The sequence below is a fragment of the Medicago sativa genome, chromosome 6, assembly GCF_051527215.1.
Source record: "Medicago sativa cultivar Bolivia chromosome 6, Bolivia_mono, whole genome shotgun sequence".
NCBI classification, from domain to species: Eukaryota; Viridiplantae; Streptophyta; class Magnoliopsida; order Fabales; family Fabaceae; genus Medicago; species Medicago sativa.
In genome coordinates this window covers 37,640,029-37,712,117 of record NC_140754.1, presented here as the reverse complement: position 1 = coordinate 37,712,117, position 72,089 = coordinate 37,640,029, and the positions used below count along the sequence as shown (strand labels likewise).

Genomic DNA, 72,089 nt, shown 5'->3' with positions numbered 1-72,089 from the left:
CTATTTCATAGGAAAAACCCAACAATTTAGCCAAGTAAAACTGTTGTTCTGGTGTTTGGATGATTTGGGTCATTAATACTCTTAAACTCCTCTGATCCGTATGTATGGTGAATTTTCTGCCCAGTAAATAGGTACGCCACTTCTTCACTGCTGATGTTATCGCGCATAATTCCCTCACATAAGTTATCATAATGTCTTCCTCATATGTGTCTTGGCCCATTTGCTTATGATTCATAACAGGGAAACATAAAAATACTTCTCAGGATGATATAATTGCTTCACAAGACATTAATTATACCATCCAGAGGAAATAGAAAAAAGGCAGATGGTAGATGGAAATCGAATAACACCAGAGTTAATTTATAGTCTCTAACGATACGAGGTTCCTACAGTTATTTTTATCATAGGTATGTGGTGCATTTCATTCTCATACATAAACAACTTCATAAACATAAGCAACTTCCCGAGCTTATTGTGCAAAAGATTTATGACACAAGAATTAAAATTATGTAAACTAATTGATAAGGACAACGAACAACAAGAAATTGTCGAGCTTTTTTAAAAAACTATTCAACATCTATATGAACTACCTAACATTGACATTGCAGTGGTGATGAAGAATTCAATTATTCAAGACCATAAAAAACTATATACTCTACATCCCAGTCGTCTAAGAAATATCTTGTTGCAATTTATGTATTGTTTTAGATTTAGAGACTTTCCGCTCCTAGCATTTATTGTCTTTAATTATGACATTTTTTTGATAGAGTCTTGTTTCCATTCTAAAGGAAATTTAGACGGTTTGTTTTATTTCTCCTGGATTTGATTCTTGCTCCTAAGTTTCAACGATTACCTTGTCGAAATATCAACAATTACAGGTAACGGTGCAAAAAACTTGATGGACGAAATTGACAAGTACACCAAATCGCAACAAGCAATAAAGTAGGCAAGTTGTATAGTTCTCCACAGAGATTGTAGTTCAACTCCGTAGGTAAGTTGTGTAGTTCTCCACAGAGATTGTAGTTCAACTCCATAACTAGCAAAATTTATTTTAAAAGTGAAAAGTCATAAAGATGAATAGAATTGCTGGGATTGTATTTGATTGGAATTTAAAATAAAACAACTTATTTTGTGTATAATTGATTTAATGTGTCACGACGAAGCTACTGATTTTAAGTTCCCCTAGGTAACTTGTGTAGGACCCACTGGAGTAGTGTACAACGTTATCACGGGAAAATTAGCGACAGAGACTACTCAAACCATAACTTCTTAACCTCTATAAGAAGCAGTAATTATAAAAGCTAATGAAATGATAAAATTTCGGGTTGTCAGTGCCTACTATATAATCCTACAAATCAATCTACAAGGTTATACTCGTAGTTAACCACTTGTCGAACCATTAAGAACGGGCATGATCTAATTTAAATCTCAACACGATAAAAAGAATAAACTTAATGAAAACTTTATTAATAAATTCCAAAAAATAAGAATAGGTTCATCTTGGAACCCTAATCAAGAGGTTTAGTTGCTCATGGTAACAAACATCATAACAAAACAATAGAAAAACTTACCCTAAAAAGAATAAAAGGAGGAGGAATTTCGCTGCTTGACCCTTGCTCTGAACCATCAATGTTTCTGAATAAAAAAGTTATGGGCAAGGGTCTCTATTTATAGCATCATATTACTTAGAGGTTAAGAGAAGAAAACTAGGCTTTTATCCGCCGATCCAGCTTGAAAAACAAGCAAAACAGGCTTTTTACCCGGTGTCAGGCGCATGGGTGCACATGCTAGGCGCAAGGGCGCTTGGGGCAGCAAGGAAAGTTGTCCCAGGCGCATGGGCGCTTGAGGCATCCCCTCATCTGCGATTTCTTGAGTTTTCTTCCCATTTTTTATTGTTCTTTCTGGAAACTCCTTGGAACTTGAAATGAATTAACTTTGTATTGTCTTCAACAACCTTCTAAGAAACCTTGATCTTTAGTTCTTCAACCTTGATCTTTCACATGGTGTCTTGAATTGATGATTTATATGATTCCTCGCTACAAAACACTCAAAACACCCATGGAGTTGCAAGATCTAGGGTAAAACTGAATTACAACGACTCGAGTGAAAATAATACAATATGTTCCTCCAACCATTGACAACTCCTCTAACTCTCATTTTATTTGTCTTCAAATGCATAGAAAAAGTACTAAAAATTTAGCCAAAATGTCATGATGCTCTGTCATAAATAACAAATTTATCATAGAAACCATCAAATTTAGGAATGGAAGGTTGAGCGGAATTTGCAGATTCTGCCATGGATGAATTGCTTAAGAATCGAGAGGAAGGAGGTGAAGAATAATCAAACGTAACAGTTTTGTAACAAAATTTCCCACCAAAAGCTGCGCTTTCTAACTCCTTGTACAATCCCTAACAAAGGCTCTAAATACCACTTGATAGGAGAAGAGTATTTTTTTTTTCATTATTGTCAAAGTTACATCAACTAGCTACTTATTTATAAAGTATCAAGGGACTAAGAGCTAGCTTGCTTTACAAATAAGCAATGCAAACTAAGTCTATAAGACACAAAACAACTCAAGTGATAAGTTCTAATACCTAATAAATTTTTAGTTCGTGAATCATGAAAATTAAGGATGGGTTTGGCTTCTAAACTCGGCCAAAACGTACCTTGTTAGCAGTGTGATTATTCGATATCGATGGACAATAATGTGATAAGTGTTTAAAAGTGATATATTTCATATAGGAGTTTAGGCATTTTAGTGACTTGTTTTGCAAGATTCTCTATGGAAAACTCCAAATATTGTGTTAATATGTCATTTATGCTTTTGAGCCTTATTCTACCCTTTTTGTGCAGGAAAATACAAGCAAGGAGCAAGAAAAGTCAAAATTCAAGGAAGCCACGCCATTAGCGTAACCTACGCTATTAGCGTGAGGAAGAAAAGCCCAAGGTCAGACGGGTACGCCAATGGCGCACCTGGAGCGTGAAATCTGGAGCACTTGTGAAGAACACGCCATTAGCGTAATCTACGCTATTAGCGTAATCACTCCAGAAAGGTACGCTAATAGCGTACCTGGAGCGTAGCAGACCATGAAGAACCACGCCATTAGCGTGAGAGACGCTATTAGCGTAATGAGTCCAGAAAGCTACGCCATTAGCGTAGCTGGAGCGTAGAAGCAGGGCAAGGCCAACGTGGCAGCAGCCCATTGGCCAGATTATAGGCCGACTTACCACGCTATTAGAGTGACAGGCGCTATTAGCGTAGGTACAAAAATACAGGCCCATTTAAATAGCATTCTTACCTCTCTTTTAGAATATTCACTATTCCATTGAAACATTTTATACATTTCTAGAGAGAGGTTAGAGCTATTTCATAGAGAGAAACACAAAGCAAGTGATTAAGGAGTAGATTCAACCCTAGATTCATTGAGACATCAAGGATCTTGGCATGGAATCTTCATCTTTCCTTCATTCCTTGCATTAGTTTACATGTCTATGTGTAACTATCACCTTCTATGTAGTATTGAGGTAACAACCAAGCTATTATGTAATCTTTTGATCTTTTAATATATAAGGTTCTAGCTTAATGATTCAATATTGTTGTTATTCTTGCTTTTAATGCTTTCAAAGAGATTCAAGATGATTTGGACACAAACTCTTGAATCTAGAACTAGAATAACAATCTATCTTATGTTATATCACTCTTGACAAGCTTGTAAACCTTTGATAATTACTTTTAATCAAGATTTTAATGCTTTCGGATACTTAATCAGGCTGGACACGGTCGATTAAGTTATCCGATCGACTTTGTTATCGTTTAAGGAATTTGGACACGAATGTTTAAATGCTAACTTGGAAATAACGATGTCGCTTTGGACACGAAGGATGTTGTAGAAATGATTGTAATAATATTGGTTATAAAGCTAGAGTCTGTTAATCGATCGAGAGATTGATGCTGTTATGCTTGCTCGTTATCTTATACCGCAAGTGAAATAGTTCGATCCCCTCTCGTTTTTACTTTTATGTCAATTGTGGATATAGTGTTACAAACAAACAAATTATATCCAAACCCTTAATGTGAAAGATTGTGAAAACGCTTATGATATACCGCAACTCCCTGTGGAAAACGATCCTATTTATACTCACGTGTACATAATTATATGACATGTAGAAATCCTACATCAAAATGGCACCGTTGCCGGGGAGTAGCATTTTTTATATTATAAGTTTTGAAACAATTTTGTCATGTTAAGTCAATTTTGCACAAAATTCTTTCATGCATATACTTATACACTTATATCGTTCATTATTTTTTATGCTAACCACCTGGTATAGTCTTGGTGAACTTTGTTTATGCGAGGTACCATTGCTAAAGAAGACCTACAATTTGATCCTGAGATTGAGAAAACTGCTAGGTTACTTAGGAAGCAAGCAAAGGAAGCTAGGAGATTAGCCAGGCTGGCTCAGCCGGAATCTTTATTTTTTATTCCTTCTCCTTCCGGTTCGGTGCATACTATTTCACTTAGTGGTTCTTCACACTCTTCTGAACTATCATCTCCAAGGTGTGAACCAGAAGTAGTCATGGCTAATGAAGGTGAAAATGATGCTCTACCAATGTGGGTTAGTCCGAGGAGGATAGCTAATCTTGGAAATCAAAATGCCAAATCAATTGAGTTGAAGTCGGGGTTGATAAATTTGATAACTCATAACCAGTTTACCGGTATGGATCATGAGGATCCATATAGACATTTAACCAATTTCTATGGTATCGCCGGGACACTTGGTCTGAAGGAAGATGAGGAAGAGGGTATGTTTGTGAAATTGTTTCCTCATTCTTTGATCGGGAAGGCTAAGGAGTGGTATATTGATCAACCAACTTCTTTGATGGAAAATTGGGGTGAGCTAGAGAAAGCATTTCAAGAAAGGTTTTTTCCGGAGGATAGGCATCTTGAGGCTAAAACTTCAATTACAACTTTTGCTCAAGGCCAAAGTGAGTCGCTTTGTGAAGCTTGGGAGCGCTATAAATCATTGCTAAGGAATTGTCCAAAGCATGGTTTTGATAGCCAAATGCAACTATATCTTTTTCGTCAAGGGCTTCAAGACATGTCCAAGACGATGCTAGATGCAAGTGCTGGAGGTTCTATTGCTTTGAAAAATCCAGCTGATGCTGTCAAAATCATTAACCAAATGGCCCTCAACACAAGAAAATCTTCTCACAACCGGAATCCTCAACAAAGGAAAGCCGGTATCCTTGAACTAGAAGCAAATGATGCGGTCTTAGCTCAAAATAAGCTTCTCACTCAACAATTAGAAGCTATGCAAAAGGAGATGAGAGCTATGCCAAAACAAATTCTTGAATCTCTCAAGCAAGAAGGAGGAACCGCTCAAGTCAATACTTGTGGACTTTGTACGGGGGATCATCCCACCGGCTATTGTCCCGCTCCCGGTTCTTTTGAAGAGGAAGAGGTCAACTATGTGGGAAACCAACAAAGACCTAACCAACCACAACAACAAGCCGGAACCTCACAACAATCCCAAAATCCGGGTACTTCTAACTTCCAAGGAAGATATCCGGCCAATCAAAACTTTCAAAGGCCATGGAGGGCACCTTACAACAATAACTACCAATATCCACAATCAAACTTCTACCAACAACCTTACCCTCAATTCCAACAACCATTCAATAATCAATACCAATTTCCACCACCAAATAACCCCCAACAACCTAATAATTCCCAAAGCACTGAGGAGGTCTTGAAGCAATTCATACAAATGTCCATGGCTAACTAGAAAAACACCGACGCGTCCATCAAAGGCCTTGAAACGCAAGTTGGTCAGTTAGCACAACAAATGGCTCAAGGTCCTCCGCAAGTGGGAACTTTCACCGCTAACACTCAACCAAATCCTAAGGAGCACCACAAAGCATAGCAGTCAAAAGCTATAGCTACAAGGAGTGGTAAAGTAGTAGGTAAAGGGGTAGGTGATGATGTTGTTGTTGAAGAGAAGGATGATGAAGTTGTCAATGAGGAGGACAAAGAGAAGTTCGAGGAGGATAGTGTAGAGATAGAGAAGGAAGCGTATATAAAGAATAAAGAAGAATTAGTTGAAAAAGAAAAAAATCAAAAAAGAGATCTAGTGGAACAAGAGGAGATGGAGAGGAAGAATAAAGATGTGGGGAAAGATAAAGGGAAGAAACAAGAAGTTGAGAAGCAAGTGGTGGCTCAACGCTTACCATACCCACATGCTCCATCGAAGAAAGACAAAGAGCGGCAATACGCAAGGTTTCTTGAACTCTTCAAGAAGTTGCAAATTGATATACCATTCTCAGAAGCCTTGGAGCAAATGCCGGTCTATGTGAAGTTCATGAAAGATATCCTTTCCAAGAAAAGAAGAGTCAACGATGAAGAGACGATCCAAATTGATGCCAATTGTAGTGCTATTATTCAAAGAACGTTGCCTAAGAAAGAGCAAGATCCGGGAAGAGTCACTCTACCGGTAGCTATTGGCACAACACATGTAGGTAAAGCACTACTTGATCTTGGATCAAGCATTAATCTCATGCCTTTGTCCGTTGCCAAAAGAGTTGGTGATCTTTGTATAAAGCGGACTAGGATGATGTTGCAATTGGCCGACAAATCCTTTGCAAAACCACTAGGTATGACCGAAGATGTTCTTGTAAAAGTGGACAAATTTATTTTTCCGGCTGACTTTGTGGTTATGGATGTCGAAGAAGATGAGGATGTGCCTATCTTAATGGGAAGGAATTTCATGCAAACGGCTCGGATGATGATTGATCTTGATGATAATATCATGAAGGTCAAGGTAAATGATGAAGAGGTTACTTTCAACATCCGAGAAGCCTTGAAGTACTCGAAAGACAAGGGTGCATGTTTCAAAATGGATGCAACCGAAGAAGTCATCTTGACTACTCGGAAGCAATTGCACAATAGAACACCCCTTGAGAGTGCTTTGGTGGACACACTCAACGCTATTGATGAAGATGAAGCAAGAGACATTGAAGAGTGTTTGAAGGAGCTAGATTCCTTGAAGGAGATTCTTCCTAATCAAGCCATACTTGAAGATTTGAAAGAAGAATCCAAGGAAGAAGCCAAACTTGATGACACCAAGGTAGAATTAAATGTTTTACCATCTAATTTGAAGTATGTTTTTCTTGAGAAAGATGGTACAAAACCGGTTATCATTAGTAGCTCCTTGTCCATCGATGAAGAAACAAAGTTGGTAGAGGTTCTCAAGGCCAACAAGGAAGCAATAGGGTGGAAGTTATCCGACTTGAAAGGGATAAGTCCATCTTATTGTATGCACAAGATTATGATGGAAGAAAAACTTCAAACCGGTAGCACAACCGCAACGCCGCTTGAATCCAAATATGAAAGAGGTGGTGCGAAAGGAAGTAGTGAAGTTGCTTGAAGCCGGCATGATCTATCCTATCTCGGATAGTACTTGGGTAAGCCCGGTTCAAGTAGTTCCCAAGAAAGGAGGAATGACGGTGATCACTAATGATAAAGATGAGTTGATCCCAACTAGAACCGTCACCGGATGGAGGATGTGTATAGATTATAGAAGACTCAATCAAGCAACAAGGAAGGATCACTTCCCCTTGCCCTTCATGGATCAAATGCTTGAAAGACTCTCCGGTCAATCCTTTTATTGCTTCCTAGATGGTTACTCCGGTTACAATCAAATCGCCATGAACCCAGATGACCATGAGAAGACGGCTTTCACTAGCCCCTTTGGTATTTTTGCTTATCGAAGAATGCCATTTGGTTTGTGTAATGCACCCGCAACTTTTCAACGGTGTGTTCAAGCAATCTTCTCCAACTTTATTGGTAAATGCATGGAGGTGTTCATGGATGATTTCTCAGTTTTCAGTTCGTCATTTGATATGTGTTTGAATAGCTTGGATGCCGTGCTGAAGCGGTGTATTGAAACTAGCTTGGTGCTCAATTGGGAGAAATGTCACTTCATGGTTACCGAGGGTATTGTCCTTGGTCATAAGATTTCTGCTAAGGGTATTGAGGTAGACCAAGCAAAGGTCGATGTTATTGGAAAGCTTCCACCACCGGTGAATGTCAAAGGTGTTCGGAGTTTTCTTGGTCATGCCGGGTTCTACCGGAGGTTCATCAAAGACTTCTCAAAGATTGCAAAGCCTATGAGCAACTTGCTCAACAAAGATAAGTCTTTTGTTTTTGATAATGAATGTCTTTTAGCATTTGAAACTTTAAAAGAAAAGTTGACCACCGCACCAATAATCATTGCTCCTAATTGGAATTTAAATTTTGAATTAATGTGTGATGGAAGTGATTATGCTGTTGGTGCGGTCTTGGGTCAACGTAAGGATAAAATTTTTCATGCTATTCACTATGCAAGTAAGGTTTTAAATGAGGCACAAATCAATTATGCCACAACTGAAAAAGAGTTACTTGCAATAGTTTATGCAATGGAGAAATTTCGTTCTTACCTTGTTGGTTCCAAAATTGTTGTCTATACTGACCATGCAGCTATCAAGTATCTCCTCACTAAGTCTGACTCAAAACCTAGACTCATCCGTTGGATGTTGTTGCTTCAAGAGTTTGACTTAGAGATCAAAGATAAGAAAGGCACGGAGAATCTTGTAGCTGATCACCTTTCAAGGTTGACAAACAATGAGGTAACCAAGAATGAACCGGAAGTTCGTGAAGAATTTCCCGATGAAAGGTTGCTTGCAATCAATGTGAGACCGTGGTTTGCCGACATGGTGAACTACAAAGCAACCGGGTTCATTCCGGAAGATCTTGAATGGCAACAACGCAAGAAGTTCCTCCATGATGCTAACCACTATGTGTGGGATGAGCCTTATTTGTTCAAAATTGGAGCGGACAATCTCTTGCGTAGGTGTGTGGATGATGAAGAGGCAAAGAAGATCCTATGGCAATGTCATAATTCGCCCTATGGAGGTCACTTCAACGGGGAGAGAACAGCCGCAAAGGTACTTCAATCCGGGTTCTATTGGCCAACTTTATTCAAAGATGCCAATTTACATTGCAAGCAATGTGATGAGTGCCAAAGAACCGGATCAATGTCAAAGAGAAATGAGATGCCTCTACAACTCATCCTTGAAGTGGAAGTGTTTGATTGTTGGGGTATAGATTTTGTTGGCCCTTTTCCTTCATCATATTCAAATGAGTACATCTTGGTAGCTGTTGATTATGTTTCAAAGTGGGTGGAAGTCGTAGCATCGCCTAAAGCCGATAGCAAGACGGTAGTGAAGTTCCTAAAGAAGAATATTTTCACCCGGTTTGGTACACCAAGAGTTCTTATTAGTGATGGAGGGTCACACTTTTTCAACACACAACTTGCCAAGGCCCTAGATCATTATGGAGTCAAGCACAAAGTAGCATCACCGTATCATCCGCAAACGAATGGACAAGCCGAAGTTTCCAACCGGGAGGTCAAACGAATACTTGAGAAGACGGTCTTTACATCTCGGAATGATTGGTCGGCTATACTTGATGAAGCTTTGTGGGCATATAGGACTGCATACAAGTCTCATATAGGCCTCACTCCTTTCCAAATGGTCTATGGCAAATCTTGTCACTTACCGGTCGAGCTCGAACATAAAGCCATTTGGGCATTGAAGTTCCTAAACTTTGATCAAGAGAAGGCCGGTGAACGAAGAAAAGTTCAAATGCATGAGCTTGAGGAATTGAGAAATCAAGCTTATGAATCTTCAAAGCTCTACAAAGAAAGGTGATAGAGCCAAACCGCAAGCGCATGGCCTATCGAAGTAATAGTAGTAAGTAGAGTATCGTTCCGCTAGGGAGTTGGTCAATTCAATTAACTTTTAATGAATGATTAGAGGAGAGAAAGTTGATTAGAAAGAGTTTGATTGCTGAAGGTAAAAACAATAATAATAAAAGGGCCTTAGGATCATTGGTTCATCTTAATAACTAATCCTTCACTAGACAAAACCTAAACATCTAATTTCATGATTTACACACTAATTTCTAAAGACCGGTTTCCCTTAGCCCCTCACCTTTCCGATGAAAGTCCGGTGAGAGTTTACTTCTAGCAACCAAGCCTATTTCACTGACATGATTACTAGAAGATGCATAGAGGATTGAAACTACTCTTTGTCTCAATAGTTGCAAAGACTATTTCACTGTTTTGCAACTATTGTCTAGATTCACTTGTTCCAACATCAAAGCTCCGCTCTCGCTTTATGAATTGATGTTTGGGATGATGGATTAACGATTATCAAACCCTCCGCTTTCGCTTCCACAGTTTGATAATTGTTAATCCACGTTAAGACGGTGAATCTAGATTAGAAATTAGGGTTACATGGAAATTAGGGTTTAGACATGTTTTGTTTAGGATTGAGTCATTAGACTCCCCAATAATCCTAAGACTAAGAAGTCTACTCACTCATGTTCATCGTAGACATGGAGGAAGAAGAGAGAAGTACGGTAAAATAAATTGCGAAGAAAGTAAAAGAGAAATAAAAGACTTTTATTAAAATAATACTTGAAATAAACAAAGTAAAGGATGATTGTTTATGGTGGAGAGCTACTCTATTTATAGCTTTACAATCGACTTAGAAACTAAGCAACTAAAAGGGTAAAACAGTAAAGCTGCAACAGGGTAACTTGGCCTTGAAGAAAAAGCAGCAAAAGAGGCTCTGGGAGGTGGCACGGCCGTGCCACATGTTGGCACTGGCCGTGCCAAGCTTCTGACTTGGTGGGAACATATTTTTGTCCCGTATCTTCGTATTCTTGCGCTGTATTTGCTCCAGTCCTCTTTCTTTTGCTCCAAGACACCTTCCACCATATATTTATTCCTAAAATAAAATAAAACATAATTTGAAGTAAAATATTCTAATATAAAATAAAATGCAATAAAACTAAATCAAATCTAAAATAAAACTAAACTAAATAAGGCAATAAATAATACTATCTATGACTCATCAAACTCCCCCACACTTGAATCTTTGCTTGTCCTCAAGCAAAAGGCAGCAAACATAGCAGCAACAAAGATTGATTTATGGCAATATTAAGAACATAAGTCTCTAGAGAAAGGCCTTGCCTCAAGTACACTAATTACAATTTCAAAGACTTCTCATGAACCTATTCTACCCAACATCAAGTCTCAAGTGAGTGTGTGTGTGTAGTCCAACCCTTTTCTTGCTCCTGTATAAGACAGATATTATGAGGAATAGGTTCTATCCTTAGTGCTAAAGTAACCGAGAAAAGTCCTTTCTTCATTTCATATAAGAGTGATGGGAATTTGAGTTAAACATTAAATTAGATATAACAATTAAGCACAAGGGGCTGCAGATGCTTAGGGGCTATCTATCCTCGTAGGGAGTCTTCTCGGATGTAATTGTCCTTTCCCCCTAGATTCAAAATCACCCTAAGTAGTGCTGCAAAATTATTGTTTGTTTCATCTCCGCGTAGGAAGTCTTTTTGGATGTAATTGTCCTTTCCCCCTAGCATTGATGAATTTGTTTCACTTTAGGTTCAAATTAAGGAGTCACCACCACAATTAGGAAGTTAGGGATTGTCCTTTCCCCCACATGTTGGTGCCATTCTCCCGCCCCATTTAACATTAACAAATTAATAAGAATATAACAATTAAGAACAATTTGATTAATTTTCCCACACAAACTTATACTACTTTTACTCTTAAGACTTTAAAGGGTCTAAGTTAACACTAAAGATAGAACGTGTTCCTTAAAATACCTATTCATACATTTACTCAAGGATTGCAACCGGGTGCTTTTCTCATGGAGAATTTTCACAATAAAACATGATATGGGTATAGCAAGAACATAAGAAACACAAGAAACTATTTTCGTGTACAAGAAGCAACCTAAGTAAGAGACAAAACAAAAATTTTCATGCCATATTTACATTAAAAACAAGCTACTTAGTTATGCCTCTTGCTATAAAAACAAAACAAAAGAATAAAGTTCAAGGGAGTTTGGGAACACTACGACTCTAGACACTTTATTAGGCCCCCCCCCACACTTAGGGGAAGCATTGTCCTCAATGATTCAAAAGAAAAAGAAAATAAAAGAAGGAGAAGAAGTAAGAAGAAGTAGAAGAAGATGAAAGAAGGAGATGAGTAGAAGAATGAGAGAGAGATAGGGAGAAGAAGAAGGGAAGAGAGGAAGAGGAAAGCTCACATTTGTTTATTGAGGTCCGTAAGGAGGACCTTGAAGTTGGAGGTGTTGCATCATCCGACGGAGCATCTCATTATTTTCATCATTGACACGGTTGCCCCTTTGAACTTCATTGCGAAGGCCGGAGATCTCAACACCTTGCCTTTGTTGCTCGGTGCTCATCCTCTCGATTTCATTGTGAATCCATGTCCATTGTTGATTTTCATGAAGCTCACCGGTTTCATGGCCATGGTGCCCCTCTTCATGGTGCAAGTTAGCACCTTCTCCTTCATCGTGGTGCAAGTTGGCACCTTCTCCCTCATCATCACCAAGAACCTGCACATCATTATCATACAACCAATTTTCTTCCACCTCGGTGGTAGTCCGAGATGGGTTAGGCAATAAAAACATGATTGGCACATTTAGCTTAAGTTGGTAATGGAGGGGTGGACGATGTTTGATGAAATTCATAGCAATAAGGGTTTCTATGTTAAGCTTATTATTTCCCTCAATTGGTTTGATCCCCTCATCTTCACCCACTCCAAAACACCTAGCTATATATGTAATGATGCCACCCACCACTATGTCTCCTCTACCGGCCGGTCTAGTACCGACAAAGTCTAGGTGATCAATCAAATAAAAACAGGTATTGACGGGGTGGTTGTGGAGCATTGCCCAAAGCATGAACAATTCATCGGTTCTAGTGTTTCCTAGCTCAGTTCTACCCCAAATAGTGCAAGCCATTACCCTCTGAAGGTACCTAAGTACAGGGTTGTGAATATTGCTAGCTTTGTTCGCCCTAGGGACGTATTTGTTAAGACCGGTGATTTGTTTCCAAAAGGCAGCTGGGTCATAGTTATCCGGTTTAAGGCTGGGATCCCAATGATCATGAATATATCCCTCATTTGCAAAGCCTAAGGCATCACAAAAGTGCTGAAGGGACATGTCATAATCAATATTCATTAACCGGAAAACAACTCTATGGTTAGGGTTATCAAAATTCATCTTATCTTTAGTAAAATCTATTGAGCTCAAGAATTCATACGTGAAATTTTCATAACCCCTCATAGGTTTCAGCAATTCAGTCCAACCTAACTTTCCTATCAACCTAGAAACATCATCAAGCAGCTCTAGCATATCTAAAGTATGGGAATCAGGATAACGAGAAGGGTGCAGATGTTTAGAGATAAGATTTTTATACCTGTCCCTTTGCTTGTTGTTTTTGAACTGGATCCCATGATTCTTCACTTGGGCTTGCTTCTTTGGGGGAGGTCCTCCTTGAGAGCTTGCTGGTTCTTTACCACTTCTTCTTGAAGCCATTGACCTTTTGTAGGATTTGTTTTGAAGGTTTAGGGTTTGGGAAAATTTTTGGTGGAAAGGATTGGTTTAGGGTTGGGGTTGATGTTTAAGGAAGTTTTGTTGGTTTGGATATGGAGATTGGTTAAGGTTTTGTGGTGTTTGGGTTAGGTTTTGAAGGATTAGGGTTTTGGTGAATTGTGGGTTTGGATGGATGAAAGATGTTTTTGATTGGTGGTTTTTGTTTTGGGTGAAGTTTGTGGTTGATTGGTGAAAGAATGGAGTGATTTGGTTAAGAATTGAGGGAGATATGGTGGTTTTAAGGTTTGAAGGTTATGGAGGTTTAGAGAGAAGTTTGAAGGTAGAGAGAGGTTTGTGGTTTGAGAATGAGGGAGAAGAAGAGAAAAAATTTGTGATATAGGGTGTAGAGGTCGGGCACGGCCGTGCCACCTATTGGCACGGGCCGTGCCATCATTCTGACTTTGAATGGCCATTTTTTGTTAAAAACTTGGCACGGCCGTGCCATACCTAGCACGGGCCGTGCCACCTTTCTGGTCCTGGGGGCTTCAGAATTTTTCAATTTTTTTTGGTTTTCTTCGAATCAAACTTGGACAATTACCTACAAAACAACTTAAAACAAAGAAAAACAAAACAAAAGCAATTAAATGCGTGGGTTGCCTCCCACGAAGCGCTCTTTTAATGTCATTAGCTTGACGGTTAGTAAGAGTCCTTAGAATGGATCAAAGATATCATATTGTGTAGATGACGCTATAAAACGTTCTTTCACAACATGATCGTTAAGCATGCAACAAGAGTAAAGAGCGGGACCCTTCATAACATTTTCCAACTCGTATCCTACCATTTTATCACTCACTTGAAAGACTATCCTACCAAGTTTCACATCAATGAGAGCTCCCGCAGTTGCGAGGAAAGGTCTACCTAGGATTATAGGGACGTCGTCGTCCTCTTCAATGTCAACGACTACAAAATCAGTGGGGATGTATATCCCTTCTATCTTAACGGGTATGTCCTCGACAAATCCTACAAGTTTCATGGAAGAACGATCAGCTATCTTTAGTTCCATTTCGGTAGGTTTCAATTCTCCTATCCCTATCCTTTTAAGAAGAGACAAAGGCAGCAAACTAACACTAGCTCCTAAGTCACATAAGGCTTTGTTTATGGTTTCATTCCCAATTTCACATGGTATGGCAAAGCTACCTGGATCTCTAAGCTTAGGGATTGCTTCTTGGATGATTGCACTAGTTTCCTTAGCCAAGGCTATTGTCTCATTATGCTCTATAGCCCTTTTCTTTGAAAAAATTTCCTTTAAAAACTTGGCATAAAGAGGCATCCTAGACAAAGCTTCAGCAAAGGGAAGTTTAATGCAAATCTTCTTAAGTATGTTAACAAATTTTTCAAATTTACCCTCTAATTTAAGCTTTTCGGGATTTAAGGGGGATGGAGTTTTGTTTTCTCCAAGTGATTTAGCTTCTTCTATCACAACTTTATCACCTAAGGGCTTGACATTTTCTTTCCCAATGTTTTTAACCTTAGCAAAAGTTTCGCCTAACTTACTACCCCTAAAAGATATGACATTAACTTGGGCTTTGGGGTTGGCTTCGGTTTGACCAGGAAAGACTCCCGGTGTTTGGGAAGATGTAGCCACTTGTTGGGCTATTTGAGCGATTTGAGTTTCAAGCATTTTAGAGTGAGTAGCAATAGAATCAACCTTGGTATTGAGCTTGGAAAGAGAATCATTCAGAAATCCAGTTTGGTTTTTAAGTTCTTGAAGTTGTTTGTTTTGGTTGGCAATAGAATTTTCCAACAAAATTTCCAAATTGGATTTTTGAGTGAATCTTTGGTTGTTTGCATAACCGGGTGGTGCTACTTGTTGTCCATAGGGATTTTGATTTTTATAAAAATTTTGATTTTGTCGCATCCCTTGGTTGTATTGAGCATAATTCATTTGCTCAACACCATTAATAGCACTACCTAGTTGGCAATCAACACCAGCATGACCAGCTATACCACATATTTCACAAGAAGGAGTAGATGCAGAATTGATAGCACTAACATTGAATTTTTCAAGTTTTTCAGTTAGTGTATCAATTTTAGAAGCAAGGTGATCATAGTTAGAGACTTCGTGTATACCTGCCTCCTTTTTGGAGGGTGAAGAACTAGAGATGGCTCTCTCGTCGGTCCATTTGTAATGATTCTGAGCCATGTCTTCAATCAAGGCATACGCCTCCGTGTAATTCTTGTTCATAAGTGCTCCACCTGCAGCTGCATCAACAGACATCTTAGTGGTATAAGACAAGCCATTATAAAAAGTGTGGACTATAAGCCACTTCTCTAGGCCATGGTGGGGACAAAGTCTTAGCATTTCTTTGAAACGCTCCCACGCCTCATAGAGAGATTCCCCATCTTTTTGATTGAACCGTGTGATTTGGTCTCTAAGTTTGGCGGTTTTAGATGGTGGAAAGAAACGGGCAAGGAATGCTTGCCTCATCTGATCCCATGAAGTAATGGAACCGACTTCGAGGGAATGGAACCAAGCGCTAGCTCTATCCCTTAAGGAAAAGGGAAAGAGATGAAGTCTTACGGCTTCTTGGTTCTCCTTCATGGTTCCACTAATTCGTAGGAAAACAGAGATGTGAAGATTGGGATCCTCTGTGGGGGATCCCGAGAATTGGTTTTGCTGCACCAAGTTAAGTAGGGCAGGCTTGATTTCAAAGTTGTCATCCTCAACCGTTGGGTACACAATAACAGCTTGTGGCTCAGCCGTAGACGGCGTTGCATACTCTTTGAGAGTGCGATTGGCCATGGCGGTGTTATTTTGTGCTGCTCTCCTCCTTCTATGTAAGAACCTTTCGATCTCGGGTATGAATACCGCTTGATTTCTAGTTCTTCGCATACAAGGTTGAGAACCCAAGAAGTTAACGATAACAGAAAAATAAAAAAAAATTAAAAATAAAAAGAAAAAGAGAAAGAAGAAGAGAGAATTCTAATCACTAAGAAAAAGCTAATCAAATTAGTTAACTCCCCGGCAACGGCGCCAAAAACTTGATAGAGCCAAACCGCAAGCGCACGGCCTATCGAAGTAATAGTAGTAAGTAGAGTATCTTTCCGCTAGGGAGTTGGTCAATTCAATTAACTTTTAATGAATGATTAGAGGAGAGAAAGTTGATTAGAAAGAGTTTGATTGCTGAAGGTAAAAACAATAATAATAAAAGGGCCTTAGGATCATTGGTTCATCTTAATAACTAATCCTTCACTAGACAAAACCTAAACATCTAATTTCATGATTTACACACTAATTTCTAAAGACCGGTTTCCCTTAGCCCCTCACCTTTCCGATGAAAGTCCGGTGAGAGTTTACTTCTAGCAACCAAGCCTATTTCACTGACATGATTACTAGAAGATGCATAGAGGATTGAAACTACTCTTTGTCTCAATAGTTGCAAAGACTATTTCACTGTTTTGCAACTATTGTCTAGATTCACTTGTTCCAACATCAAAGCTCCGCTCTCGCTTTATGAATTGATGTTTGGGATGATGGATTAACGATTATCAAACCCTCCGCTTTCGCTTCCACAGTTTGATAATTGTTAATCCACGTTAAGACGGTGAATCTAGATTAGAAATTAGGGTTACATGGAAATTAGGGTTTAGACATGTTTTGTTTAGGATTGAGTCATTAGACTCCCCAATAATCCTAAGACTAAGAAGTCTACTCACTCATGTTCATCGTAGACATGGAGGAAGAAGAGAGAAGTACGGTAAAATAAATTGCGAAGAAAGTAAAAGAGAAATAAAAGACTTTTATTAAAATAATACTTGAAATAAACAAAGTAAAGGATGATTGTTTATGGTGGAGAGCTACTCTATTTATAGCTTTACAATCGACTTAGAAACTAAGCAACTAAAAGGGTAAAACAGTAAAGCTGCAACAGGGTAACTTGGCCTTGAAGAAAAAGCAGCAAAAGAGGCTCTGGGAGGTGGCACGGCCGTGCCACATGTTGGCACTGGCCGTGCCAAGCTTCTGACTTGGTGGGAACATATTTTTGTCCCGTATCTTCGTATTCTTGCGCTGTATTTGCTCCAGTCCTCTTTCTTTTGCTCCAAGACACCTTCCACCATATATTTATTCCTAAAATAAAATAAAACATAATTTGAAGTAAAATATTCTAATATAAAATAAAATGCAATAAAACTAAATCAAATCTAAAATAAAACTAAACTAAATAAGGCAATAAATAATACTATCTATGACTCATCAAAAGGACCAAGAAGTATCATGACAAGAAGATCATTCTGAGACAATTCATGCCGGGGAAAATGGTGTTACTTTTCAATTCAAGACTAAGACTGTTTCCGGGCAAATTGAAGTCTAAGTGGTCCGGACCTTTCATGGTTAAAGAGGTCAAACCATATGGAGCTGTTGAACTTGAGGATCCAGTCACAAAAGCCAACTGGACTGTGAATGGGCAGAGACTTAAGCCCTACTTCGGCAGTGAAATTGATCGGTGTTTGACGACGATTTCACTAATCGAGCCATGATTTCTTCAAAATGCGTCAAGCTCAGGACGTAAAACAATCTCTTGCTGGGAGGCACACCCAGTTTTGTAAGTATTTTTTTTTTATGTTTTTGCATATAGTAGTAGTACAATAGCTTTGAAAGCTGAATTGAAATAACAAAGAAAAAACTGATCCTGAAGCATCACGCTAATAGCGTAAATTTCGCTATTAGTGTGGGAGCTACAGAAAGCTACGCTAATAGCGTAGGTTTGGCGTAGGAGAAAATTTTTTGGTGGGCCCAGGGGATTAACTCCCCTTAACTTCCCACAACTCCTCATTTCTCCCTTTTTACGGTTTCATTCCTTCATTTTCTCATAACCACACACAAAAACTTCTCTCCCACTCACTAACCCTAGAAATCAAACCCATTCCATTTTGGGTCAATTCAAGTCAAGCATTCATTTTGCATCATCCCATCTTGCATTTGTGTTGCTTATTTCTGCATTAACAGGTTTGATCTTCTCATCCTTTCCTTGTTTTAAATTTGAGAAAAATCCATATTTTGACATGATTAAATGGTTAGGTTAGGGTTAGAGTTTTGATTTGTGAGTAGAGATGGTTCTTCCTTGATTATAATTTGAAAAGGAACAAGAATCATAACCCACATGCAACAAACATTCTGCTTTGGATCTATGACCCATTTGTAAATTTTTCAATAAAACAGGGGTTTGAATGATTTGAAAGCAATTGTTGTGATTTTGATTCCTTTTCAAGATTCTAGTGTGTTGTAGAGACATAGGATGAACCCTAGGGCTGAAAATTGCTGGTTTGTGCTGAGAAATTGCAGGAACAAAAATTTTGAAAATTTGAAAATTGCAGGTGCGAAGAAATACGCTAATAGCGAAATCTACGCTAATAGCGAAATTTTTCCAGAAAATTTCGCTATTAGCGTGACAGGCGCTAATAGCGTAGTTCTTCATACTTGCCCAGATTTTCAAAATTTTTGATGTTTTTAAATGACCAATTCTAGTTTGTGCTAATATTTTCTATGCAATATGTTGGTTTTTCCTGGTTTTGTTGCAGATGGCACCTAAAAATGTTGAGAAAATTACCGGGACCAAACGTCCTAGAGGCAAAGGTGCCTCGACCTCAGCCACACCTGTAGCCCCAAACCGTTTCCCCACCCCTGTCCACTCTGCCAGGTTTAAGAAAATGGCTCAATACAAAACCTGGCACGAGAAAACTTTTGACATTCACCCCGATGGTGAACATTGTGACCTCCTCTACATTTTCACCGATCGTAAGTGGCATAAACTCCTTTACCCTACAACTGAGATTAACACTGATTTAGTAAAGGAGTTCTATTGCAATGCTACACCTGATGCCTCACCCACTACCCTGGCTGATGCCTTTTCTTGGACTTCATATGTGAGAGGGAAGCAAATCCCTTTTGATAGGGATTCAATCAATGAATTCTTAGACAATCCCTTTGTCCATCCACCTTCAGAAGATCCAACTAACCCTCCTTTGTGTACTTATGCTAAGAGAAATGCTCAAGGAAATTGGACCTATGAGCAAATTGAGCGGGATATCATGAACAAGGGAAGGTACTTTGTGAAAAATGATAGGGGAGAGATCAGGCATGCTCTCACAAAAGAGATGAATGCTAAGGCCTGCTTAGTGTTCCAATTTCTTGTCCACAATGCTTTACCCCGAGCCCATACATCCGATGCCCCAAAAGCTGTCCTACCACTCATCTGGTGTATTATGAAGAAAGTCAAGGTTGATATTGCTCGCATAATAGCCAATGAGCTGAAGGCTGTGGCGTTAAAGGTTGCCACTGGTGCTAAGAAGGTTGCACTATTCTATCCCGGACTTATCATGGCCTTGCTTAAGGCCCATGGAGTACCCATTACTGGACCCTTTGATGAAGATATTGAGGGGACCATTAATGATACTTCTATCCGCACCTGGGAGAAGAGACAGCAGCGGTGTTCCCAAAGCCATTTTTCTGATGATGAGGGTGGCCCATCTGAGGGACCTGGTTCCTTTGATTTTTCAGCTTTTCAGACTTTCATGCTGGAGCAACAAATGCATAACCAGTATGTGAGGGACCAGAACAGCTTCTTGATAGATTAGAACGAGGAAATCTATAGGAGCAACATGGGCATTCATCAGGACCTCTACAATGCTCACATGCATCCGGGGAATGCTGATTACCCGGTTATGACACCTGATCAGTACCAGAGCTATGTTCACTGGCCTGAGGGTAGGCCAGGTCCTTATGTGGGGGTGGCAGATGCTATGGATGAAGAGGCTACACCTGATGCTGATGCTGGAGGTGAAGATGATGATTTGGATGTGGACGTGGATCTGGATATGGATGATGATGCTGATGATGATCAGTGATGTGATCATGGCTTTTTAGTGATGTTTTTCATTTTGCTTTCGAACTTATGTTTCTTTATTTCATGTTGAAACTTATTTATTTTGGTTATATTTTGTACTCTTCGAGCACTGTGGTTTTTAGTGCTCGACCTGATACTTTAGTACTTTATATTATTGTGGTTTAATAATTTAGATTTGTGGATTTTAACTTATGCTTTGGATGAAATTTTTGTTGTACATCTTGATTGTGTTTCTCAAAAGAAAATTGCTCATGAACAATAAATTTTAAAGTGCTCCATGGAGCCATGTTTGAGCAAAAGCAGGTGAGTGATAATGATATTACTTGTGAGAAAGCGTAAGGCCAAGGTATTGGTTTCCTGTTATTCTAGGTTTTTAATAAGAATTTGAAACTTGTACTTTGCACAAAACATTTATCATTTAATTCTTTTCATAAACATAAATATTTTTGAACCACTTAGTACTTAACATAAATGTGAGGTAGCTTCAATCTGTTGTATATATGCTGGAGACCGATAATCACCGTCTAACTTGTTTTAGTTATGTTAAATCTGATAATTATTTTGAACTGTTTGAAAGCATGGAAAGGATCAAGGCACTTTTTGAATTGAGAGTAACCTACTTGACCACATAAAGCCTACCTGTGAGAAGAGCGAGTATCTGATACCCCAATCTGAGCCTAATGAATCAAGTCCTCAAACATGAACTGTCAATATTCATAAGCACAATGCTTAGTGAATTTGTCTGAAATTTTTCATAAATCCAGTTCATGCTTGTCTCTGAAAGGACTTTGATAATTTTTAATTTGTTGAACCCTTAACCTTTTTGTACTTTGTCCCTTGCCTTAGGATAGGGGAACATTCAATTAGAGTTTTGATGTGTTCAAGTTGGGGAGAAAAGGAGGCATTATATGTCAAGTTTATGGTGAAATTGTTAAAATAACCTGACAACATTGAATCAAAAGAAAAAAATTGTACATTTGAAAAAGAAAAGAAAAGAAAAGAAAAAGATAGAGAAAAATCAAAAATAGAATAAGTTGTCAAGGTTATAAGTTTGATTGTTAATCACCAAAGGTTGTAATTCTTGGTAGGGAAGTATATGGATTTCAAGTTGTGATAAAAAAAAAAATGTTCCTCTTTGATAGGCTTTCTGATCAATTGCCCCACATATGACATTTCTTTTGTAGCCCGGCCAAGTTATAACCCTTGCAAGACCTTTTGATCCATGTTTTTATGCTTTTTGAGACGATATTTGGATGGACACCTAACTTAAATAGGATGTTAGCATGATTGTTGGATGTGTGTTCATTACCTCACTTATTGTTATCATATCATTGTATTTACTTTTAAAGAAGTGTGTTAGGTGTGGTTCATAGATAAATATGTTTATGTTTTGAAGTTTATGATGTATAGTTTGTGCTTAGGACATTTTTCGCATTCTTAATTTGAATCTAGACACTACAAAAAAACGGGGGAATTCTGGCGGTTTTATTATGGCAGTTGTCAATAACCGCCGCTTTAAACTGTACATTGTGGCAGTTTTTTAAGACGCCGCTATATACCGTATATTACGGCGGTTTTACCCGCCATTATAAACCATATTATGTTTGACAATTATTATGGTGTATTGTGGCAGTATCAGCCGCCGCTATTCTCCAATTTTATTTTCCGCCTTTCCTTCTCTGAAAAAACAAATTTTTACTTTCCCTCTCCTTCTTTTCATTTTAGTGAAATTATCCCTCTCTTTTCTTCCCTCTTATTTTTTCTTTTTCTCTAGATCCGTTCTCTATATCGATAAAAAAAAAACTCCTCTCTCTGTCTATGTCTCTCTCGAAAACGAAACACACAAATCCTACTTGAACCTCAACACTTCTCTCTCGTCATCAGTTCTGTCTCCCACCGTACGCCGGAATCTTTCGTGGTCGTCTCCCATCTTCGCGAGGCAATTTCTTTCCCTCTGTCTCCAATGTTTGTAGAAACTGTAAGGTTAATTGCTTCCCCCATCGTTGCTGAAAAACACAGGTTTAGTCTTTCGCTAGCTTCAATTTCTTTTTTGCGTTATTGCTCAAATTCGATAAAAACCCTAATTTTTTTTCCCTTCTCGTCCCCAATTTTGCTTTGGTTGGGTATTAATTTTGCGTGTGTTAAGGATTCAGTGTTGTTATAGTCTAATTTTTTGTGTGTGTATCAAGGATTCAATGTTCTATGCTTAACATGCAGTACTATCAATTCTTAATTTATTTTTTATCTATTTTTGTTTAGTGAAAAACGAAGACAGCGAATCAGAGAGAACCATTTACAGTCATGCCTAAATGTGTGATATATTTGGCTTTTAACTGGTTTGTTAAGATTCCAGGAGTAAAATTTGTAAATTTTTTAGAATGGATTTATATATTGTTATGTTATGCATGTATACATTTAGAGAATTCATACTTTCTTTAACATTGGAAATTTGTTCATGCCAGTTCCAATTTATATTGGTCTCTTGATATTGTAACCATGAGGGGCTTATTATATCTATCTGGTGAAAAGTTCATGATGATATGCATTAACATGATATTTGTTTTTGGGGTGGATGAGTTGGTGGAACAAATCAAAGTGTTGTCATGGCAATGGAGCTTGTCTCGATTGAAAATTGCAACGTGTTTATTCTACGAATGGTGTTCGAATCCTCGCTTTTGTCTTGGGGGTTGATTCGGTTTTATTTTTGGTGGTGTTTTGTGTGTTGTTTGGGGGTGGCAGTTGGTGGTAGGGGCTTTGGTTCTGCCGGTTCAGTGGAGTTTGTGCTGTCATAGGTTCTGGCTGTTCGGTGGGCTGTTAGGCGTTGTCCAGGCAGCAGTTTTGTTGTTGTGTTCTTACGTAGCATTGTCTGTGTTCCTTGTGTGGGAAGGGGGCAGATTCTGTGTTGACAGTAGCTTGTTTAGTGGGTCTGTTTGCGGTGGCACTTGGCTGTTTTGCGAGCCTGTATACTGTCCTGGCGTGGTTGTGCTGGTGGTTCTCTGTGGGTGTTATTTAGTTCTGCTTCAGGCTTTGTTTTTAGGGGGGTTTTTTAGTGAGTTGGTTCTTGGTGGAGAGGTGTTCCTTGCGTCAAGGCCCTCTCCATTTGTACTCTTTTTTCCTCCTATGCAGGTTAAGTACATCTTGTTGGAACTATAAAATTTTGTTGTTGGTTGGTGGAATATTATACACAATTAACAAAATTATTATTTCTTTGGATTAATGGTCTTCATTTCAATTTTTGTTGCTCGAAAAACGGCTTATCTGCCAATTTTATTTTGAATAGCAATCACTTGAAAAGAATGTTTGATTTGTGTTTATGGTAAGAATAAGCTTTCCTCACAACTAATTTTTGCTGTTAATTAATGTGTGATTTGTTTCGTATGATATGATTAGGTTAGCTTTGTTGAAAATCCCATCATCAGCAGTTGTGTCAAGCCACTGGTGCAGAACAAGGAACCTCCAATTGTTCTTCTACACGGTTTCGATAGGTGCTCAAAATTTGCAAGAGACAAAATTAGTTTTTACATTTTATGCTCAAGTTGATCCTGAATTTTATATTGTCTTATTATTCAGTTCATGTTTAGAATGGAGATACGGATATCCATTGCTGGAAGAGTCTGGTTTTGAGACTTGGGCTATCGACATACTTGGTTGGGGTTTCTCTGATTTAGGTTTGTTTTATTACTTTGCTTAATGCAACTTGTTCCTTTACCCCTTTCTCTGTAAGGCATTTTTTAGCGTTCAACTCAAAATTTTCTTTGATCCATCAGAAAATCTTCCTCCTTGTGATGTGGTATCAAAACGCAATCACTTCTATCAGGTTCTTATGTACTCTTTTAACGTAAATGTATCTCTTGTATCCCCGAGTGTTGATCAAACCTATAAAGTACTGTCACAGACACGATCACCCGACACAACAGTGACAATGACATTCAAGATAATTGAATGGAATTGATTGAATGTAACCACATGTGTCGGTGCTACATAGTATCAAATCGGTTAAATTATTGGCTTTGACTTGTTCATAAACTATCATCTGAAGAATTGGCTGTCTTCACCGATGGTCAATATCTAGATCGGTAGCCTATGCTGGGGTAAATATCTCCGCATCTTACTAAAACATTAAGCTAATATTGATCATCGTCATTATAATTCAATGCTTACACTGTTTGGCATCAGGTATATTTATTGAAGAGTCTTCCATTACGCTTATATGCCAACTATTTGACCTTCACTAACATGTCCTTACGCACCATCCTTGACGGGACTAATGTGAGTTTTCCTATCCTTAAAATGACTACTAGGCATCACATTTTTATCTTCATATTGGGACATTAGGCACATGTTCCCTTTGATAACTTGGCATCACATGATCAAGAACTTTGTGCTTGGTTGGTAATAGGATAGCCGAGAGTTTTAACAACCCAATATATGTTTCAACATTTTGCATATATCCTCTTTATAGGTGGGCCGCTTGCATTGCTTATTGCCATGGTGGGATGATGCTACTGTTGATTTTATGACTAGTGGCGGTTACAAAATTGCACCCCTCATAAGAAAGGTATATTCAATATTTTATGTTAATTTTATGGATTTTGGAGTCGATCCCCTTCGAGACAAATGAATACATTGAAATATGATTTTTTGCATCAGACCTTCTTACCATGGGGTGTGATGACAGTTGTCACTTGCTTGTTGACTGCTTGCCAATTTTGCAACAAGATGTATTAACTTGCTTTGACTGGTTTTCATGCTCATAGATTTGCAATTGTCTCTTTAGCTAGCAGGGAACTATTCTTTTGAGGAATACAACTTATTGGTAGAGGGGAAGCAAGTATGAAGAGGTACTTGGAAATTTATCCATACTGCACATATTCGATGTAAATTCAGTTACTGAGTTTCATAAATTAACAGTTAGTTCACTGTTTGTAAAAGACCTGTCAGATTATGTAATTGTAGAGTTTCTTTTCATTTATATGCAACATATTTATGTTTGTTATACTTTTTATCAGCATTCTTTTTTTTTTTTAATTATTTTTGCTCCATAAATGTATGCATTTTATGTAGTAATTGTTGTTCAAATTATTATTATTTTTTTAATAAAAAAGGTGGCAATTGTGGCGGTTGAAACTGCCACAATTTTCATATTTTTTTAACAAAAGAAATGACAATTCTGGCGGTTGGAACTGCCATTATATGCACAAAATTAGCCGCCATTTTAAACGTTGCTTATTGTGGCAGTTGTTGTGGCGGTCAACAATAAACTGCCACTTTACACCTAGTGGCAGGAAAAATTACGGCAGTTTTGAAACTGCCAGTTTAGTACATAGCGGCGGCTAAAACCGCCAGAACATGCAAAATTTAGCCGCCGCAATGCTCGCGATTTTTTGTAGTGAGAGTAGCGGAGGACTTCATGCTTGTCCACGCGATCTTATTTGAATCACCATTTGTTTATTTTTGTTTTGAATTGTTTGACACCATGTTGAAAACCTTGTCCAAAGCCTTGTTAGTTTCCTTGTCAATTGATTTGTTTGAGGACAAACAAAAAGCCAAGTTGGGGAGAGTTTGATAAGTGTTTAAAAGTGATATATTTCATATAGGAGTTTAGGCATTTTAGTGACTTGTTTTGCAAGATTCTCTATGGAAAACTCCAAATATTGTGTTAATATGTCATTTATGCTTTTGAGCCTTATTCTACCCTTTTTGTGCAGGAAAATACAAGCAAGGAGCAAGAAAAGTCAAAATTCAAGGAAGCCACGCCATTAGTGTAACCTACGCTATTAGCGTGAGGAAGAAAAGCCCAAGGTCAGAAGGGTACGCCAATGGCGCACCTGGAGCGTGAAATCTGGAGCACTTGTGAAGAACACGCCATTAGCGTAATCTACGCTATTAGCGTAATCACTCCAGAAAGGTACGCTAATAGCGTACCTGGAGCGTAGCAGACCATGAAGAACCACGCCATTAGCGTGAGAGACGCTATTAGCGTAATGAGTCCAGAAAGCTACGCCATTAGCGTAGCTGGAGCGTAGAAGCAGGGCAAGGGCAACGTGGCAGCAGCCCATTGGCCAGATTATAGGCCGACTTACCACGCTATTAGCGTGACAGGCGCTATTAGCGTAGGTACAAAAATACAGGCCCATTTAAATAGCATTCTTACCTCTCTTTTAGAATATTCACTATTCCATTGAAACATTTTATACATTTCTAGAGAGAGGTTAGAGCTATTTCATAGAGAGAAACACAAAGCAAGTGATTAAGGAGTAGATTCAACCCTAGATTCATTGAGACATCAAGGATCTTGGCATGGAATCTTCATCTTTCCTTCATTCCTTGCATTAGTTTACATGTCTATGTGTAACTATCACCTTCTATGTAGTATTGAGGTAACAACCAAGCTATTATGTAATCTTTTGATCTTTTAATATATAAGGTTCTAGCTTAATGATTCAATATTGTTGTTATTCTTGCTTTTAATGCTTTCAAAGAGATTCAAGATGATTTGGACACAAACTCTTGAATCTAGAACTAGAATAACAATCTATCTTATGTTATATCACTCTTGACAAGCTTGTAAACCTTTGATAATTACTTTTAATCAAGATTTTAATGCTTTCAGATACTTAATCAGGCTGGACACGGTCGATTAAGTTATCCGATCGACTTTGTTATCGTTTAAGGAATTTGGACACGAATGTTTAAACGCTAACTTGGAAATTACGATGTCGCTTTGGACACGAAGGATGTTGTAGAAATGATTGTAATAATATTGGTTATAAAGCTAGAGTCTGTTAATCGATCGAGAGATTGCTGCTGTTATGCTTGCTCGTTATCTTATACCGCAAGTGAAATAGTTCGATCCCCTCTCGTTTTTACTTTTATGTCAATTGTGGATATAGTGTTACAAACAAACAAATTATATCCAAACCCTTAATGTGAAAGATTGTGAAAACGCTTATGATATACCGCAACTCCCTGTGGAAAACGATCCTATTTATACTCACGTGTACATAGTTATATGACATGTAGAAATCCTACATCATAATGACACTAATGGTAATAAGGATGCTTGGTTAAAAGTGGTTCCGGTAATAGTTAATTTGTTTGTGTGGCGCTAGCTTTTGAATCACATATATTCCGACTAAGGATAATCTATTTTGGAGAAGTGTTGTACCTCTTGATAATTACTACTGTATAGGGGGATGTGGAGTGGTTGAGGACAATAGTCACTTATTTCTGAGAAGTTATTGTTTACGAATCTCACAATTCATATTAACTATCATTCACTAAAATAAATATGTTAATGTTGTATATGTCAAAATATAAAAGTCATTATTGAATCATAATTATGAACAATCTTGTGCTTAGCATTCGTTAGTACCCTATGATATAATTGAAAAAAACTCAAATGATTGAATAATATATAAATATCGGCTTAAAAAATTATTTTAACATTTGGTTTTTGTTGTGAATATCATAAAGTGGATGTCCACAAACCCTTGTACTTATCTCTTTAGTACTTAACTCTTAAGTCATGTCATTGTACTTCTCTATAAATAGAGATCACATGTAACATCATTGTACACTACAAGAGAATAATACAATCATCTATGTTTCTCTCTTCTTCTCTACTTCTTTTTATTTTTGTTCTTATTCTAATAGTTTCATTACAGTTTTTAAGGGGAAGTATATAATTCTCTTTAATTTTACTTTCGAGGTAGAGTGTTATTAAATTCTTCCTCTTATACTAAAAAAATATAATTCCCAATCTTATATATTAATTGATCACACTTTAGATTGTGATGGTGAGAAATACCCAGACACTAACTCAAATATGGTATAGAAAATATTATTCATTTATCTTCTTTTTTCCAACAAGATTTATTAGGCTTAATAGTAGTTTTGGCACCCTATGTTTCAAGAAGTTGCGATTTTGGCCCCCTATGTTTTGCCCCCTATGCACTTTTGACCCCCTAGGACAATTTTGACCAAGTCAATGCTGACGTGGCGCCACGTGTGTAATTTTTTAATTATTAAAAAAATAAAAAAATACTTTTTTAAATTTTTTTAATTAAAAAAAATACTTTTTTTTTTTAAATTTTTAATTAAAAAATATAAATAAAAAATACGAAAACTACACATGTGATGCCACATCAGGATTGACTTGGTCAAAATTGATCTAGAGGCCAAAAGTGCAAAGGGGGAAAACATAGGGGGCCAAAATCGAATTATTTTAGTTAGGGGGCCAAAATCACAACTTTTGTAAACATAGGGGTCAAAACTGCTATTAAACCAATTTACTAATAATCAAACCTCTATACGAGACGAACAGAAACTGATAAGACAAAAAAATAACCAAAGAGCATCGTACATAAAGGGACCACCCAAAAAAAAATCCATAAACCTCATAAATCGAAAGCAGCATTAAGATACCACCAAAACTAGATTCAACACCAATATTGCAGCCTAACATCCTTCGAAAATATCATATGGACGTTGACTTCTATTTGTGCCAATCTGGCTTGAAAGAGACAATTATGAAGATTTTGAAAAATTACCTCGTACTTAATTGAATCTTTCCCGGAAGGTGCAATGAAGATTGAAACATAAGTCAAAGGTTTTTGATTCGATAGAATAATTCTTTACATATAATGATACAATTTTTAAATTGGGGAAGCCAAATAGAATAAGCTCTTCATATATTTATAAACCACCTGAAGGAGCCAACCCAGTCCAGTCATTGTCTATTAAGTAATATATGAGAGTTTTTTGAATTGACTTAAATACAATATTAGCATGATTCAGGTGACTAGATAAAAAAAATATATAAAACATCACGCAACTTTCTAACAAAATGGAATCATGCCATGTTTTTTCTTTCTTCTTTCAATTAGCCTACGGCAGGAGAAATTTACCTTAGAGGTGAATAAATGGAGTGCTCGAAATTTAAACTCTGACCGCTGCATATATCACGCATTATTCCTTATTAAGTGAGACGCCAAAAAAGATGTTTAATAGCACTTTTTTTTAACCTTTAATAGCACTTAAAAGTGCTATTAAACGCGCCGCTATTGTAAGTGCATCCTCTTTAATAGCGCTTTTAAAGTGCTATTAAAAGCCTGATTTTTAATAGCATTTCTTGAAAGTGCTATTGTAGTATCATTATAGTGCTATCAAAGAGGTCTATTGAATAGGATTCATGCTGTATTTAATAGCGTTTCCTTAAAAAGTGTTATCATAATATGTGTATTTTTAATAGCCTTTCCTTTACAAAGTGCTATTAAAAGGCCACTTTTTTTTTTTAAGCTAGGTGCAAAATTATTATAATGATTGGTTTGTAACCCAAATGCAGCCATATTCTTTTTCAAATTGAGAATTTCAAAATAATGGTTAAAAATCTATATTCAATTTCCAATACCAAATAACATTTCAATTACTCATTGCATATGCAATATGATCAATCAATCTGCATTAATCCAAAAACTTGTCTACAAATATCATAACAAAGAGGGCATTACATAGTCAAAATTGTGGATCAAACCACAATACTAAAAACAATATTTCAAACAAATATTCTTTCAAAAAAAAATTTCAAACAAATATTCTACTCATATTTCCTTAACTAAAGAATTACCACCTAAATTAAAAAACAAGGACAAAACAACAGCAACAAATAATAACAGCTTCACCCAACCAATTGCACTTTCCAACCTGCACGCAACAACAGCTGAACCAAAAAAATCCAAATTGTCCATCTTTCATAGCCGCAAATTAACCCCAACACTTTCAACCTTCTAATTCAATATGAATCACATATACAATGACCTAGTTAGGAAGAATAACAGCTTCTTGGTTTCCTGTTTCATGGAAGAAATATTAATTATGTCAAACTGAATTGTCAAAACAGTTTGGTAAAAACCAAAAAGGTTAACTAAATAGTTATTTTGAACAACCCTGGTACTCTTTTCTCTTATCGATAGTTTCGAAGCAAAATATTAACTAAAACCAGTTCAAAATCTCAAGGTAACAAACTACTTATACCATAAACAATAAAATCATCAGCTTTCAAAAGTCAAACATTTAAGTCATATGTCTATTATGAAATTATTATACATGTCTTTATTTTCTTGAGTTGTGTATCATTATAGCTGATAGATTACTTTTTTATGCTTACGAAATTTGTTTTTATTATCATAAAAAAGGGTACACCATACAGGGGAAAAATAAAAAATAAAAACAAAGAAAAAGACAACAAAAACTCACCAAAAACATCATCCACCACATAGCTAGCCCAATCCTCCTTGACATTAGTTAACTTATCTTTAGAGTAGGTGCGACATTTGTGGTCAGGAAAGTACTTCAAATATAAATAAATAAATAAAATTGAGTTAGAACTAAATTACATTAATAAGATTACAAATTAATAATAATTAAAATCACGTACATTTATGGGGATCATATTTTCATTTTCCATGATGACCTCTTTCATATATCGCATTACAAAATATCCACAGTCAATAACATTAATTTGACGGGGGCACTGCAAAAAAAAAAAAAGTTACATCAATTACTTTTACTCTACATACTTGTATAAAAACTACTTTAATATCAATCTACCTTTATTTTTGGCCATGTAATTTTCTTTGACTTGGACACTTTAGAATTAATATGGGCACGATAAATTTGCAAAGCACTGTCAAGATTAAATTAACTTCAAATGAGTAATTATTATAAATAATCATACTTACATAAATTTGAAATTAAAAGAGTCGATACTCACTTATCAAACTTTGTTTTTAAATTTTGATATTTTGTTGGCTCACCATTCAACGGGTCCATGTAATATATCATCTCAGCATCAGGATTGATTACAAGCAACACCCAATGTTTACTGCACCAAATATTTAAATATTACAATAAAAAATTTGCATTCAATATATTTTGTTGACGTAAATAAAAATTTGAATAGAATTCTCACCCTATATTGCAAGGTGCAAGAATCATCCTATCCTTGAACAACTTATCTTTTAAGAGTATTTTTGCTATAGCATTTCCTTGATTATCGTCCCGTGATACATGTGGGGATATGAAGGAGAACTTGGTTATTAATCCATTTGGACTAATGAACTTGTCAAACAAGTACCTTCAAATTAAAAACAATTAAAGATATTAATATTATCTCACAATATAAATAACATTAATATTAATTGATTGGTCAGATTAGAGAACATTGGTAATAATAGAGGTACCTGGCAAATACAGTGATAATAGAGGCACTTAACCAGTTATGATCAATAATCTCTTTTATATTATCTACCCGTAGACGCTCTAAAAACTCTTCACCAAATATACTCTCCTCCGTATTTATATGAATTGAGGATCCAGCCTTCAACATCTTTGTTGTATACATTTCAAGGAACGGTAAATTTGCAAGACCAGATGAACAACCAACTTTAGGGGACTCTTGAATTTTGAATTTTTTGTTGTTTTTGTTGGGTGATGAAACTGATTCAACACTTCCCTGGATATTCTCATCTTTGTTTTGGAATTGATTAGGAATCTACATAGTTACATTAATGAAGGTTAGTGATAAAATAATAAAACAGGTATATATTACCATGCGATCAAGCAAGTAGATAATAAGAAATTTACCTTTTCACATTCACCAACAAATTGAAGAAGTTTAAGTGGCCATGGCACAATTGTTCCTATTGCCTGACCAACCATGGATACATCTCCATATTCAACAGATATAGGCAATGGAGCATTTGGCACAATAGAAACTTCAATCTTAACCTTGACATATCCAGGTGGTAATGTAATGTCGTGCACTATATTACCTTCGGTGTTATATAGTTTACCACGAGCAACCAAACACCGACTTGGGGATGATAAATAGATATCAACAGACAAAAGACCCTAAACCATTGCGATATGAATGTAATCATTATTATAATTATTGAGCAAAATAAATATTGGAATTTATGAGTTAATAAACAAAGTAATAACCTCCGGAATGTTGCCAAATGATACAGCGTTGCAAGACCTTTTATCACTAGGTTTTTGCCTCTCTACCACTTCTTTTGGTTGTCGTCTCTCTGCTACTTCAGCTACTTCTTCAGGTTGTTTCCTCTCAGCCACTTTCTCAGTTTGTTGCCTCTCAGACACTTTTGCTTTGTTAGATGATGAAACTGATTCAACACTTCGCTGGATATTCTTATCTTTGTTTGGGAATTGATTAGGAATCTACATAGTTACATTAATGAGGTTAGTGCTAAATAATGAAACAGGTATATATTACCCTTCGATCAAGCAAGTAGATAATAAGTAATTTACCTTTTCACATTCACCAACAAATTGAAGAAGTTTAAGTGGCCATGGCACAATTGTTCCTATTGCCTGACCAACCATGGATACATCTCCATATTCAACAGATATAGGCAATGGAGCATTTGGCACAATAGAAACTTCGATCTTAACCTTGACATATCCAGGTGGTAATGTAATGCCGTGCACTATATTACCTTCGGTGTTATATAGTTTACCACGAGCAACCAAACACCGACTTGGGGATGATAAATAGATATCAACAGACAAAAGACCCTAAACCATTGCGATATGAATGTAAACATTATTATCATTATTGAGCAAAATAAATATTGGAATTTCTGAGTTAATAAATATAGTAATTACCTCCGGAATGTTGCCAAATGATACAGCGTTGCAAGACCTTTTATCACTAGGTTTTTGCCTCTCTACCACTTCTTTTGGTTGTCGTCTCTCCATTACTTCTTCAACTACTTCTTCAGGCTGTTTCTTCTCAGCCACTTTCTCAGTTTTTTGCCTCTCAGACACTTTTTGAGTATGTTGCCTTTCTGCCACTCTTTCAGGTTGATGTGTCTCTATTATTTCATTGGTTTGTTGCCTCTCTAACTTATCTCTCTCCAGCTTTTCTCTCTCTAACACCTCAACTCTATTCTTCAGTTTATTGCAAATGCCATAAAGTTTTTCAAGGTCCATTTGTGTGGGGCGAATTTGACGTGGATTTATGTCTCTAGAACATACCCCAAAACCATAACTCCTAACACTGCCAGAGTAGTTTTTGGGATTATTTAGAGCCTTAAATAATATATCTGTAGGACCAAGGTCTTCTCTCTGTTCTTCAGTTAAAGATTGTGTTAACTTCTCCTGACATTGATAAGTAGAAAAAACTTGTTAACCATCATCATAATTAACAAGAGAATCTGACATGCATGCAAAATATTAATATTTGACTTACACATTCATCCACAACTCCTTGAACATTTTCATTATCAATCACTCCATCCTTATTGACACGGGCAGCCTTCCACACTTGACAACGGGTTACCGGTTCATTTTCGGACTCTTCTATCTATATATACATTTTGACAAATTAACACAACTACAAAACATTTTTAACATCTTGTACAACACTTTTATACATAAACTTACCATATCATCTTCAAGACGAGCACAACCTAAACGTGATTTTCTATATGGATGTTGAGGATTCAATGCTCTTTCTCGATTTTCAATACTAAGTTTCTGCAATAATTATAAAGTTATTTGGCTAATAAAAGGGTATCCCCCAACAATATCACTAATACTAGAATTTTAAATTGTAATATATGAGGTAAAACTATTAGCATGTAAAACATTAAGGATCCATAACTAAGTAATAAAAATATTACCTGAAAATGTATACTCATACGCTGAGCTACAAAGTTATCCCAATGCTCTTGTTTTATACAGTAAGAATATTTCGCAGGACGTTGTTTATTAAAATCACCATTACTATCTTTCAGAAAAAACTTGGCAATTTTGGTTCTGAATGCCCGATGCAACTTTCCAGCTTCTCTCAATACATATTCACGATGCTCATCGCCAATTACAAAAGCTTTCTGCAAGACAATGTATATCATGACCAATTATAACAAAAATAGAAATAGATTAACTTTAATATAGCTCAATTTCTCAAAAGGGAGATTAGTTCAATTAAAGGTTCAGTTTACTTCTAAACTTTTATTTGAACAGCCCCGCAAATAGATTAACTTAAATAAAATTTTACAAGTAGATTGAGTTAGTGTGTTACTTGAATTTCATCCCAAATGTTTTCTTTATAGACATCCACAGCGGCTTTGTTTCTTTTTGCACTCCAATTGTCCAAGCTAATTGGAACTAGCCGACGAACTGTGACACCAATGAAACTAGCAAAACTCTTACTATTATGCTTAACTGGCTGACGTCTTGCATTCCATTGAACCTAAAACAAAATTGAAGTGCAAAAAAAATAAATAATCAGCAGTCTCACTAATATCTATTAACATTCAAAGAGTTTCATAAACAAAAAATCAACAAAATGATGTCCAATTCCATCTTTGAAGTCTCGCTAATATTTATTAACATCAAACTGCAAATTGCATGGTGCTGCCACATCTTTAACATCAAATTTTACCTCTATCCTATTTCCATTGCTTTTGGCTTTGTGAATTTTTGGCAACCGGGTCACACCACGTTTAGCAATTGTTTTCTTACTAGAACCACATTCATCATTAGTAGAACCCATTCACCTGAAAAGTGTAAACAAATTAATATACCATACAAGAATAACATTAAGAATCAATAACAATAAAAGAAAAAAAAATTAATATCCATACAAGATCAAGTCGGCCTTTTCCTCTTCCTTGTAATTGGAGTCCTAGTTTTCTGTTTTTTTCTTACCCATAATGATGGATTGATTCAAATCCCATCATTGTGATCGTTTCTCATATAGAGAATATCATCTGTGATTGGTTCATCCTCAAGTGAATGTGATGTGTTGAAGAAAGGATCATCCTCAACATCTCTATTTTCACATTCTTGATCATGGTGGTCATTTATTTTGTTACTTAGAAGCACAATAGACCACTTTTCATCGGCAGGATCAGTTACATAGAACACTTGGTGAGCTTGTGATGCTAAAATAAAAGGCTCATCTCTATACCCCTCTCTGTTAAGATCAACCTTCATGAACCCATGATCAACTTGAACACCATTGTTGTTATCAACCCACTTGCAACCAAACACAGGCACTTGGAAAGATGAGTAATCCAACTCCCAAATATGTTCAATGACCCCAAAATATGACAATTTGGCAAATGCTGGATTTCTGTCTTTGGCACTTGAGATATGCAGAGATTGGGCTACGAGCGTGACACCGCTATTTTGCATAGTGCTTTGTTGATCATGTTCTTTCGTATAAAATGTATACTTATTAATCACATAACTAGAGTAAGAGAGAACATTTGCATTTGGGCCATTTGCTAGCCATCTCAATCTTTCTGAAATTGAATCTGGATTTTTAGCAAATTCTGAAAAAACGTGTTCTTTTAGCCATGATATAAACCTCCGATTGTGTTCTCTTGTTAACCAATTTTCACTTCTGTTAGGGTTCAAACTCTAAAGAATTTCCTTGTGCTTTTCAACATATGGCTCAACCTCATCGGCATTGTGTAGAACATACAAGTGGGCTTGCTCCAATTCTATGTCTGAGATGGTCACTAGTTTACTTGCACCAATCCCCTCCCCTGTTGTTCTTCCTGAGTGTCGTGACATTGGAAGCCCTATGGACTCAACATTAGAGAGGAAGTCAGTAAAAAACTCAACAGCTTCTTCAACTATATACCGTTCAACGATACAACCCTCTGGTCGACTTCGATTTTTTACATACCCTTTTAATATCTTCATGTAACGCTCAATCGGGTACATCCACCTCATATAAGCTGGTCCACAATATTGTGTTTCCATGATAAGGTGGATAGTTAGATGAACCATTATGTCAAAAAAAGTGGGGGGAAAATACATCTCAAGCTCACATAAGGTGACAACAATTTATTTTGTAGTGTCGGCAACTTCTCAGGGTCAATAACTTTGCTACAAATAGCTTTGAAGAAGAAACAAAGTTTAGTTATGGTCCATCGCACATTTTCAGGCAAAATGGAACGTATACCGATTGGAAGAAAATTCTCCATTAAAACATGACAATCGTGGGACTTTAAACCCTTTAATCTGAGATCCTTCATAGACACCAAACTCTTAATGTTTGAAGAGTAACCCTCTGGAACTTTAACATTGTGAAGAAACTTACAAAAGATCTTTTTCTCTTTTCTTGACAAAGTATGAGCTGCTGGAGGTAGAAATGTACGCTTCCTATCCTTCTTAACCGGCCTCAGTTCATTCCTTAATCCCATACTTTGCATGTCTAGCCTTGCCTTGATGCCATCCTTAGACTTTCCTGGTATATTGAGTAATGTACCAACGACACTATCAAAAACATTTTTTTCAATATGCATCACATCAAGGAAATGTCGTACATACAATGACTTCCAATATGGCAATTCAAAGAAAATTGACTTTTTTTTCCATCCACCAGTGACAAGTTCCCCTGAAAAAGGCTTTCCAAATTCAGTGCTCAAAAGCTTGACTTTTTCGTATAATTGATCGCCAGTCAAAGGCGACGGAGCTCTATCTTCTTCTGATTCACCATTAAATGCTTTTTTCCATTTTCGATAACGATGTTTGGTATTTAAGAATCTACGGTGCCCAAGAAATACATTCTTCTGACAATGTTCCAACCGTATCCAATTTGTATGATCTTCACATACGGGGCATGCACACTTTCCTTTGACACTATAGCCTGATAGATTCCCATAGGCTGGAAAATCGTTAATTGTTCCAAATAACATAGCCCTCAATCTGAAGGATTCTTTTCTAACTCATCATATACCTCTACACCTGTCTCCCACATATGCTTTAAATCTTCAATTAATGGAGCCAGGTATATGTCTATATCATTTCCTGGTTGTGTGGGCCCAGAAATTAACATAGTCAACATCATGAACTTGCGCTTCATGCATAGCCATGGAGGTAGGTTGTAAATCAGCAAAATCACTGGCCAAGTAGTGTGCTTACCACTCTGAATACCATGAGGGTTTATTCCGTCAGTAGACAATGCAAGACGTAGGTTTCTTGTTTCTTCCCCAAAATCTGAGTAGTCATTATCAATTTTTGCCCATTGAGGAGAATCTGCAGGATGTCGAAGCATTCCATCATTAACCCTTTCATTTGCGTGCCATGTTAAGTTCTTTGCATCTTCCGCATTACGATACATGCGCCTAAATCTTGGTATTATTGGAAAATACCATAGCGCTTTGGATGGACCCGTTTCTTTCTTCTTATATCGTGAAGCGCTACATTTAGGACACATATTTAATGATGCATACTCATTTCGAAATAAAATGCAATCATTTGGACAAGCATGTATCTTCTCATAACTCATGCCAATAGAACATAACAATCGTTTAGCCTCATAGGTTCGACTAGGGAGCACGTTATTCTTAGGCAAAATATCTTTTAACAAAGTTAGCAAGTCTGTGAAGCTCCTATCAGACCATCCATTTCCTGCTTTTAACTTATACAATTTTAAGACCGTAGACAATCTTGTGAATTTAGTACATCCTTCATACAATGGTGTCTCTGCATCAATTACTACCCTCTCAAACATTTTAGGACAATCACGGAGATCATCTTCAATTACATTCAGAATTTCTTCAACTCGATCAAACTCATAATTTGTATCTTTTTTGAAATCAGTTGATGTATCTCTCTCATTCCTCCTCTTAGCGGACTTAGTTTTCTTTTCCCCGTGCATTGTCCAACATGTATAGCTTTTATCAATTCCATTACATATTAAGTGATCTTGCAAGTCATTGGCACTAACATCCGTATAACAGCATTCCAAACAAGGGCATATGATTTTGCTAGTGTCTTCTGCATTAGCAATAGCAAACCTAACAAACTCTTGCACCCCATCTTCGTATTCTTTTGACGCTCGATTGGCCGACATCCATTTCCGATCCATAGTTCCTAACAAGTAATAAATATAACTAGTTAGCAATTGGTTCTAACAACCAAATTGCTTTATATCTACGAATCATATGCCCAATTTTAGGGTCGTAGTCCTATAATGGCATATATATAGGATCCATACCAAGAGTGTTATTCAAGTTCAAATTTTGGATAGAACAATTTTTTTATCAAACTCTACTTATCTTTCCATAAAATTTCAGACAACCAGAAATCCTTTCTAACACTAGACATTAAAAAATTATAAATTTCAATAAGAAAAATGGTTACATATTTGTTTGAAATTCAATTTTCTTAAAACATAAATGTTTGTCTTGTAAAATATGGTTAACTAGTCAGGCCTAAGTTAGTGAAAGGTATATACTCCTAATGGAGCCAAAGAGCAACATTCTGCACCTCAGGGTCTTAAGCATAGCTGATGAGACCCTAGCTAAGAAACCAAAGCCACCCTTAAAATTTAATTATCTGAAACCAACTTGGTTGCTTCAGCAATGAAACTTCACCATGTGCTTTTTGATAAAAGGACCCAACATGAAAAAGCTGACAATTATTGTGGAGAAGGTAATGCATGTAGAAGAATTTAATGCGTGTTTTTTCACTGTAATGTGCATGCATTGAATTCAAATCAAAGTTTTTTTTTTCCTTCATTTGAATTGAAATTCGAAAAACTTCTTTGCTGGGAAAGTATTGATTGAATGAATGATGGTTGTGTTCATATATGTACAAGAATTTACTCTAACATATTGAACATGTAGCATTTGTATGGAACATTAACAGAGAGACAACCTGGAAATAGGTCTAAATTATAATTTTGTTACTACAGTGAGGCTAGTTGTTACCTATTCTCCACTAGGTTACCTATAGTTCACTATTGATCTTATGAATTTCACTAGTGATTATGCATTGAGCAAGCGACAATAGAACTGAGAAAATATAAGACAAAATGCAAGCCATGCTAAATTTTTCAATACAAAATAATAAACAATATATCAAACATGTAGAGGAAATACTTACTTTTATATAAACAACTCTGTAGTCAATTTCAAAATGAACTCCCTAAATCTGGCAACCAACACGATTTTGCAAAAGCTGTAGCAATGAAAGAAAATCCCAAGACCAGTTAGTAAATATAAGAATAACAAATAGAGAGGACTGCACAGAAATTTCGGCAACATAAGTAAATAATAAAAACATAACTATTATTTTTTTTTTTTTTAGTAAAATGAACCTAAAAAAAATTAATCTAATAAAAACTAGTAACTATTAAAAATTATGTAGCAACAACTAACACAATTAAATAAACTATATTAAAAAGAAATGATGTAAGCTAAATAAGGTGAAATTTGATGTAAATAAATGAAAATGGTGTTCAACATGAAAGTTGATTAAGTAAACTACCCTTCCATGCTTAATTGATTTTTCTAGCACATACATTTGCATTTTCTTTTTTGAGATAGTCAAGTTTATTGAAAGCAAGCCTGTGCAAGACGCACACGGCTGCCAAGAGATAGATAACATACAAAGGTTCCATATATATGCGGACAAAACCTATAAACCCAACAACACTCTCAAATGAAACCACTGCTACAAACTACCAAGAGCCGACAAGAACAGGGCCGCTGCTGGCCCTATGGGAACAGGCAGCAACAAAACGCCCCTTGACAGCACAGGGAGGCAGCAACAACATGGAAAAACAACGCAATGCATCAGAAACAAAGACAGCTATATATTCCACCACCAAAACAGCTGGAAAGACCAACAAGACAGCAGGAACAGAACTGATAATACACACCAAAACAACCACATCAGCTACAACCCTCAACCTCTTTAAGACCGAAATTACCTCTTCAGATATCTTGTTTTTCTATAAGATGTTTGCAGAAATATTTGATCAACCATTGACATGTCCTTGATGTGTGTTTCGTGTTAAATTGCATTATTATCATTAATGTTTATATTAATGAAGAGGATCAAATATCCTATAGTTAGAAGTATAGGATTAGCTATATAAACTTTGGCTTTTGCATACATATAATATTACTAATTATTGTTATCGTATTCACAAGTCATTTTTGGCAACGTTGTTTAACAAAAGTCCTAACCCCACCTTAAAGGGTTCTGAGTAAGTTTAGGAATTTAAAGTGATTGATCCCATTGAGAAAACAACTCAATCACTTCATCTTTTTCTTTTTTTTAGAATAGAACAACATAATATTTTAACGGAAATTCCTGCACAAGACGTGCTAGGGTCCCAAAAGTACCGGACTACAAATACCGTATATAAGCGGTAACACCTAGAAAACTCCTAACAGCAGATAAAACACACAAAAAACCCATCTTCTAACAGAAACAGCTGCAGGCGCATAACAGAATGATAGAAAAACAAAGAAAACATCAATAGATGCCGGTCCAAAAGCTACAAAACAGTCCCTAACCAAACAACTAGCACTGTTATAAAAAAGCCAACGCCATAAAACAAAATCAGCTGCAGGGAGCCATCAGATCGCACAACCTACAAACACCATTCAAAAACCACCAACAAAAACACTTCACCGGCTTAGACACTCCTGTGGGTTCTAACACCATTTGTAGTAGAGGCACGGTGTGTGCAAACACAACAATTCCACGCAAACACAAGGCAAGAACATACAACTTGAAACATATAATTGCATTCATTCACTTTCATTTTCTTAAAATATTTCCTATAAACAAAAACAAAAAATCTAATTACATTAAATTATTCTAATAAATTGTCAACCTCATTCTTCAATTTATTTCTACTACATTTCAGCCACTCATATTCAAGCTGACCATGTTTAACATCATAACATAATTCACTGTCGCATAAATTGTGTGACTGTAAATGTAATAGAAGGGAGTACTTTAATGTACAAAATTACAAGAGTGGCAGAATAGGAGATATGTAGCAGATTGATGACCGAAGAACAAAGACAATCATAAGTTTCTTCTTTTAAGCAACTTCAAAGATTAGCATTACAGTTTTGGATTATTTTAAAGTTTTAAATTGTTGATTATTTTAAAGTTTTATACAGCGATCAGTGATACAACCAGAAATGAAACAGAATGCATTAAAATTTTGAAACCAAAAGATCTACATATAGCATCAATTTTTTTTTTTGAATCAGCATATATATATATATATGAAATGCCACGCACAAGAAGTGCAAAATGGCAAGCTGTTACAACCCAAAAAGATCACCCCTGCGTACTGATAAAAACACAGCAGCAAAAAACGGTGACAACAGGAAAATAATAGCCCAGCATATAGGAGGGAACAACAACAAGAAAGCCTAAAAACTGCTATACACAGACCCCCCTAACACCGAACTGCATGAACAAAAAAACCTGCTAGAAAACAACTGAAGGAACCGAAAGACAAACCCCAAGCAGATTCAAAAATTCAATTGAAAACAATCTATCACAAAAATTCAATTCTCTGACCAAAAGCTATATGATGACACCTTGTCATTACATAATTTTATATGTATTTTCATCACAAAAAGGAGTTCACAGAAGACTTATGCAGCAAAAAGAGCAGAAAAACTGAAGGAAACGCAAAGAAATAAAACGTGTCACGATTTGGTACAAACGTGACACGATTTGGGAAGCACAAGAAGCCTTGTTTCGACATTATGAAAACGTGTCACGATTGGTAAAACGTGACACGATTTGGTGAAACCCTAATTCAGTTTCTTGCTCCAGAAGGTAAAAACGTGTCACGATTCACTTAAAACGTGACACGATTTGGGCGATATTCTGTGCCTATTTATGCTGAAGTCTATTCCAAAAACAAGGGTTACGAATTCTAGAGAGCCAAGTGCGATTTTACAACTACAAGGAGGACCAGGAAGACGATTTCTTCATCTTCCAACCACTTTGTGTATGTTTTATTACCTCTAATGATTATGTTATTTGTAAACATTATTATGAGTAGCTAAATCCATTAGAGGTTAGGTCTGAGATGATTCGTTGTAACCCTAATTGAGATATTATGTTGTGAAACTCTATTTATTGTGAATGATATTCTAGTCTTTATTCAATTCAATTGTTCTTAATGCTTTTTATATCCTGATCAAATATAAATATGATTTTGTGAGAATGAATGACTACTGACCATAGCTTTCTACTTAGACCTATTGAATTGTTCTAATAAACATGGTTAGTCTAGGAATGGATAATCGTTTATTAGTGATGTTAGGTTAACGTGCTTTAAACCTTCAAAGATTATTAGACCACCTAAGGAATTAGGGGCTGTAGTTTAAGGAGAGGGTCCTAACTCAAGGGATTGATTAGGACTATTTTGTTAACTATCGTGGGATTAGAAGATCATTCATACGAATAGGTGCAACATAACAATTAGGGGAACATAGATGATTCGAAAGACCTAAACTCATCTCTCTCTTATTCTTGAAAACCAATTTATTTTTAGCAATTATTTTTATGCAATCAAACCAATCTACTGCCTAGTGGCAAATCAAAATAACCTTTATACATCCTAAAATACAACGTAGTTGAATTATTGAGATTAAAAACAGTCCTCGTGGGATCGATATTTTTACTACTTCGATAGTATTTGGTACACTTGCCAAACGTCTATCAAGTTTTTGGCGCCGTTGCCGGGGACTGTTGAATTATTTCAACAAGGCAATTACGTTATAATTTAGGGTATTTGCAATTTAATTTTCTGTTTTTAATTTTTATTTTTCTGTTTTCATATTCACTTGATTACTTTGCGTTGTGCAGTGCTACTAAGGTATTTTGCTGTTTATGCGAGGTAAACAGAGCTCTGACGACTTAGAGTACGATCCGGAAATTGAAAGGACTGCTAGAGCACTTCGGAAAGCTGTCCGATCGCAAAGGTTAGCTCAATCCGTTCCACCGGGTGTTCGAGAACAAGTACCGGAGCAATTCTCAAGTGAATCTGAAACAATCTCTTCTCCTAAATCTGCAACTATGGAAGGGGAAGGAGTTGTACCACCAAGACCTAAGCTTGGAGACTACGGTTTAGCCACTCATCGCGGTCAACTGACCCACACTTTTCAACCAGCTAACCCCGTAGCTTTCGACATCAAGACAACTGTCCTCAACGGTTTGAGGGACAAGCAATTCGATGGGACTGAAGCTATGAGTCCGCATGAACACTTGAGCCGCTTTGCTGAAACCTGCGAGTTTTGTGTGCAACCAGCCACCGTGACTGAAGCACAGAAGAAACTAAGGCTGTTCCCTTTCACTTTGACGGGAAGAGCAAAAGATTGGTTGCTAACAATTCCAAACGGGACTGTCCAAACATGGGAAGAGTTAGAGCTGAAGTTCTTGGAGAAGTATTTCCCTATGTCTAAGTATTGGGAAAAGAAGATGGAGATCTCTAACTTCAAGCAAGGAGAAGGTGAATCATTGTATGATGCTTGGGAGCGATTCAACTTACTTCTTAAGAGATGCCCTAATCACGAGTTCACCGAGAAGCAATACCTCCAAATCTTCACTGAGGGGGTAACACCAAACACTAGAATGTTCTTAGATGCTTCCGCGGGAGGTAGTCTCAAGAGCAAAACTGATCATGAAGTCCAAGCTTTGATAGAAAACATGGCTGGAAATGAGTATCGTGCTGAAGCTAAGAAGAAGGAAAGAGGAGTGTTTGGTGTGAGTGAACAAACTGCTATCCTTGCTAACCAAGCAGCTATGAACAAACAAATTGAAGCTCTAACTAAGGAGTTTCAAGGGTTCACTTTGGCTCATAAACAACAACAAGTAGCTGCAATCAAGTGCGACTTATGTGGTGAAGAACATCCCAACGGTGAATGCGTTCCGGAAGGATCAAGTGAAGAAGCTAACTTCATGGGAGGTTATCAAAGGCAGAATCAATACTACAATTCAGGCATTAATAAGCATCCAAATCTAAGCTACTCAAATAACAATGCTTTAAATTCTCAAATGCTTACTCCTCCTCAACAACAACAAAGGAAGCCATCAGCTCTTGAAGAAACTATGATGAACTTCATGAAGATGACTCAAGGCAACTTTGAAGAGATGAAGAAGAGTCAAGAAGCTGAAAGAAAGAACAATGAAGCTTCTAGGAAGATGCTTGAAACTCAACTGGGGCAATTAGCTAAGCAATTGGCTGAACAAAGTAAAGGCGGATTCTCAGGTAACACTAAAGATAACCCTAAGAATGAGTCTTGTAATGCTATTGAATTGAGGAGCAAAAAGGTTTTGACTCCTTTAGTTCCAAAAGCTCCAAAGAAGGTTGATGAAGTAGTTGAGGTGGAGGAGAACGATGTAGTTGAAGAAAATGATCATGGAGTAGTTGAAAAAAATGATGAGGATGTAGTTGAAAATGAAAAGAAGAAAAAAATAGAGGGAGATAAAAGTGAGAAATTGATAGATGAAGACTCAATCTTGAGGAAGTCAAAGAGTCAAATCTTGAAAGATGGAGACAAGCCACAAATTATTCCATCATATGTGAAGCTTCCTTACCCTCATCTAGAGAAGAAGAAAAAGAAGGAGGAAGGACAATTCAAGAAGTTCATGCAACTTGTCTCACAACTTCAAGTAAATATCCCTTTCAGTGAGGCTCTTGATCAAATGCCTTTGTATGCCAAGTTCATGAAAGATTTGCTAACAGGAAGAAGAAAGCCTAAAGATGATGAAAATATTTCTCTTTCCGAGAATTGTAGCGCCATTCTTCAAAAGAAGCTACCACCTAAGCTGAAAGATCCTGGTGCTTTTACTATCCCTTGTTCCATTGGACCGGTAGACATTGGAAGAGCTTTATGTGATCTAGGAGCAAGTATCAACTTGATGCCTCTTTCAATGATGAAGAAGCTCAAGTGTGGGGAGCCAAAACCAACGAGAATGACCATTACTTTAGCTGATCGGTCAATCTCTTATCCTGTTGGCATACTTGAAGATGTGCTAGTCAAAGTTAATGATCTTGTGTTTCCAGCAGACTTTGTGATCTTAGACATGGCTGAAGATGAAGATATGCCACTCATTTTAGGAAGACCTTTCCTTGCAACTGGTCGTGCTTTGATTGATGTTGAGATGGGAGAGCTAATGTTGAGGTTCCATAATGAGCAAGTGGTGTTCAATATCTTCGAAGCAATGAAACACCGAGAGGAAAATCCCAAGTGTTACCGGATTGATGTTGTTGAAGAAATAGTAGAAGACAATTCTCGTGAACCTCAACCACCACAACCTCTTGAAAGAGCAATTGTAAATTCTATAGAGAGTTGTGAGCATGATGAAGATCTTGAAGTAAGAGATTGTGTGAAGCAACTAGCAGCAAGCAAGCAAGAGTTGGGTCCGGTAAAAATAGAAGAATTAATGGGTAAGCACTCTATGGATGCTCCTATTTTGAGTGGAGAAGGAGAGAAAAATCCAGAATTAAAAGAACTCCCTTCTCACTTGAAATATGTTTTTCTCACTAAGGATGCCTCTAAACCAGTAATCATCAGCAATACCTTGACACCTTTGGAAGAAGAAAAATTAATGAGGGTGTTAAGAGACAATCAAGGAGCTTTGGGGTGGAACATTTCTGATTTGAAGGGTATTAGTCCAGCTTATTGCATGCATAAAATACACATGGAGGCTGAATACAAACCGATGGTTCAACCTCAAAGGAGACTTAACCCAACAATGAAGGAAGTGGTAAAGAAAGAGGTGCTGAAGTTACTAGATGCAGGTATGATCTACCCTATCTCTGATAGCTCATGGGTAAGTCCGGTCCACGTGGTACCAAAGAAAGGTGGAATGACGGTGGTGGCTAATGAAAAAAATGAATTAATACCCACCCGCACTGTTACTGGTTGGAGGATGTGTATAGACTACCGGAGGTTGAACACCGCAACAAGGAAGGGTCATTTCCCTTTACCATTCATGGACCAAATGATTGAGAGGTTGGCTGGCCAAGCCTTTTATTGCTTTTTGGATGGGTATTCGGGGTACAATCAGATTGCGGTAGCTCCAGAAGATCAAGAGAAGACAGCCTTCACTTGTCCATTTGGTATATTTGCTTATAGGAGGATGCCCTTTGGGCTGTGTAATGCGCCGGCGACCTTTCAAAGGTGTATGCTCTCCATCTTCTCTGACATGATAGAGAAGAATATTGAGGTATTTATGGACGACTTTTCTGTGTTTGGTAAGTCTTTTGATCAATGCTTATTTCACCTAGATGCTGTCCTTAAACGATGCACCGAAACTAACCTTGTTTTAAACTGGGAAAAATGTCACTTTATGGTGACCGAAGGTATAGTTTTGGGGCATAAAATAAGTGCGAAGGGCATAGAGGTGGACCAAGCTAAAATAGAGGTTATAGAGAAGCTCCCTCCACCTGTTAATGTTAAGGGAATAAGAAGTTTCTTGGGGCATGCTGGTTTCTATCGGCGTTTTATAAAAGATTTTTCAAAAATTTCCAAGCCCCTCTGTAACCTCTTGGTCAAAGAAACTGAATTTAATTTTGATGATGAATGTTTGAATGCTTTTTCTTTGATTAAAAACAAGTTGGTAACTGCACCAATAATCATTGCACCCGATTGGGATGTACCATTTGAACTTATGTGTGATGCAAGTGATTATGCTGTTGGTGCAGTTCTAGGCCAACGCAAGAACAAGTTTTTCCATGCAATTTACTATGCAAGCAAAGTTTTAAATGAGAATCAAATTAACTATTCCACAACAGAAAAAGAGTTGCTTGCGGTAATTTTTGCATTGGAAAAGTTTTGTTCTTATCTAATAGGCTCCAAAGTCATTGTTTTTACAGATCATGCAGCTCTTAAATATCTCTTGACAAAAGGGGATTCAAAGCCTCGGCTGTTGAGGTGGATCCTTTTGCTACAAGAATTCGATCTTGAGATTCGTGACAAGAAAGGAGTAGAGAACGTAGTAGCTGATCATCTATCAAGGCTGGAAAATGATGAGGTGACAAACAAAGAGAAGGCCATCAAGGCCGAATTTCCTGATGAACAACTGTTTGCTATTGGAGAAAGGCCTTGGTTTGCTGACATTGCGAACTTTAAGGCCGGTAACATAGTTCCTGATGATATGACCTATCCTCAGAGAAAAAAATTCTTCAAGGATGCAAACCACTACTTGTGGGATGACCCGTATCTGTTTAAGATAGGAACTGACGGTTTGATAAGACGTTGTGTTGCAGGTAAGGAAGCTCATAGTATCATGTGGCACTGCCATAGCTCAGCTTATGGGGGCCACCATAGTGGAGAAAGAACCGCGGCAAAAATTTTGCAAAGTGGATTCTGGTGGCCCACCCTTTTCAAAGATTGCCACGACTTTGTTGCACATTGTGACAAATGCCAAAGGACAGGTAACATCTCTAAGAGGAATGAGATGCCCCTATCAGGAATCATCGAAGTTGAACCATTTGATTGTTGGGGCATCGACTTTATGGGACCTTTCCCTTCCTCTTACTCTTTTCTTCATATTCTTGTCTGTGTTGATTATGTCACTAAATGGGTTGAAGCAATACCTTGTGTTGCTAATGATGCTAAGACAGTTGTTAACTTCCTGCATAAAAACATTTTCACTAGGTTTGGAACACCTAGAGTCTTGATCAGTGATGGGGGGAAGCACTTTTGCAATAATTTTCTTGAAAATTTGCTCAAAAAGTATAACATAAAGCACAAAGTTGCAACTCCCTACCACCCACAAACAAGTGGTCAAGCAGAGGTTTCAAACCGTCAGCTGAAACAGATCTTAGAGAAAACAGTTGCGTCAAATAGGAAGGACTGGTCTAAAAAATTAGATGACGCACTATGGGCATATAGGACTGCCTTTAAGACTCACCTCGGGCTCTCACCCTATCAGTTAGTCTATGGAAAGGCATGTCATCTACCAGTTGAGCTAGAACATAAGGCGTACTGGGCCATTAAGACCTTAAACTTTGATCAAGAAGCCGCTGGTAAGAAAAGACTCTTGAAACTTAATGAACTGGAGGAGATGAGGCTTAGAGCATATGAAAATGCGCTCATTTATAAAGCCAGGACTAAAAGGTATCATGACAAAAACTTAGTGTCTAGGGATATTAACTGTGGGCAATTAGTTTTGTTGTATAATTCCAGGTTGAAACTGTTTCCTGGAAAGCTCAAGTCAAAGTGGTCTGGACCGTTCTTGGTGAAAAGTGTGTCACCTCATGGAGCTGTCGAGTTGATGACACCTGAAGGTGACCGAAGTTTCAAGGTAAATGGGCAAAGAGTTAAGCCATATCTGGGTGGCGACCTACCGAAGGCAAGGGTAGGACTTATTTTGAATGATCCTTAGGGGGTCGTCATGAGTCAAGCTAGTGACGGTAAAGAAGCGCTTGGTGGGAGGCAACCCACATTTAGATTTCAGGTAGTATTTCTTATTTCCTTTTTATTGCTTTCAAATATTCAAAAAAAATTCAAAAAGATTTTTTGCTGAAACGAACAGAGGAAGAAAATTTGTTGTTTTCCAATACTGTGCAAATCGTGACACGTTTTGGGCCAAACGTGACACGATTTGCCCCCCTCTGAAGCTCCTCTCAGAAATTTTTCTAAGAAAAAAAAGGGTGCCATTCGACATTTCCAGAAAACGTGTCACGATGCTGAAATCGTGACACGAATTTTGGCACCTAAATATTTTTCTAAGTCTCAAATTGGTGCAATTCGACAATTGGAAATCGTGACACGTTGGCCAAAACGTGACACGATTTCTGGGCAAGAAAATTTTCAAAAATGAAAAATCGTGACACGTTTAGCCCAAACGTGACACGATTGTAGCAGTTTCAAAAATTTAACCGTTACAAAACAAAATCGTGACACGTTTTTGGCCAAACGTGGCACGATTTTCCCAGCCTATAAATATATCCAACACGATTTTCATTCCATTCACTTCCAAAAGTAGCCAAACTCTGCCAAAATTTTCCCAGAACCCTAACCTACGATTTTCTAACCCTTTTCTACCAAAAATCTTCATCTTTTCATCTTCTAATCACCAAACCATTACCATACACCTTCATCATCACCAACAAACAACCAAACCCATTATCTCCATCTTAACCCTAACCCTAATATCCAGTTTTTTTCTTCTCTAAATCCTAACCCTAACCATGGTTGAGACCCGCAACAAAGGCAAGTCCCAAACCACATCCCAACCAGCCAAAAAGGCCAAAATAGCCCCCAAACGCAAACAACCTGTCAAACCTAGCCCTAACACCGCACCCCCACCGTCCATCAACCACCGGTTTTATAATACTGCTGCCCGTGACCGTTTCAAGGACATCCGAGGCTATAGGGTGATCCCGGAGAGAGGTTTTGATTTCACCAAACTCATCTCCAACCCTGAGTTCCATCAAGTGATCACTGAGAGAGGGTGGGAGTCCCTTGTTAGTATGATTTTCGAGCAGGCCAACAAAACCATTGGGATAGAATTCTATTCTAATGCTAGGTATATGGGGAGGAAGTATGTGTCCTATGTGAGGGGGAAGGAGATAGACTATAGCCCGGAAAGGATTAATCAGTTGCTGGAGATTGTGCCACCGGAGATTTGTGATGTGAAGAGGAGGATGGAGGAGTGCAAGAATTGGGATGATGAAAGGTGGGAGGAGTTGCTAATGCAGATTTGTGTTGAAGGTGCTAAGTGGCATGGAGGGTCACATATGCTGTTGAGGGCTGACTTCAAGCCCCATGCAAAGGCGTGGGCATCTTTTGTGGTGCAAACTATTGAGGGCACCTCTTGTACTTCAGAGATTCCGCTGCCCCGCTTGTTGACGCTGTCTGCTATTCTTGATGGTACACCCATCAATGTTGGTGAGTTAATTGCCGACAATATCTATATGTTTGCTTCAGGTACCAAGAAGGCACTCCCTCATTTGAGCCTTATCAATTGGCTTTGTGAGGAGGAGGAGTGCGATTTGTTTGCTAATGATTTGAGTGCAGCAATGATGAAGCCCATCACCGATACTTACATGGATGGCTTTGTCAAGGATTATCATGACCGCATGCAGACTATCATGGGTGCCGAGGCAGCAGAAGCAGGACAGCCACAGCCGCCACCACCACAACAGCCACCGCCACCACCTCAGAGTCAGACTTTTGCTGGAGAGGGGAGCAGCCAGCAGGGTGCCTATGCACCTATTCATCCTATGATGCTGGACTACATGTTCGGCCATGCCAACTGGATGAATGAGGTGTCAGATCAGGAGTATTGGAACCGTCCGAGGTTTGGTCAGGAGTTCACTGAGGCGGTCTGCCTCAACAGGAGGAAGATGACTGGGTCTTTCGAGCGCTTTGATGGGTCCGAGGAGGCTATGGACCACTACTTTGATGTCACCAGAGGTCGAGCTCAGGATAGAGAGCAGGAGATCCGAGCTGACTTTGCTGCTGGTGGAGCTCAGTCTAGGTAGCACTTTGGGGAGGATACCTATGCAGAGGAGGACCCCAACACTTGGATTCCGGAGGACCAGATGCAGGATTGAGTGGGCTACTGATGGCCCACCTATTTTTATTTTTCTGTTTTTTGTTTCAGCACTTTGGTTATGTAACTTTAATTTTATGTTCGAACAATTTTAATTGCTTTTAATTAAGTTTAACTCGGTTTTATTCCCCCCGTTTATGTAATTATTCCTGCACTTGTTTATTATTGATGAATTTGTTTGTTTAGTTGACTTTTTACAGTTTGATAACAAATAGTTGTTCAAGTGGTATTCCAAAAGTTCAAAAGGAGGAGTGACTTGGTTTTCAAAGGCGAAGTGTACGGCGTTGCTAGGTAGTCACATACTCCCAGAAATCTCAGCCATAAGGTTCATTGCCATATTTTGTTTTTCAATTTACTTATATTTAGCTTAGTTTTCCATGCAACTACATTTCTAGAACTTGCATTGTTTCTCTATTATTGATTGGTCTTTGTTAATTACACACTGAGGCAAAAGTGCTTGGTCCTGTGAGCCTTTTGAAGCCTACCCTGACTATAATTGTTAAACTTTATCCTTTTCTTAGCCCCTTTGAGCCGGTAGGATTAGAACTTTTTGTTCGGTGACAAACTACATTACAAACTTAGAGACTTTTAGGACTTGTCCCTTATTGTTTTTCTGAGTTAGGCATTGTAGAATGTTGCTTAAAATTAAGTTTGGGGTTGCTATTGGAATTTGCAACCAATTAAGTTTGGGGTGGGGGTACTAGAGAATAAGAGAACAAAAAGAAAAAGAATTGTCATGCAAAATGCAAAAATACATTCAAAAATTGATGTATGGAAAAAAAAAAAAAAAGATGAAATGAATGATGAAAAAGGGACCAAACTTTGAAACATGTGAGTAACTTCAAACTCGATTGTCCCTAAAAGTTATAAATATTCTCTAGTACCTTTGCATTGATTGTTATTCCACAAGGTGAATGATCGTAGGATTGAATTTGTTCTTTAACTTCCGTAGGAATGCCTAACTCTAATTTTGTGTAGCCTACTTATCCAAATATGTCCCACCTTTCACCTAAGCCCCGTTATAACCCTAAAGACCTCAAAAGTGTGTAATGATATTGACTTTGATTGATGTTTAGAAACTTTTCAAGCGTATGGTAATATGTAGATCTGCATGTCGACTGGTAGAACCCTATTTCAAATATTTGCGTGGAGTTGTGAATTGGTGGATGCATACAAGTCAAACTAGCTCATCATTAGCTAGTAAGGTGTTGAACTTTTGGGTACTACTGCTTGAATAGGTAATTGTTATTTAACTGTCGATTGTCAGCTTTGCAAGTAAATTCCTTGAGGACAAGGAATGGTTTAAGTTTGGGGTTGTGATGACACCTTGTCATTACATAATTTTATATGTATTTTCATCACAAAAAGGAGTTCACAGAAGACTTATGCAGCAAAAAGAGCAGAAAAACTGAAGGAAACGCAAAGAAATAAAACGTGTCACGATTTGGTACAAACGTGACACGATTTGGGAAGCACAAGAAGCCTTGTTTCGACATTATGAAAACGTGTCACGATTGGTAAAACGTGACACGATTTGGTGAAACCCTAATTCAGTTTCTTGCTCCAGAAGGTAAAAACGTGTCACGATTCACTTAAAACGTGACACGATTTGGGCGATATTCTGTGCCTATTTATGCTGAAGTCTATTCCAAAAACAAGGGTTACGAATTCTAGAGAGCCAAGTGCGATTTTACAACTACAAGGAGGACCAGGAAGACGATTTCTTCATCTTCCAACCACTTTGTGTATGTTTTATTACCTCTAATGATTATGTTATTTGTAAACATTATTATGAGTAGCTAAATCCATTAGAGGTTAGGTCTGAGATGATTCGTTGTAACCCTAATTGAGATATTATGTTGTGAAACTCTATTTATTGTGAATGATATTCTAGTCTTTATTCAATTCAATTGTTCTTAATGCTTTTTATATCCTGATCAAATATAAATATGATTTTGTGAGAATGAATGACTACTGACCATAGCTTTCTACTTAGACCTATTGAATTGTTCTAATAAACATGGTTAGTCTAGGAATGGATAATCGTTTATTAGTGATGTTAGGTTAACGTGCTTTAAACCTTCAAAGATTATTAGACCACCTAAGGAATTAGGGGCTGTAGTTTAAGGAGAGGGTCCTAACTCAAGGGATTGATTAGGACTATTTTGTTAACTATCGTGGGATTAGAAGATCATTCATACGAATAGGTGCAACATAACAATTAGGGGAACATAGATGATTCGAAAGACCTAAACTCATCTCTCTCTTATTCTTGAAAACCAATTTATTTTTAGCAATTATTTTTATGCAATCAAACCAATCTACTGCCTAGTGGCAAATCAAAATAACCTTTATACATCCTAAAATACAACGTAGTTGAATTATTGAGATTAAAAACAGTCCTCGTGGGATCGATATTTTTACTACTTCGATAGTATTTGGTGCACTTGCCAAACGTCTATCACTATATAGCACCAACACACTTCAGCTCAAATTCAAAAGTATTAGTGTCAGACAACTGTCAGCGTAAGTGTTCGACGCCAAAAACAACATCGACACATATCATTACATTCAATCACTTTCAGTTTATTAAGTGTCGGTGTCAGTGTGACCTCTCAAATTTGGAAAATTCTAAAACAAAACAAAAAAACTAACCAAATTACATCACACTAATATACAAAAATATATCATAAAATTGAAAACAATTTCTTAAAAAAATAAAAATCTACTATAAGTGAACCACTGAAACCGAAAAGAAAATCTAAAAAATAATAATTAATACTTACCAATACACCACCGAATCCGACGAATGTTGTTCGGTGTCTCTGCGGTGAGGGTGAACCCGGCGATGAGGGTAGGTATCTCAGCAAAGAAAAAGACTCTAATTCAAAAATCACAATAGATTCTCGAGATCTTCAACTACAATAAACAATTTCGATTTTAGCATACATAAACTATATTGGCAGAGAATATTATAGGCAATAAATAAGTAGAATAGATAAACATTTGTTAATTCTAATTCTTAGTTTATTGAAGATCCTTTTGATTTAACTCAAATATCAAACACCATTCAATGTTTCAACAAAAACCAGTTTGCGGTTCATCCCAAAGAAAAAAGCTTTAAAAAGAAAAATAGTCTTTTAAATACCACATTATTTATGTCTATGAATAAAATTCCATTTATAATTGAGATTCAAGATGTAGAACAACACAACAACTACAAAAAAATTAACTAAATAGAGAACAAAATAGTATCACAAGAAATTGAAAAACAGCTCAGATTTTGGGATTAAATAAAATCATGAAATAAATAAATCAAAGAAATTGAAAAATTTCAATTATACCTGTGTGGGTGCATGCCTGTAGTGAGATGAGAGATGGGTTCAATGGGTTGTGAGAAGTGGAGTTCAATGAGATTGGGGTCTGGGTATGAGAGATGGGGTTAGAAGTGGGGTTTGATGGTGGTGGCAGTTATGGGATTCAATGGAGGTGGTGGTTATGCAATTCGATGGTATTGAGATGAGAGAAGAAGGTGAGATGTGGGTTGAACAGATGAAGTCGTGTGTGAAAGAAGAGAGGGAATTGGAAATTTGTTCAGCGCCAATTGCTAAAATTTAATCCGCTTTGTTTTTTTAATTTTTCAAAAACTCCCTTTTTGTTAGGAGTATAGGATAGCGTTCAGCACAAAGTGCTAACGATACTATCCACCTATGTTAGCACTACCTCAAAACTGCTATCATACTCTTTTTTTTACTTTTTTTTATTTTTTTTAAATTGTCAATATTAGCACTTTTGGAGAAAGTGCTATCCTAGATGTACTCTTATAATAGCACTTGCAACAAAACGCTATTGTACTTAACAAAGTCAGTTTTTTGTTAGCACTTTTTCTAAAAGTGCTATTAAATGGGCGCTACTAAATGTCAAAATTGGCGTAGTGGAGCTAAGCTCACATGAACTCTCTTTCAAGCCAGATTGGCACAAATAGAAGTCAACATGCATGATTTTTTCGAAGGAGGTTAGACTGCGATATTGGTGTTGATTCTGGTTTTGATGGTGTGTTTAATGGTGTTTTTAATGTATAAGGTTTATGGATTTTCTTTTGGGTTGTCCGTTTATATATGGTACCTTTTGCGAAGCTTCTTGTTTTTAATGGGAGGAATTAAACATTTTATATGTAAAAATATAACTAAATCTTCTTAAAAAAATATAAGAAAACTGTCTATATATATGTAATCGATAAGTACAAACATATAAATTGAGTAAATAAAGCACTCTAGTTAGGAGATGACAAAATCAATGAACCCCTCACAATAAAACAAGAGCGAAAACTAAAACAATATCAGAAAGCTGTTTAAACTCCTATCAAGAGCACCCAACCACAATTGAATAGTAGGAAGACTAGAAACAGAACCCCTTACTCAACCAACCTCTAGACAAATTCATCGCAAGACACTACTGTTGCCAACACAAAAAGGTTTCATGACCCCCCTCATAAAAGAAACACATGTGACCAAAATATTTTCCTAAAAACAACTTTCAAAGGTAAATTACCATATCCACAAACTGGGAGCAGTGACATATCCTTCTCAAAAAATATGTGAGCATTTCAGAACATCCACACAAAGATTTAACAATAGTTTACTAGATTAATAAGAAACTTAACCTCTCTTTTTACCCCTCGCAAGTCTAACATAATATTAAGAGATTAATAAATATACACTAACAAAGTATACAAGTTAAATTCTTATTTAAATATCAAAATAGAGACACCATATCTGGTACGGTTTATACGTGTCTATCTCTCTTTTTTATATATATAATCTCTCTACAATTTATATGCATTTCAAAATATACGCATAAAAAACTAAATGATAAACATTTGAATTAAAATTTTGATGTCAAAATATTGTCTGTCTAACCGCTATTGTTGGAAAAATAATAATTTATTGTGCGAGTAAATCTATATTATCTTTTCTTGAATTAAAAACAGTTTGATTAATTTAACATAAACCATTCAAAGACAGCATGTTTGTTTATAAATAGAAGCAAATAGAACACATTGCAATCCATTCTTGCCATAATTAATGATCACTATTCACTATATGGCTAAGTCCTTTTCGTGTTATTCATGGTTTACGTTATTTTTACTTTTTGTGGTACAGATACTAACGGCTGTGACTCCAAGTGGGTCAAATGAAATCAAGTTGAGAGTTGGGGTCCCTAAGAAAGAAGGTTTCGACCAGTTTGTGAGAATAGTCTGGGACTCTCATGAAAACAAGTACAATGTTTCTGGATATTTGCATCGATGTTTTCAACGCCGTTGTAAACAACTTAACGTTGAAGGTTTCTTTACAAATGGAACCTTATGTTGTTAATAGATCAAAATCCGCTGGAACATACAACTCACTTCTTAAACATATCCCAACAAAGGTTAGAACTTCTTAAACATATCCCAACAAAGGTTAGAACGAGTAATTAACTTACTGTTTTTCATGATATCCCAACAAAGGCAAGCCCGCCTGTCAGGTGCCTATGACTCTGTTAGGATTTAAGCCTATGAGGAGAGCCCAACCCAAAAGACTAGTCCAATAGCTGAGAGAACCTCATGGCTTAAGTACCACATCAAGCACTTTGATCTACTCATGTGGGACTCTTAACATTGCCATGCCCGACGTCCACAGGAGAGCCCAACCCAAAAGACTAGTCCAATAGCTGAGAGAACCTCATGGCTTAAGTACCACATCAAGCATTTTGATCTACTCGATGTGGGATTCCTAACAGACTCCGCCTTCCTAAAGTTTGGCTTGTCCTAACTTGTTTATTTAATACATTGGGCTCAAGTTTTTTAAAAAGTTCATTAATCTAAATAGATTAGAATAAGACTTATAAAAAAGCTTATTATGCTACCTAGCCGACCCATATATGTGTAATTATATATCTTCCATTATATAATAAACGCTAATTAGCCTTTATAAAATGGATGTATTAGCACTACAAAATTTTATTGGATATATATGAAATATATGCTTATAAAGTGGGGGAAATATGGATCTGGTCTGACATTTAAAAAGGTCGTGGCAGACTTAAAATAAAGTCTTTGGCTGGATAATAGGTCATACTTAAGCTTTAATTTTTTCAACTAGGCCTGACCTATTTAAATAAAGTCTGACTCGACCAGACTTATTCCCACCCCTAGTACAAATCATATCTTAAAATGGCAATCACCTCGATTCAAAAATAAAATGGCAATCACCTCATAATATGAAAAAGTTAATATGAAGATAGTTTTCAAACAATGACAATATGAATAGATTAATGTCGCAGTTTCATTTTAGATTAACTTTTCTTTTTCTATACTAATTACAGTATGATGTTGCGGTGGGCGACATAACAATCATGGCACGTCGTGCACAATTTGTAGATTTCACACTACCATATACAGAAATGGGGGTTAGAATGTTGGTTCCAATTGTACACGGGAGGCACCAAACCATGTGGATTTTTTTGAAACCATTTAGCTGGGATCTTTGGTTGAGCACACTCATAATCTCCATGCTTATAGGGGTTGTTATACTCATTATGGAAAGAAACGCACATACCCTTCCTCATCAAGACCAAAGTTTGCCATATCGACAACAACTAACAGAAACAACCATTTTATGGTTTCCGTTATCACAAGCCGTTCTTCCTGAAAGTAAGTTTTTATATTGAGTCTTCCTCATTCTTATAGAATTGGTTTGTTAAGAGTTACCACTTTTATAAATTCTAATCAAATTAATTTTGGATTTTTAGGACAGGTGGTTGCCAAGAACTGCTCGAGATTTGTGTTGATGGTTTGGCTTCTATTGGCGTTTGTCCTCATGCAAAGTTACACAGCAAACTTGACATCTATATTGACCGTAGATCAGATGCAACCTAGATTTCTCACTTTGAATGATCTAAGGAAATGGGGTTATTATGTTGGATATCAAACTGGTTCATTCGTTTATGATATTTTGGTACACCAATTGAAGTTTGATCCATCCAAGTTGAGGGGATATAATAACATTTATAGCTACCACGATGCTTTAAAGCTTGGAAGGCATGGTGGTGGTGTCATAGCTATTTTCGACGAAGTGCCCTACCTTAATGCCTACCTTCAAACTTTTGGATCCAATTATATCATAGCTAGTCCTACCTTTCGATCTGAAGGATTTGGTTTTGTAAGTACTTTCTAAATATGGCTCCTGTCATAGCAGTGTGTAGTCTTTCCTATCAAATTTTAGCCATTGATTGAAACCTTGGCCTATAATACTCAAATAAGAAAATAGTTAAAATGTGTTTATTACTTAACGGGGCTATTACTTACCTAGAATGACTAATCAACCCTTCTTAATTTCTGCTGGTGGAGGAGATTTCTGGTGGTTTTGGGATCTCGATGCCACTAGGTCTTTGTCTTTTCTTGGAAATGAAATTTATTATTTACACCCTCCGGTCACTATTATAAGCAAAACTTTGCATTTTGGATTCATTCAATTAATGATGTATCTGGTCTTTATTATAGACCACATACATCATTTAATGAATGAATCTAAAATGCAAAGTTTTGCTTATAATAGTGACCGGAGGGTGTATGCCTTAAAAAAAAAAACCAAGTATAGGAAGATCATATCAGGTGTGTGTATTGTTATTTATGCTTTATTAAAATTTTTTTTCAGGCATTCCCTAATAAATCCAATCATACTGAGCACTTTTCAAGAGCCATCTTGAATGTTACTGAAAATTATGATATAATGCATGAGATTGAGGAAAAATATTTTGGGAGAATCGAAGATGTACAAAAGCAGTCCACGCAAGTGTCTTCAGCATCACCAAGTCTTACCTTTCACAGCTTCGCAGGGCTGTTCATGATTACTGGCATTTCAACCTTTTTGGCGTTAATTGTCTCTGAAACTCTTATTTGGCAAAAGTCTATTTTAAAGATTAGAGAATACACTAAAAGATACTTGTTACGGTCCACACCTTCTACAGAAACACATGTTCATCCAAACGATCTTCAAGAAACAAATTGAGTCTATGAACCTTCTTGCCGAATGATATTATACAGGTGTAATGTTTTTATTATTTTTTAATTGCAAACGTTTTTAATTAGAGGGTATTATATATATGCAGAGCAGAATAATGTTATGTTTGTAATTATAGGGTATAATATATATGAGAGCAGAATAATTACATTTTAAATTTAAAATGGTAAACTTGTCCCTCAATTAATTTTTGAGTTTTATTTTGGAAAATTGCCCCCTCGGCAGTTAACTGCCGAGAAATTTTAAATTCGGCTGCAGTTAACTGCCGAGGACTTCCTCGGTAGTTAACTGCCAAGGTTCTTCTGCTACAATTCTGACAGAAGCCCTCTCATCTCCATTATTCATCACATCTTCAAATTCTGACAGAGTCTAAATCTCAGAAGGAGCCCATGAAGAAAGATCTTCTGAAGATAACTAGGACTAGAAGTGGAGCAACCCCTTGCTGCTTCTAAGGAACCAATCCCTCATCCAACAAAGAAGAAAAAGTTGAGGAAGATGTTGGTAACAATTTATGAAGAAGAAGAGGAGGAAGAGCAGCCTCTGATCAAAAAGTTCAAGGAAGCTCAATTCCTAGCAAAAGAAGTGGAAATAAATCAGAAGAGGCTTCAGATGTTGATAAGAGGTTAGAGTCTGTAATCTGCAGTTTGAAGGAACTTCAGATGCTGCTTTTGAATCAACTCAAGGTAAAGTTTCTGAACCTAATATAGTAGATGTAATTTCCTCTCAACAAACACCCTCACAAAAAACTACCCAATCTGAACCCTCTTCCCCCCAATCTTTTGAACACACCACATCTTCTCAGCCTTTATAACTCAGAACCATAGTCACATAATTCGCAATTCGCGTTGGTATGCGGTACGGGTATGGGTTCGCGGTACGCGACATGTGAAGAATTCGGTAAGTATAGGGGTATAGAGCTTCGGTACGCTTCGGTTCGCAATACCAATGTTCAAAATTATCCACACATCCAAAAGAAAGAAAAGAACATCAAAACATCAAAGTTGTCAGGCAGCTAATAGCATAAATGCACCAAGTTGTTGAATGAGAGAAAAGGCTAAGTCCCACATCGGCAGTTTTTACAAATTCCACGTGAATTCATATGTACCAAATACGCTGAAGTACCCGAATTCGGTACTCGCGAATAGGGATGTTCAAAATAACCAAAACATTGAACCGAAATGCTGAACCGCACTAAACTGGACTGTTATTGAACTGAACCGTCTGAAATTTCTTCCAGAAATGACCTTTTTTTAGTAGTGCACATGAGTACATGCATAGGAAGAAAAATGCAACTACCGGAGCAAGATTGATTCTCTTGTCAAAATTCTTCTAATAGAGTGACAAGGAGACTCACAAAAAACTATGAAGCATGAGTGATCCCTATTAGGAGTCTTCAACAATATTGACAAGGAGATTCACATGCAACTAAGTAACAAGGAGCATCACAAGTTCAACTAAGGAGCGATAATGGTCTTTCAAACATCTTCTAATAAAGCCAACAAGGAGGCTAACAACAAGGAGGTAACACAAATTTACTATCATGGTGGAGGAAACACTTGTCGAATTAATGGATAACGAAGAGTATCAATGCGCGAGGAGAGGCTCAATAACTTTAACACTATATTTTTACCAAGAAAAGTCTTGTAAAACTATTTAGCTAAATCATGCTATCAGCTTGTAACAGAACTTTCTCACTAAGATTTTGAAACATTTTATTTTCTTCTATCAATTAGCACGTCACCTGTTTTTATTTCTTTATTTATTCTTGTTCGTGTTGCATGTCACCTGTGTGAAGAAAGAGAGGCATTTATAATGTATCCTACTGTTGCAAAATTTTAGTTCAGCATAGCTGAATAATGGTTTCTCTTTTGAGGCTGATACATTGAGCTAGTATGTTTCTCTATGCATACATATCTTTAATTGTGTGTGTATTCTCTTTTGGGTTTGAGATTTATAATGTATCCTACTGTTTGAAAGTTTTGATTAAAAGCATCATATAATTGTAGATTTGTTGTCTTAATAATTGCCGAACATAACTAACAGTAATGAAAACTAAAATCGAAGTTTCATTTAAAAATTTTAACAAAATCAAAACTTGTTTATTATTCAGAGATCTAATTGAAAACAATAGAAAGCATATATAGCTATTGTTATAGTCTTACAGATAACATGTTATAGCAAATATGGACCTTACACCTTACAAGGTAAAATAACACGAAATAAACTGTTTAACCCTCTTCAAATTAACCAATCTTGGCGGAATTTGTTCTCATTGACCAAATCCTTGTGTAAATGTTCACTTGAAATTTTTCATGTTTTTTTTACACCTACTAAATGTAAACCATCATAAAAAAAATTCTAAACTGTAGTTCAATCGTGACAATTACTTCGTCTAAGGGCATAATCCGGAGAAAGTTAAAATCAGCAAAAAAAAAAGAAAAAAGAGTATTTTGATTATGGGAGGAGAAATTTCTAACTTATTAATTTTTTTCTATTATCTAATGGCAAATTGAATATATTAAAATTGAGATATGATTAAGAAGAGTACTAAAACTCATTACATAAAAGAAAAGAACAAGAAACAAATAATTAAAAAAAAAAAACGTGACCTACAAGCAGGAATACAATAGAAGAACACAGTAAAAGACAAAGCGAAACGGCCATAAGAAGAGGAAATGGGATTTGGTACACTCAAAGAAAGCACATATTCAGATCATCGGTCGCCATCTGAGATCAAATAGTCTAAAAAAAGTCGCATTATGATTTAAAATACAGATCTTTACTCTAGGCCCTATGATCTTGATAGAACGACTACCAATGGTTTTATTCAAACTATTTGGAGGGTATCAAATATAGAAGATTTTTTTCAAACTACGGATGATCTTGGAATTCTAGTAACATCATCAACTTTAACCAATGCAGCTCCTAGGGGATCAGTACCATCCCTATCATACGTCAAACGCATTCCATTTTGGTCATTCTTCCTACTTAAATAAATACATTCAAAACCTCTAGGTAATTTGTGACAGAAATAGATATTGTATCATGTGTTCCATACAACAAACTGAAACCAACCATCATAAACATTCTTTTTAGTACCATCAATAGCCACCCATGGTGTAGGGTACTCATTTTCTGCTTCAACCACCAACCACTTGGAGGATTCTGCACAATCTGGCTTGTTTTCAAATGTAATGTCGATAGGCAACCCTAAAGTGATGGGATCATCACTACTAGTTTGATTTTGTGGGGTAAATTTTACTGGCAGGCCTTGACCAAGGTTAGAATAATCTTGAAGTACAGTAAATGGACATGTTGAATTTTCTGTTTCACCAAGCCTGAATTCACCACCACTTATTAAGTAATCTGGCCAAATATAGTATCTGCCACTAGGAACAACAGGGTTCCCATATATATCCGTAACGATAAGATCAGCTTGTGTAAAGGGTAATGGAAAGTAGGTGGTTAAGGAAAAGAGGAGGAAGCAAAGGGTAGTAAGTAATGTAGGTTTCATGGCAATTTTCTCTTCAAGAATCAAAGTTTGATATATATGACTGTGTATTTGTTGTGCAATTGTTGTATCACTAGAACCTATATTTATAGCTGTCATACCTCATTTTTTCACTACAAAAAATGTTGCATTTTACCAGGGAACTATGCCAGGAGCAACAACTCCTGGCAAATTTACCAGGAGCTATGCCAGGGATGCCCCTGGCAAATGACTATAGAAAAGGTGGGACCCGATTATCATAAGACAGGGGCTTATAATATTATTTTTTTTACCTCTTTTTACTCAAATCAACCAAAATATTATCACTTTACCAAAAAAAAACCTCAACCTCAAAATCTCTCGGTGCCACAAAGATCCATTATTCAGCATTTGTTCAATCCATCGTCAATTTATTTCATTCCACTTTTCACGTACCACAAAGATCCCTTCCCTATCTTACCTCTAATCGTTGCTTCTGGGTTTACAATCAAAAAGAGGGATTTTTTCACCAAAAAAAATCAATGGGTATTAGGGTTTTAAAGAAGAAGAGAGAAGAAGGTCTCAACCACCAATCTGGGACTCTACCATCTTGTCTCTCACGACTAGAAACTGAACCACCCTGTTCAATCGACAACGACACATCCATCAATTCAATCGCTGTACTCTATTTCACTATCCCTTTATGTTTTGTGAAACCTTATCAATCCCTCTGATTCGCACATCCCAAACTCAGCACCACACAAAGTTTCGCCGCATCTCGTTCACACACCTAAGGGTTTCGACGATCTCTGATCTTGTCTCGGGCGAAGAGGATTAGTCTACGAAGCTCGAACCAAAGATACAGTTTCTGCTGCAGTTCGTGGATTTAACGGTTCATATTTTTTTATTTTAATTTTTCTTGTTTCTTCATTGTTAATTTTGGTGCTATGAGTTGTTAATTAATTTATTTAAATTTTTCTTGTTTTTTCATTGTTAATTTTGGTGCTATGAGTTGTTAATTAATTTTATAGCCGACCCCACTTAGTGGGATAAGGCTTGGTTGTTGTTGTTGTTGAGCTGTTAATTAATTTAGGGTTTTTTAATTGAAGGTACTGGTTTTGCTTATGGACAGACTATTAGTGGTAAGACTCATACAATGTGCGGATCAAAGGCTACGCCTGGAGTTATTCCTGGTGATGTACATGATTTATTTCAAATTCTCGAACAAGTAACGATTCTGTGTCCTCTATTGTTCAATTTTTCATGTTTTCCTGCAACAAGTGAACTTTTTTTTATGAACTAATTAGGGCTTGTTTGGATTAGATTATTTGAATTTATCTATTGGCACAAGTACGAAGAGTCTAAGACTATTTGGAAGAACTTATGTTATGAAAACAGTTTAGACCGTGTTTATAAGCTCCTTTTAGCTTAGTTCTATAAGTTTCCCATGGTAGCTTATGCAAACAACTTATAGAATATATGAAAACAATTTAAATTTATTTTATCTTATCTTATAGAAATAAATTATACATAGAGCTTATCATGATAAGTGATTAGGCTATAAGTTGCAAATTAAGTGTTTACCAAACAGGGACATGTACTATTGGGTGAAAGCTTAAGAATGGACGTTTATATTATGTCCTGAACTAACTTTTGTGAGCTTGAGCTATTGGGTAAAACATGTGAGTAATTTTATTTCTAACACTCTTAAGTTGGTTTGGTCCTTAAATGATTCTTCTGTTAGCAAATTAGGCTCAAATATACAAATATTAACATAAGCCTGACTGCATGTTAACATATCTTTTATAAAATATTTATTGCACTAAACATGGTATATTTGTTGAATTTATGTCAGTACTCCAATAAGAACAAATGACTATTTTCCTCATTCTATACATTGAACTCATACTCAATACAAGTTTTCATTTCAACACCATGGTTCCTATAACTTTAGAATCGTGCAAATCCTATAATGAAATAAAGAATGACCAATTGTAGTTGATAGTTTTCCTGAAATGAACTTATTGTAATATAAATTTTAATTGATGATTTAGAACTTCTAGAATACCATTGATGTTTTGTCTATCTTCATGTAGTTATTGTGAAAATTTTAATTCTGATTGATATATAGATAAATTAAATTTATAGGAAAGATGTTATGTAGTATGTTTTAAGTGAAGAGTGCTACATGTTAAAAGTCATTAGTTCAATGTTGCTAAATTGTTGTTTTGTTTAAGACGTGTTTTTAGATTGATTACTTAAGAACAAATGGAAAAAAAAAAAAAAAATAGTACATTATGTATCTCAGTATGAATAGTGCATTATGTGTAAATAAAATGATTTCAATCGTACTCTATTGTTTGATTTTCTTCCCCAAAGATCGAAGGTGTTAAAAAAGTTTTTTTTAATTTCCCCCAATTTTTCATTTATCAAATTTATTTATTTGTTGAATTTTTCTTGTATTTTTTAAAGGACTGGTGAATCGAGAGGTTTCGCCTTTGTGCGTTACAAATATGCTGATGAAAGATTGAGTTACCTTGTATTTACCAAACCTTATGTTTCTTTGTTTAAATTGAAAAATCTGTTGTTTTGAGAAAGATTGAGTTACCTTGTTGTGTAATTTCATCATCATATTCAAGTGTAAATAACTTAACTGTTGTGTAATTTCATCATCATATTGAGTTACCTTGTTGAGTTACCTTGTTGTGTAATTTCAAATTGACCTTTTATTTACAAGTTTTAACTTTGTCTGCTTGTTGACATGACTTTGCAGGCTTTTGGACAACAATAACTTAACTGGACATCTTCCACCAGAATTATCCAAGTTGTGCGGTTTGACAATACTTTATTTTATAGGCTGGTTGGTGTTGGCGAGGCTTCATTTATAAGTTTAGCACCACCTTTCGTTGATGACAACGCCCCGGCTTCTCTGGTTTGTTTCTTTCCCTTGTAAATTTCTTTAGATAATCATAGTTGAAAAATCTAATCAAAGCTTACGCAGAGTGATCACATAACTGAAATGAAAATAATATACTAGTATTAATATTGTTTAACATTTAACAATCAAATTGACATAGAATATTATTACTTCCAATCACTTGATCATCATGAGATGTGCCATGTTTGCTTTGTTCATTTCAACATTCCAACGTCATTTGTTTCTTTATTCTTTATGGTGGAACTCTCTATCTCATACTAATTGAGGTCATCAGGAGTTCATGGTACACCAAGAATTAAGCATTAGCCTGATACTCATTTCTAGATTAATATCTTGCAATTCATTGCTGTGCCTGATCATTATTGATTTGTAATAACATGAGTTAATTGAACATCTGAAGCAGGTTAGCTATGTCATACACATTATTTCTCTATGTGACATAAATAGTGAATACAGATGACCAAATGAAATGTAATGAAAATAGGTGAACTGACTGCAATGGTTCTTTGGTTCTCTTGTCATGATGACCATAGTTTTGTTATATAATTTACAAGTTTGTCTAGGATTTTTGAGAATGATAAATTAGACCTGCCATTTCAAATAGGATGATTGTTCTAGTTTAGTGCCTGCTTTCCTTTCATTCTTGGTAGCTGATATTAGTTTGAAACAAAAAGATAACAGTAAATGTTGTGAGCTACTTGCATGTATCTGTTTCATTCATTCTTTTATTTTTATGACAGTTACAATATGGATGTGATTCCAACCAGGCAAAGCATCAAACTATGTGAACGCTTAATATGGGTGTGATTTCAACCAGGCAGTGCAGCCTGTCATCTGCTGCGTTTAGCCAGGGTAAATGAGTAGTGTCAGGAGTGTGTGTGGCCTATGAGCTGCTGCGGCTAGAGTTGCTGTCCAGAATTCTGAGTTGTGTGAATTTGGTTAGTGATTCTTGTTTCTTGATGGTGGTGTTTCACTGAACTTTTTTAATTTTCCGTTGTTTCTGCCCTGATATAAGCTTGACTAAAACATGTGAGAATTATATCGTGTTTATGCAATATCAGCATAGATTGATTGTTATTCCCCTTAATATTAGTAGGAAGAAGTTATCTTGGTATGCATAGTTTGATTGATGTTGTTGATGGTCTATTTACTCAACTTAGGATCCTTGGACTTTGTCTTTCAATTGATGAATAAACAGACAATTTTGTGATCTCAGGACAAAAATAAATGTTATATAGAATAATTTATGTTGGATGTTATTTAGATGATATTTCAAATTATTTATGGACTATATGCTTGTTGAATATTCAAATTATTATGGAATATATACATTTTAAAATGTTTTATAAAATTATTTTAATTATTTAAACAATTAAAAAATGTTTTTTTTAAAAAAAAATCGTACGCATTTTGCCAGGGGTTAACCCCTCACAAATCCCCTGTCAGTGTATGATTTGATCTCTGAAAAGTGGGTCAGGAAAAGTTGACAGGGGTTGTACCAGAGAATGGGCCCCACGCAATTTGCCAGGAGCTAAAGCCCTGGCAGGGTCATTTGCGATGAGCAGATTTGCTGGGTATTCTGCTCCTGGCAAAACTCCTGGCAAACGTCCATTTGCCAAGGATTTCTGCATTTTGCCAGGGATTCTGCCCCTGGCAAAATGCAACATTTCTTGTAGTGTTTGACCTAACCAAAACTTTCTTTCTTCTCATTTTTTCCAAAAAAAAAAATTCAAAAAAAGTCAACATTGACCAAGAACAACTATTGACCGAAGTCAACCTTTGACCAAGGTCGACAGTTGACCAAAAGTTAACTTTTCAAATAAACCTTTTTTTTCACACCAAATGCATTCCCATTAATGTTTTTTCCCTTAGTTACTTATTTTACAAGTTAACTTCCATTTTTCCTTTTTTATGCATTTTATTTTATTTTATTTTATTTTATTTTTGCATTTTTATTTTGTTACTTTGTTCTCAAGAAAACTCAATTTCATCACACCAAACATTCCATTTTCATTACCTCTAATTTCTATTACATTTATAATCACAAAAATAACAAATTTTACACCATTTTGTTTTGTTGTTTTCAAAAGTAACAAAATTAATTTTCAAAAATTCAAAAAAACATTAACAAATTCACCCAAAATGCACATTTCACTCCCATTTCATTTCTTTCCCCACAAATTGTGCATCTAGATTCTTCTTTACATATAACACCTCATCATTATCCAACACATCATCACTCACCACCAAAATTCATCCAAAAAAGTCCTAAAAACTCAATTTTTGCAAAATTCCAAACTACCCTTTCTTACCCACCACTTAACCTAATTTTTGCACTCATGGTGATCAAGTCACTCCCTATATAAGAGCATCTCCAATAGGGGTCCTTACTTAACAAGGACCACTCCCCGTTAAGGACCCTCCATTGGAGGAAGAAAAAATGAGTCCCCGTTAAGGAACAGACAACTATATAAGGATCCTCTCTCTTCTGGGTAACTAACGGGTCCCATGTTTAAAAAAGTAATAAGATGTGTACTACTTGGTCCCACTTGCATAAAGGAGTAATAAAATGTGAACTACTTGGTCCCACTTGTAAAAATTTGAATTAGCCGTTGCTTCATTCTTCCAGTCTTCTGCAATGTTGGGCGAGATTAAATCACTTGAACAACCTTTGAAGCTTCAATTCTCTCAGCTCCTGATGATCTTCAGCTCCTGATGATCTTCAGATGCTCTGATGAAAACTGCTTCTGGTGACGTTGCTTCTGAAGAGGTGCTTCTGATGAACTAGCTTCTGATGATGACGTCATCACTTCAGGAGCAGCTTGTCTTCAGAACCTCTTTTCTTCATATGCTTCAAGCTTCCTTCTTGTTGATACCATTGCTCTTCTTTTGTTCCTTCAGAACCAAATAAGATACCAAAATTTTTGTCTATGGTCATGTACACTTGAACAAATATTAGCATATCCAATTGACAATTTTTAATACCTTGTTATCATCAAAACTCTAAAGGGTAATCGTAAACACATTTTGTTCCAACACGAGGTCAATCATGTTGACACTTAAAGGTTTGTCTTCTGTTTCCTACTTTATTCTTCCCTTTGCGTAGCTTCAAGCTGTTGTGGTAACACTCTCTGGAGGTTTTTTGATCTCCTCGTAGAGTTCATGTTTTCCCTTTCTCTATAGGATATTTCATTACCAAAAATCAGGTGGATAGGAAGGCACGTAAAAGATTGAAAGAAGGTCGCCCTATAATGATGTTTTAACGGTAAGGCGCGCTGACAACTAAGTATTTTACTGTGATTGTTTTGGCGTTTTCTCCGGTTCCAAATGTAGTTTTTAAAGTGATATGTCCCCGAACATGGACCTGTTCGCCGGTGAATCCTGCTAAAGTCCCTTTGAAGGGTTGTAGCTGCTCCGGATCTTGACCAATCTTCTGGAAGGCATTGTAATAGAGGATATCTGTCGAACTCCCAAGATCGATTATAACTCTCTTCACATCCCAATTAAATATCCGTAGCGTGACGACCATGGGATCGTCGTCGTGGGGAACCACACCTTTAAAATCGCTGGGCAAGAATGTGATGCTTTGTTCTCGCTGGGTGTTTTCCTCGTCTTCGTTGATGAATATCACTTGCCTGACAGATTTCTTTCGGGATGTGATTGATTCAACTCCTCCTGTGAAACCTCCAGAGATTGTGTTGAGAGTATGTCTTTCTTTAGTATCTTTCTTCAGATCTTGACCATTTTTCTCCTTTGTAGGGCGACGTTGGTCCTCGCCTCGTCGAAGTTTCCTTTTCTGTATGAGTTTGTCGATCTCCTTTCTGTGTTGCCAGCAATTATCAGTCGTGTGTCCCCAGATTCAGTGGTATTTGCACCATGCGTCTGGATCACTTCTCAGACTGAACACTTGAAGAGATGATGCCAGATGCATCCAAGATCATTGGTGTGACTGAAATGTAAAGCTTGTTTCTTTCTTTAGTTCTCTTGATTTCCACTTCCTGCATACTCTTAACAACTTCTTTAAACCAGACATGGAGAGAGTTCTTAGCATTGTTATGTGCTTCAATACAAGACTTCTGAAGTTCACTCATAACAAAGTCTACTCTTTATCTCAATCTTCTCCATTCTTTGACACAGTCCTCTTCATGAACAAGATTGTTCTTGTCCTCTACTAACTTGTTCAGCTCCTTAAAAATACTTTCACATACATCTGTTAATATAATAAAATCTAGAAACATGGTAGGTGGAAAGGAGACATTGATAGGAGCACAAGGTTGAAGGGCTTGGGTTGAGGATGAAGGTAAATCTGTGGCATTGTTTTCAGTAACAGCCATTTGAGTGGATGATTTAGGAGGTTGAACAGAGACAGACTCTATAATAGAAGTAAAAGATGAGCCTAACGATTGATTTATAAATCCAGGTCTAAACCATTGATTGGTTTGCTCAACTTCATCCTCAACAAAAATTGATGTGATTATAGAATCAGGTTCAATAAACTTGACTTGCAGAGTTTAAGAAGCAAATGTAGTTGGAGAAGGTGGAGCTACATATACAGGTTGAGAAACAAAGATTTGCTCTGCTGATTGGTAGGAGGTATTCTCAGAGACAGATTGTTCAAAGAAAGATGACCTTTTGTTGGCAATATTTCTCAGTGCAATGCCAAAGGAAATGTTTGAGTGAGTTGCATTGAGATGATATGGAAGATATCCAGGGTGAATGACAAGATTAGTGCAGGTATTTGAGGCCATTTGTGAGTTTGGTGCATAATGTTGGGGTTTTCTAAAGTAACTTCATCAGAGGCTACTTCAGAGACTTTTTCTAGGCTGGGCTCAAATCCTGGTAATTCACCTGAACAATGATTAGCCAGTTCTTCCAAAATAGATGGTTCAGAAGTTAGGGTAGACGGTTTGGGATGAGATGATGATGATTTATTGAGATAAGCAGACTCAAGCACTGCTGGTTCATCTACAACCTCTGCATCAACAGGAATAGATTGAAGTGGTTCAATCATTGGAGGTTGAAAGGGATGATTAGCAGGCAATCTTGCATTGACATTAATTCTCATTTGTGACATCTCACCTATTCTTTCAAGAATAGATGGATACATAGGCACAAATGTATCATCATCAAAAGGATTTTTCCGGTGCTTGGAAGATGGTGAGGGGGATAAAGATTTATGTAAGTTTGCATAGACTTTATTCAATGGGATATCATCTGTGTCTAAAGAAGTGGACTCTGAGGTTGAATGAGAAGCTGAGGTTGAACTAGATTCTATTTCTATTATATTAGTGATGTTATGTGAATCAGTATTACCTCTTGTTGTTTCTGAAGCATCAGCTTCTGAACAAGGAGCATCCTTCTTCTAAACTTCTTCAGCAACATCCAGCAAATCACCAGCCACCACCAACTGTTGAAGATCTTCTGTTAGCCCAAACACCTGATGAGCGGCTTCAACTGTTAATTCCTACATCAACTGGTCAGTAGGAACACCAATTTCTTGAGCAAGCTCATTAGCCTTTTGCAGTGTTACCTCTTCTGCAGCCCTTTTACTTCTAACTTCCCTCGTTACTAGATACCTTCAGTTTCCTGACAACATGCTTCCTTTTCTTCTTAGGAATTGATGGTTGAGCAGGTTGAGACTGAGATGAGCCAACTGATTTGCCACTTCTTGTCCTCTTGTTCAGGACCTCAGCAGGTTCTAAGTCCTGAACTTCTACTTGAATAGTTGGCACATCAGAACCAGTTGCTTCTACTTTAGGAGCACTTTTGGCTTTCTTCTTTTGTGGTTCAGAAGCTTCTTTAACATCATCAGTTTTTGAAGTTGTCCTCTTCTTTGATTTCCTTTTCCTTGCAACGGGAAGGGCACCACCATATATTGTTTCTGGAATTTCATCAAGCTTGATGGTTTCTCCAGTTCTTTGATAGTGCTCAAGGATGAAGTTGATTCTTACGTCAAGAGGATCTTCCTTGCAGATTGGAGGAAAATCATCCATTAAGTTGGATACAACAGATGATTCCTTCAAATTTGTGTCCAGTCTTTTGTAAGCCTCTTTCTTGAACAACTTCATGTGTTTGAGTGTGCTAACATTGATGACTTTGCATGTTACTGTGCCTAGTTGTGCATCAGTAAAGGTCTGTAGCTTCTTGAGTGCTATCAGTATTCCTCCTTGATGAAAGATTTCTGATAGGAGTCTTCCATATGGAATTCAGGTTCTCTTGCAGACTTGACTTTCCTTCAGGTCTAAGAGGAATAACGAAATCGAAAATTGTAAGAGATATATAATTATCAGTTTGAGATCACTGTCTAAACTTGTTTTTTGATTCTTCATATACAATTATCCATTCAGTAAGAGATATTCCTTAATACTTTGGGAGAAATATTTTCTTTCTGATCCCCTAGCATTTGATGGTTGTTGTCCAAGGGTATCTAAAACAAAGATTTTTCCAGCAACTAAAGATCAAGAAGAAGACATTCCAAATGTCGATGCTACCACAAGTGAAGGCTTTGATCGGTCTCAACGTTGAAAGCTCATTGATTTAGTGAATCGGCTAGGTAGTCAGCCTATGTGCCAACCATTTTATTTTATTTTATTTTGTACCTAATAGAATTTTCTGTTTGATCTTCTCTTCCATTTTCTAGCCGATATGTCTGTTTATCACACACATCAATATGAAGGTGAGGCGATGGAACATGAAATTTTCATTAGTCGTTCCAAACTTCTTTAAATAAATAGGAACGCCCTTTGAATAACTAAATAAAAAAATAAGTAAAAATAAATGTACTTACTTCTCCCATCTAGATCATGGCTGCAATGTGCTTACAGAAATTAGGTATTTGAATAATTAGAAAGCCCA

At 36.7% G+C, this 72,089-nt stretch overlaps 1 protein-coding gene, 2 long non-coding RNA genes, 1 other non-coding gene and 3 pseudogenes across 5 annotated transcripts; 3 read left to right on the top strand and 4 right to left on the bottom strand.

Moving 5' to 3' along the window:
• The first annotated feature begins 15,805 nt into the window (after positions 1 to 15,805).
• LOC146914954 (small nucleolar RNA R71) lies at positions 15,806 to 15,912 on the top strand. The gene has a single exon (XR_015017015.1). It is a non-coding gene; the product is annotated as a small nucleolar RNA R71 (small nucleolar RNA).
• Positions 15,913 to 30,066: 14,154 nt separating this feature from the next.
• LOC146914953 (uncharacterized) lies at positions 30,067 to 34,958 on the bottom strand. Its single transcript, XM_085717569.1, has 16 exons — positions 34,848 to 34,958; positions 34,485 to 34,655; positions 34,084 to 34,293; positions 33,845 to 33,937; positions 33,651 to 33,764; positions 33,065 to 33,559; positions 32,708 to 32,974; positions 32,381 to 32,617; positions 32,024 to 32,290; positions 31,621 to 31,931; positions 31,350 to 31,514; positions 31,152 to 31,262; positions 30,989 to 31,064; positions 30,816 to 30,911; positions 30,635 to 30,728; positions 30,067 to 30,228 (listed from the first exon to the last, which is right to left on the bottom strand). The coding sequence occupies exons 1-16, from the start codon at positions 34,956 to 34,958 to the stop codon at positions 30,197 to 30,199; spliced, it is 2,850 nt and encodes a 949-aa protein (XP_085573695.1). The 3' UTR covers positions 30,067 to 30,196.
• Positions 34,959 to 35,053: 95 nt separating this feature from the next.
• Positions 35,054 to 38,291, bottom strand: LOC146914952 (uncharacterized; annotated as a pseudogene).
• A 986-nt stretch (positions 38,292 to 39,277) lies between these two features.
• LOC146914951 (uncharacterized) lies at positions 39,278 to 54,689 on the bottom strand. Its single transcript, XR_015014448.1, has 3 exons — positions 54,109 to 54,689; positions 53,551 to 53,683; positions 39,278 to 39,385 (listed from the first exon to the last, which is right to left on the bottom strand). It is a non-coding gene; the product is annotated as an uncharacterized LOC146914951 (long non-coding RNA).
• A 1,177-nt stretch (positions 54,690 to 55,866) lies between these two features.
• On the top strand, positions 55,867 to 58,815 carry LOC146914950 (glutamate receptor 2.8-like; annotated as a pseudogene). Its single transcript, XR_015016593.1, has 4 exons — positions 55,867 to 56,194; positions 57,131 to 57,458; positions 57,557 to 57,966; positions 58,462 to 58,815. The product of XR_015016593.1 is annotated as a glutamate receptor 2.8-like (transcript).
• A 2,641-nt stretch (positions 58,816 to 61,456) lies between these two features.
• Positions 61,457 to 62,378, bottom strand: LOC146914949 (kunitz-type trypsin inhibitor-like 2 protein; annotated as a pseudogene).
• Positions 62,379 to 62,608: 230 nt separating this feature from the next.
• On the top strand, positions 62,609 to 66,449 carry LOC146914948 (uncharacterized). The gene is made up of 4 exons (XR_015014445.1): positions 62,609 to 63,188; positions 63,406 to 63,524; positions 65,070 to 65,228; positions 65,975 to 66,449. It is a non-coding gene; the product is annotated as an uncharacterized LOC146914948 (long non-coding RNA).
• Positions 66,450 to 72,089: the final 5,640 nt, after the last annotated feature.

Bases quoted from the DNA above. Each gene is read 5' to 3' on its own strand.
- LOC146914953 (XM_085717569.1), bottom strand. From the start codon at position 34,958: ATGGGTTCTACTAATGATGAATGTGGTTCTAGTAAGAAAACAATTGCT. The intron at 32,618-32,707 runs GTAAATTACTTA...GTAACTATGTAG, and splicing joins TTGTTGGTGAATGTGAAAAG to ATTCCTAATCAATTCCCAAA. The intron at 31,263-31,349 runs GTGAGAATTCTA...TATTTGGTGCAG, and splicing joins CTTGCACCTTGCAATATAGG to TAAACATTGGGTGTTGCTTG.